The sequence below is a fragment of the Crinia signifera genome, chromosome 9, assembly GCF_055691185.1.
Source record: "Crinia signifera chromosome 9, ASM5569118v1, whole genome shotgun sequence".
Lineage (NCBI taxonomy): Eukaryota > Metazoa > Chordata > Amphibia > Anura > Myobatrachidae > Crinia > Crinia signifera.
This window is the reverse complement of record NC_139225.1, coordinates 108,588,724-108,660,812: the sequence shown is the minus strand read 5'-3', so window position 1 is coordinate 108,660,812 and position 72,089 is coordinate 108,588,724. Positions and strand designations below refer to the sequence as shown.

Below are 72,089 nucleotides of genomic sequence, written 5' to 3'. Positions count from 1 at the left end.
TTTGGTGCACATGTGAAGCACAAGAATCAATACAAGAAAGCAGAACGCAGTTTAATGCTAAATGCCACTCCAGCTCCTGATGAACGCAAAACGCGTTGAGCCACAGCATTCCTGTTCCAGCATATAATTGGAGAGCATTCCATCTCACACCTCCTTCAGCTAAAATCCTTGGAATCCTACAACAGACTTCATCCGGACCAGTTTAACCTCCAAAATATCTTGGATCCCATATTTGAGATACACTCTGCAGCCACCAAAGTCAGGTATTGCCATACCTTAACCCCTTCATGACAGAGCCAGTTTGTGCCTTCATGACAGAGCCCTTTTTTTCAAATCTGACATGTCTCACTTAAGTGGGGATAACTTTTTTTTGCTTTTACTTATCCCAGTGATTTTGAGATTGTTTTCTCGTGACACATTGTACTTCAAGTTAGTGGTAAATTTGGGTCGATACAGTCTGTGTTTTTTTGTGAAAAATACCAAAATATCGTGAAAAAATGGAAAATTTAGCAATATGCAAAATGTCACATTTTCTGCTTGTGAGACAAATAATCATACCACTCAAAATAGTTAATAACTAACAAAGACCATATGTCTACTTTATGTTGCAATTATTATTTCAACCTCCTTTTCATTTTTTTGGACACTAGGAGGCTTCAAATATGACTAGCAAATTCTCAAATTTTCAAGAAAATTTCAAACACTGATTTTTTTAGGGACCAGTTCAGTTCTGATGTGACTTTGAGGGACTTGTATGTGAGACACCCCCATAAATGATCCCATTTCAAAAACTGCACCCCTCACAGTATTCAAAACAGCATTTTGGAAGTTTGTTAACCCTTTAGGTGTTTCACAGGAATTAAAACAAAGTGTAGGTGAAATTTCGGATTTTCAATTTTAATACATTTTTCTAAGGAACACAGTAGATTTTACTAGAGAAATGTGACTAAAAATTGATTCCCCCAATTCTTTGGTTTTCATAAATATCCTATATGTGGCCCTAGTGTGCACGGTGACCAAACCACAGGCTTCATAATAGAAGGAGCACCTACTTGATTTTGGAGACTCCTTTTTATGAGATTATTTTTTAGGCACCATGTAGGTTTCTAGGCACCATAAGATGCTAAAAGTTAGGAACCCCCCCACAAGTGACCCCATTTTGCAAACTACACCCCTCAGGGAATTCATCTAGGGGTATAGTGTACATTTCAAACCCCCAGGGGTTTCACCAATTGTGGTACAACTGGGCAGTGAAAATGAAAAAAAATAATTTTTCATTTTCACAGCTCAGTTGTATCAAAATTGGTGAAACCCCGGGGGGTTTGAAATGTACTCTATACCCCTAGATGAATTCCCTGAGGGGTGTAGTTTGCAAAATGGGGTCACTTGTGGGGGGGTTCCACTGTATGGGTGTTTCGGGGGTCATTCAACCAGAATCTGTGCTGCAAAATCCAAAAATCACTCCTTCCCTTCTGAGTCCTGCCATGCACCCAACTGGTATTTTTTGGTCACATGTGAGGCATTGCCGTACCCGGGAGAAATTGGGGCACAGATTTTGGGGTGCTTTGTCTCCTTCATTCCTTGTGAAAATGAAAAATTTTGAGCCAGATCTGCATTTTTGTGTAAAAAAATTTAATTTTTTACACAAAAATGCAGTTCTGGCTCAAAATTTTTAATTTTCACAAGGAATGAAGGAGACAAAGCACCCCAAAATCTGTGCCCCAATTTCTCCCGGGTACGGCAATGCCTCACATGTGACCAAAAAATACCAGTTGGGTGCATGGCAGGACTCAGAAGGGAAGGAGTGATTTTTGGTGGTGGAATGAATGGCGGGTGCTATGTCGCATTAGCAAGACCCCCGAAGCACCAATACAGTGGAACCCCCCCACAAGTAACCCCATTTTGGTCACCAGCTTTGGGAGGGGGGCTGGCGCTGCGGCTGGCGGGGGGGTGGGAGGGGTGCTGGCGCTGCGGCAGCCGGGTGGGTGGGAGGGAGGGGGGCTGCCGGGTGGGAGGGGGGGGGGGCTGGCGATCGTTGGTGATCGGTGCGGTATACGCACACACACACACACACACACACACACATATATATATATATATATATATGTGTGTATATATATATATATATATATATATATATATATATATACATATATATACATATATATACACACACATATATATATATATATATATGTGTGTATATATATATATATATATATACACACATTTGCACATTATTTTTTATTTTATTTTATTTTTAACTTTTCCAGCAGCAGCATGATGCTGCTGCTGCTGCTGCTGCTGCTGCGGGGGGGAGGGGGGAGGAGGGGAGCGCAGCGTGCGCTCCGGACGTAGCGGTGGAGCCGGGGGAGCTGCTGCTGCTGCCGGGTGAGTGCCCGGCGGGTGGGAGGGGGGTGCTGCCGCTCGGTGGTGATCGGTGCTGCACCGATCACCACCGTTTTCTGTGTTACCGAGCGGCTTAGCCGCCGGTAACACAGGAAACGCTGTGATTGACTGTTCAGATTTGAACAGCCAATCACAGCGATCGCCGACCGGGGGGGGCACCCCTGCCCCCCCTGGGCGGCGAGGGGGGATGTCTGCTGTCAGGGACAGCAGACATCTCTTAACTGTCACCGCGTCTATAGACGCAGTGACAGTTAGAAGCCATGACGTACATGTACGTCAAATGTCGGGAAGTACTTCCCGACCATGACGTACATGTACGTCAAATGTCGGGAAGGGGTTAAGGACTGCATTATTCCACCATTGTGTGACGTTTGGGAATCCACCACTGGGAAATCTCCGGGACTTTGTATAATTCTTCTTCAAAACAAGGATATCCATACTATATGGTAAATATATGCAAATTGGTGTTGATTTGGACACAAAATTAATTCTCGATAACATTGAATGCCAGCTGGAAAATCTATATTTCATCAATAATTTTTATTGATTTTTTACAATTTTTTATTTCAAGAGAATTCTCATATAAAATGTATTATGTGTGATATGTTTATCTTTATTAAATATATTCAGATCTTGTAATAAATTATTTTCAGAAAAACCCCAGCGCTGTATCATATATATTCTTTCTAATGCTAAATGAGCGCCTCATTCTCAATGAACTGGCCCACATAATCAAATGAAGAAAGGTGTTCGTTCCATTTGCGTAGTCTGAGAGATTTATTTGCATTCAGGATTTGGCATCTGGATTAACTAAATACAACTTTCTGTTCCTCCGCTGTTTTGTCTTAGGTACGGTACATGTATTTTTATTTGTTTATATATAAAAGATTTAATAGATCGATATGATTGGAATGAGCTAAACATGACTGATACATACTGTATGTACAAATAGTTTATTCTGGAGCACTAAGCCCAAAGTCATTAATTACAATGAAGAAAACATAGGGGGCAGCCTTGATCAATTTTTAAAACAAGAAAAAAGGCTGCTTCATTAATGAGATGTTGCAGAAAGTGCTGTACGTTATCCAGGGGGATCTGTGATCTTGTTACTAGAAAAAAAACACAATACATACGAGAGGTAAGAAAGGTATCAGATTTGGATTTGCTTAATAGGACAGTGATATGAATTACTTATAAAGATGAAGAGAATGTGGCTGCTACTGTAGGATAGTGTAAGAGCAGATGTGAGATGCATAATAAGCAGTGTGTAAATACAGATTCCAGGAACACATTGCTGCTGTGCTGGTTTACTTCACTCTAAACAAATATAAGGCATTGCACATGCAGCATTACATGGCCACTGAATAGATTAGCAATAGCTTTGTTTCATATAGGGTGTTGAACATCGCAGACTTCCTGCGCTAGTTTGGCAGGGATCGCTGGTCTCAAGAGACGTGTAAGAGTACTTTCTATATTCCCATTCTGCCTTTTGGAAGAAATTTAGGAAACTTTAAGGCGTCTATTGATTTACTGCGATTCACCTTTTGAATATCCGTATTTAAGCTACGACCAAATAAAGACATGGAGAACCACTGCATAAGATTAAAAGGTCATTAAGTGGAATTACTTTTCTGGCAAGGAAAACTCTTGATGATGGCTCTAGCCAATTAAAGATATAATAATGGCGGTGACTAAAATGCCCCAACTATATAAAATGAGCAAGGGTGTAACTACCATAGGTGCAAGGGTGCAGCTGCTATAGGGCACAGAGCTGAAGGGGGCCCATCTATACTGTCTATGCAATATGTTTTACATACATTTATTACCATCATTTGCTAAAAAGGGGGCCCTTAAGAACTTTTGCTATGGAGCCTACAAATATCTAGTTATGCTCCTGAAAATTAGGCGACGGAGACACCTCATCTGGCCAAAGGCATAACCTGCCTTGAGAAAGAAACACCACCCCCTACTATGGCATAGTGTGACCATTACCCATAGAAATGCCCATCGCCCCTCGTATGGGCAGAACTCACCAGCTGTCCTTGCCCCAAAAGCGCCGTCCCACCCAAATTACGAATTGAGTTGAATCAGAGAGAAAAAAAGGAAGGGAAGGTGGGTGGGCCTCTGAGCACACAAAAGGAACTGCTCATATTTAAATTACCTATAAATACACCTCTAATTTATCCTCCCCAGATACCTTGATAGGCTCAAATAAACAACCAACCTCCTTAAAAAAAGGGGGGTCAGCTGGTCAGCCTAGGACAGGTCAATTTTGTAACGAATCACAACAACCGAAGACACTTAAATATTTTTTGTGCCTATGCAGCCCTCACTTAATCGGAATTCACTCCTAATCCTGATCCTCACTCTTGGAATTCCTTGGAATATTATGGAGCTCATTTATGCGCATGTGCAGGCTCTGTTTGCGAATGGCCGCGGCGACTTGTATAGTTGCTGGCCTGTTTGCATGGAGCAGTGCAGGTGGGGGACGTGGGGTGGCGGGCACAGGTCACACCCATGGAAATGCCCAGCGTTTCATGGGTGTTTCCAAGAAAACACTGGGCATCCTCATGATAATTTGGCCGTGACGCGGGGTGCCAGGGTTGGTCGGCTGATGTCACATTACATCAGCTGCCCGCCCTGTCTTCAGGGACATTGCCGCAAATATAAGTCAGTCTCCACTGACTTTTATTTGCGTGACAATTTTAATCATTCGATGGTTGGCGACCATCAAATGATTGTGGCCCCCAAACGCGTTTGGGTGTGTCCTACCAGATGCAGCAACATTGGCCAGCCGGTCCTTTTCTCTAGTTTTGTTCTAATCCCACCTGCATCCTGGAAATCCCCAAGTTGGAAGCTGCGGTCTTACAAATAGAGATAAGATCTAGTGCTCCTAAAGTGGTCTCTGTCAGAGTTTGTAAATCTAACAAAAGACTGAAACCAACTCAGCTGCAGGCTTTCATGTACTTATCCATAATGCTAGCACACCTAGGGCCTTATTCTGTTTGGTACGGTGGGACCGTATACGGGTGGATAGTTTTTTTTTTTAAATCTGCGCATGCGTATCTTTTGCAATGCGCATGTGCGGCGACCTCACACCGTTCACGGACGGGTTTCTCCGTGCGAAAAAACCTGTCCGCAAGAACACAGTCATTATGGGCGGCATGTGGGTGTTTTAATGGGAGCGGCCGGAATAATGAGGAAAACTGGGCGTAAACATGGGCGTACACGGGGGTGTGCACACAAAATGCACGGTGCCTCAACTGCCTCAATCGGCGAACGCACCGTACATTTTGGCCCAAAAACAGGCGGACGCCAAAGATAGCTCCAGACCACCCCTAGAGGTCTGCTAATTAACGCTGATTACTAGTCAAACACATACACCTGAATGTAATAAGCAATGCTGCAGGCTATTAAGTGAAAATATAGCCCTCAAACACATTGGAACCTTATATTTCTACACTTCTCAACATGTAAAGGTTGGTTTAATTTTAGCTTATATTCATTCTAATACCTGGTTATACTGTATATGTCCAGGTAGTTATTTTGTAACCATCTACACCCATTCAGAAAGTGTTGTTTTATACTTTAAAAAGCAGGACACTCAATTCACAGGAGTCGACATGTGTCAACATATTAACTGTAACACAAACATACCAGTTTTTTATTATGAAAAAGACACATAAACCACGTCTAAGAGCAATAACGATGTCTTTGGACTCAGGGCCGTTTTTTCGTATGGGCTTAATGGGCACTTGCCCAGGGGCCCCAGGTGTATAAGGGCCCTATGCTGATAGCTGAGGATCCCCTTTTTCCAGGGATACCAGTATTTTGAAAATCGGCCCTGGGGAACTGGAGATATCCAACTTCAAAGCAGAGGTCCACATCTGACCTGTTAATTGCACTTCCCAGTCATATTTCTCAGTTCTCTCTGACTTTGAGTTTTCATGAGAGTATATTACAAAAGCTCGGACTCTCCCCTTTCTATCGACACTAGCAGCTTGTCTTTATCATACCCAGAACCAGAGATATCAGCCTTCCAGCAGCCGGTCCCTGCTCCAGCTCCAAACGTCTGGTGTACAGTTTTATATTTTAGTCAATGGATTGCTCTGGCTCCTGATCTCTGATCCCCAAGTTCCCAGCACCTCCTGAAAGTTGGGACTCTAGGTTTTTAAACTATTGAAGGCTAAGAAATCTATTTCCAGATAATGGCGATATCTGCAGTCAAACAAGCTGCCCTTCCACCGGAAAATGATGAATATTAAGCCCACTCCATTATCCAACCCTCCCCTGCGTATAAAACACCCCCTACCTCCCTGGAAGTCATTTACAAGGGTCCCTTCATTCAGCTCAGTGCCCCCTTCCACACGTTAGTGTTCACCCTCCCACCACCTGTGCAGTAAAGGAGTAATTAGCAGAAGTTACTGCTCCAGGTCCTACATGTTGAATGGAAGATAGAGCACCCCCTGCCACCCGTGGGACATCAAAGCTGCTGCTGATACCACCCCCCACCCCTAGGAGGGGAGAATGGGTAAGGGCCCCAGTGCATTGCTTTGCCCAGGGGCCCACACTGCTGTTAAGACGGCCCTGTTTGGACTCAATTTCTACTTGCAATGGTGGAGCAATGTCCTAAGGCCATGGCCACTATTTTGCACACAATCATTATATTTTTGCCCAACAACATACATTATGCACTTTCATATCTGCTATGAATTTTATGTAGCACACTCTGTATGTAAGATGTCACCAAGCACATTATTGCAATCACATATCTCTAACAAAGGATCCCAACATCTGCCTATCACACTCTAAAGTCTTATTTTGAACAATATTAGAACATGTTTGCATGTGGCGTACGCTCAGATATACGGAAAGTGTTGATGGGAAAACGGATGAGATCCGCCCATGCACTGTGGCGTATGCTCTAATGTACGCCAGGTATCGGTGGCTAAGAGGGAGATCTGTCCGTACACGGTCGCGTACTCTCAAGTGAACGCCACTCCCCATTGGTGTTTGTGACCATCCGTGTACGGCTGTTCTGTGAGCGTACGGGAAACGTACGGTGTGGCGGACCGTATGTACGTTTCACCGTACCAAACAGAATAACCCCCCTAGAGAGAGCGAGAGGTATTTAGAAAGCCAGCAACATGTTAAATGCATATTTATTCAAAAAAGGTGAGTACTGCGGGCATTCTACTAAGCACTAATACGGTCAAATCGCAGGTAGAAGCTGCATATACAAAAAATGCATAATAAAGGCCCTTATTCTGATCGGTGCGGCCCGATCAGAAAATGCGTCCGCAACCGTGCAGGCGAATCCCCGCCTTCCATACGGATCGCCACCTGCCGTCCGTATGCGGATATGTGGCGAGCCGCATGAAATTGGACGGGGATACGCCTCCTCCATGGTGGGAGCAGCCCCTGCATTCGATGGTCGCCGAACATCGAATGCAGGGCCGCACGCTCCACCAGGTCCCGCAACACAAGACCACACGGACACTTGTCCGTGTGAAATCTTGTATAGGGGCGGGCAGCTGACATCCGGCGATGTCAGATGCCCGCCCCGTACCCACGCGTCACGGCCTCATTACCATGCATACGCCCCGCGTTTGCATGGGAACGCCCATGAAACGCGGGGCGTATGCATAGGGTAATGAGGCTAAGTAGCCCCTCACGCCCCTCTACGCCCCCTGTGCGGCGTATAAAGAATCCGTGCGGCGAAATCGCCTGCACATGCGCAGAGTGACCTCTGCACATGCGCAGACGATCAACATCGGCGGTCCGTCCGCATGCGGGAATTTCCGCACCGATCAGAATAAGGGCCAAAGTGTATAATAAAGTGCAATCAGACAAAGATTGCACTTTATTTTGCATTTTTTGGATAAATATGCATTTTTTGAAGATGTTCTAATTACCTCTGAGTATTCCAACATTATATAAGCTACAGCACTCTGCTTTGCTTCAATGTGTGCAGCCTTAGGGGAATATTCAATCACCAGCGAGCATCTCCTGTCGAGGGAGATGGCTGCGAGGCCCTATTCAATGCTGTCTTCCATGACAGCATTCAGCAGGGGATCTCACAGAACGAGCCCGACTTCACAAGCAGTCGGACTCGTTCTGCCGAGAACGGCCGGGAATTGCCGAGCTCCCGGCCGCAGCTCAACTATTCCCGGCCACTTCTCGTGGTCACGCCCCCTTCTCGCCCGAGGCAAGAGGGACATGGAATCCTGCCTGCTTGTTCTCATTCGAGCTGACTGAGAACGGGACTGGGCCACGGCTGTCAAGCCAGCTCGACAGCTGTGATTCCCCAGATTGGATACCCCCCTTAGTAAAAAGAAGCAGGCTGTGCTAGTCCTAATATCAGATGTTTCATATGTCCATGGATGAGTACGGTGCAGCTCACCTCCAAGTAGCCGATCCCACGGCTCCATAGAAGACATGCAAAGAATAGGAGACAGTGCACAATGAGCTTATATATCATAACACTTTAATATAATAAAACAGCTCACGAACAATTACAATTAAGGACAAACAGCTTGCCAGCAATGTAAATGGGAACATCAGGTAATCGTCTCTCACATAGCATTAGAGCCGCACAGCTCCTAGTGCACAGTCAATCAGATTTTATTTCTGCATGCTACAATCCATAACAAAGTGTTTTTGACATGCACTTTGGAGATCTATTTATTGGACATACTGTAGTCTATTCAAGCTTTAAAGGAGGCATGTTAATATCTTATTTATGGATTATAGAGTAATTCCATACATTTGGAGATTTTACTACTCTGATGGAAAATACTAACAAAGTTTTATGCTGATGGATATCTGGCAAACTTGTTGCATGTTTAAAGAATATTTCCATCTATTTATTAACACTTTTACATAAAACGTAAGAGGCTAAATACTCCAGTTCTTAGATGCATTGAATAATAATTAATGAATTTGATTTCAAATCCACCACTGTGTGAAGCCAGTCTTTGAGTCTACACTAGTTTCACTGTGACTGGCAGTGACTTCCTATTGGAAGTCCAACCTGCCAGTCACCCAATGCAGTCCCATTGGTAGGTGTTCCCTCCCTTTGGGATGCCTCTATGGCCTGCTACGGTTGCAGCCCATAACAAGGCTGATACATTGCATGCGCCAGTCCCAGTGCCTGTCATCTGAAGTGTACAGGTGCAGGGACCATATTTTAGCTTCTATGGGCTGCTGCCAAAGCAGCCCATAGAACATACTTGCCCACCCTCCCAGTTGCACTTGTGTAATGAACGTCTCTCTCTCTGTACAACGTCTTCATCCTGTAATAAATTTCTTAAGCATGCTCGCCTATTGCACAAATAAATTGGTTAACAGCTCTTGCGCTGATCCGAAGGAATCCATCATACATCCGACCGCGCAAAATAACTTTCCAGGAATGAAGAAACCGAGGCTAAGCCGTTCACTACACATGCACAACTGGGAGAAATACCATCTATTGGCAAACAAATTGACCCACTGTTATTAGATGCAATGCCGCTACAGCAAAAGTCTCCTTTTCAGTTGGGCAGCACACCTTATATCATAATCAGTGAACACGCACCAGACTTAGTGCAAAATCATACAGCTATTGTTAGATCTTCTGAGCCTGAACTTGACACAGCCAATGGTGTAGCTACCATAAATGCAGGAAGTTCAGCTGCTATGGGGCCCATAGCTGAAAAGGGGCCCACCTTCCCTGTCAGTTACATGTGTCATATACATTTTTCAACATGGGTTGGTACATAGATGCCTTTATAAACTTTTGCTATCTATGTATGCCACTGGAGTCTGTGTTAGGATGGTCATTGGCATTAAAGCCTGATTACTCTACATCATTCACAATGAAGAAGCAACAAGCTATTTCAGCCCCCCTTGGCAAGGAGGTATTTCAGCCCCCCTTGGCAACAAGCTATTTTAGTCCCCCTTGGCAACGAGCTATTTCAGTTCCCCTTAGCAATGAGCAATTTCAGTCCTCCTTGGCATTGAGCATGAAGCCCCTTGGCATCGAGCATGAAGCCCCTGGCATCAAGCATGAAGTTCCTAGCAATAACCATGTAGGTAAGTGGCACTTATGTGTCAAATGTGTTATTGGCATTACGGTTTGTTATATAGTAGGTAATGGGCATTACGGTGAATGTGTAATGTGTAATTGGCATTATGGCATGTGGCTTTATGTGCAATGGGTATTACAAAGGGGGGGGGGGGGGGGCATGCCCTTGCTCCGGGCTCCGTGGCAGCTAGATAGACCACTGTTCAATATCACTGTTCAATATGTACCACTACTCTGGCTTCATAGGGGAAATTAATTAAGGTTTGTTACAGTACCTGTATGTTTTGTTCTTGAGCACATTATGTGCTCCAAAGCTGCGCTGGAGCCCCAGCAGGTACTGTAAGTCATCAATGGACCACCATGGACCATATTCTGAAATTATATGTGGACATTTCATCATATCTTCATTCTGAATGTCCACATGGTCACCATTGACATTATAGCCATGATGGCATTCTAGCTAATACCCATTTTACATGTCACACTACTTTCACTCTGCATTAACTCTTGTACTTACAAATGTGCATGTAGCTCGAAGGAAGAGTGAAGATAAATGTTATTTAAATTGTTTAGGGATGTTCCTTGCTGTTTGAATGTGTGTACAGCATTACCGTTCTACAAAATCACCATAATTATAAAGTGCAACGGAATATGCTTCGCTATATAAGAAACTGTAAATTAATAAATAAATACAGTATTTTTCTACAGGCTCAGAGTTTCTAGTTTCTATTCTAGAAGTGAAAGTGAAAACATTTTGTAACTAATTCTGAAATGTAATAGATGTTTCTAAAGATGCATGTAGAAAACACATACTCTACAGGGAAGCTTTGTTTATACATGTAAATTTAGACTTAAGCTAGAACATACCTATTTGCAACTATGGGGGACATTTACCAAAATGGATTCGTAGAAAAAAGGTGTATTCGTAGGCAGAAATACACCTTTTTTTTACGAATTTGTATTTTCGGGATTTACAATCCCGAAAATACAACAATTTGTATTCCTAAAGATGGAACATTCGTATTTGTATTTACAAATACGAATGTCTACACCATCGATAGGATACGACAGAAATCACCATTCAAAAGAATGGTGATTCCTGATTTACTAAGCAGCCGTACTGATAATACGGCTGCTAAGTGGTGTAAAACACCCATGCAAATGCGACAGGAAAATACACCTTGCTTTCCCTGTCGTATTTGCTTTAAGCCTGCACGGATCATTCAGATCCGTGCAGGCTTCAGTGTAAAAAAATAGAAAAATTAAATAAATTTAAAAAAAAAATCGGCGTGGGGTCCCCCCCCCACAGCCGAAACCAGCACCAGGCTGACGGAGCCTGGAGCCGGTAATTAAAAATCAGGGAACCCGACAAATAGGGGTTCCCCGATTTTTAACAACCAGCCCCAGGCTCCTGCTCTGGGGCTCGTTCCCAAAATACGGGGGACAAAATGACTAGGGGTCCCCCGTATTTTAAGAACCAGCCCCAGGCAAAACCAGCCAGCAGGGTAATGCCACAGCTGGGGGGAGACTTTTTATACAAGTCCCCCCGGCCAAAGCATTCATCCCTACCGACCAGTCAGCCTGGCCAGGGGCCCTGGGGGAGTGGGGATCCCCCCAATGAAGGGGTCCCCCCCCTCCAGGACTTACCTGACCAGGCTGAAGCCTGGTACTGTCCCCGATGCCCCTGGGCGGTGGGCATCGGGCTGATTCAAGTGTAAAAAAAAAGATGAAACTATTGTTTTTTACTGTGGCACTACAAGTGCCAGCAAGCTGGGACTTGGAGAACCACAAGTCCCAGCCTGCTGGGCATTAAAGGGCCCGCTGGCACTTGTAGTTCCACAGTTAAAAAAATAGTACAATAAACACACACTGACACAATGAAAATAAAAGTTTAATACATACATTACATACATACTGATACTTACCTTTCTTGATCCCGTAGGTAGCCCTGGTCCTGATGTCCTGTGTCGTCTTCCAGGTCCATGTCGGCGGTCCGTGTCGTCCTCCAGGTCCATGTCGGCGGTTCGTGTCGTCCTCCAGGTCCATGGCGGTGTCCGGGTCCAAAGAAATCCATGTTGGAGCTGTGGAAGGAAATCCTACTCACCTGGTCCTGTGCTGAAGAAGTCTTCTCTTGGTCCGCCGTAATCCAGGTAATGTTCAAGCTGTCGCCGGTTCCCGCAGTCTCCGCATCGCACTGAGGAGAGATGCTGAGATATTTCATACTCGGCGCCTCTCCTCAGAATGAATTCTATTAGCCGCCTAGCGGCCAATCAGGAGCCGACTTTCTTGGCTCCTGATTGGCCGCTAGGCGGCCAATAGAATTCAAATAGAATTTTTCTATTTTTTTTACACTCTGCAGCCTGCACGGATCTGACTGATCCGTGCAGACTGCTAGAAACATTCATAATAGCGGCCGTATATATGGCCAGCTAATACGAATGGTTACACCATCGGAGGGTTACAAAGCAGTCGTATATGACTGCTTTGTAATTTCCCCTCCGGAACACGACTTTGCATACGACTGAAACAGTCGTATGCAGCCGTAGGGGAAATACCAATACAAAAAACTAGGTTTTTCATATTGGTAAATTTCCCCCTATAGGTCTTACTCAGTGGTGCACGTAAGGGGGTACAGCATGGTACAGTGTACCTGTAAGAAATATAAGCATGATCCACCCTTGGCAGAGCATGTAATCATCTGTGGCAATGAGCATGAAACCCCCTTGGCATCAAGCATGAAGCCCCTGGCATTGAGAAATGAACTCCTAGCAATGAGCATGTGGGATAAGTGGCACTTATGTGTCATTATATGTAATGGGCATCACTGTGTGTGGCGTCATGTGTAATTGGCATTACAGTGTGGGGCGTAATGTGAAGTGGGCATTATGATGTGGGACATAATGTGCAATGGGCATTACCTTGTGGGGCATATTGTGTAATGGGCTTTATATAATGTGCAAGATTTATTACGGTGTGTGGCATAATGTGGCCATGCCCCTTTTGTCATGTAACCACTCACTTAGTTTCATATGACCACGTCCCCTAATGACATGTGGCCATGCCCACTTTTGACACACGCCCCTACAGCGTGCACTTATAGTGCCATTAAGAAATTATTTTTACTTGTGCCGCTGGACTCTCATTGCACATTTAAATCTGCCCCACTTTCAATGCAGCATGGTTTTACATGGGTGCAACTCGCTCCTTTTTGTGCTCTTATTCCTACATTTTAATCAGGCCCCAAGTCTTGTAACATACAGGAGGATCTTGAATCTTGAGTGGCTCCGTTGTCATCCTGGGAGAGTCATAAAGCCACCTGGATGCTATAACCCACATTCTGGGTGGCCAGTGACACATTTGGCTCTGAATTGTATCATTGTTTCCCCACCCCCTTCATAACAATGTCATAATAGAAGTACTGTGTAAAGGGTATTGGACAATGAAGACAAAACTGCACACCCCATGGGGGTGATTCTGCATCATTCAGGATGGGGTGAATTCGGCGGGGTGGTGTTTTTGCACCCGGTAAGCAGCGATCTATACTTACTGAGCCAATTTGAATCAGGCCCCATGTATGTTGTGCCATGTCCCCCACATTCTGACCTAGATGTCTGCTCCCAGAGGGAGCAGCCTACAAGTCATTAAGTTTTCCTTAAGTATACCTTGTAAATTATGAGTTAAGAGAGTAGATACAATGTTAATTTCCTTTGTTTCCCCAGCCCTGTTTAATTCAAATACACTTTTCACATTTTAAAATAAAGTGTTAATGAAACACAGAATAAATTGCAGTTAAATATGTGGGAACTGAATAAACGGTACTTGTGAATTATCCGGGCGCCCGATATTGAAATTGTATTACAGTACATTAAGAATACGATGCAACGCGATTTCCCTTGAAATTTCCTTGAAGACAAAATCGCGTCGCATTGTATGGTATTGTATGGTATACAATGCGACGCGACGCGATTTTAACCCATTTTGCCCAATTGTAATCCCGCCCAGGCCACTATCAACACGAACCCGAAGCGTGGCGAGCGCAGCGAGCCCGCGAGGGGCGGCGGTACGCGTCCTCCGACCTTTTCATACCCCCACTATCCACGTCGGCGTGGAGTTGAGAATATAAAGTGTGGCGAGCGCAGTGAGCCACCGAGCCCAAAGCGTGGCGAGCGCAGCGCGCCCCGCGAGGGGACGCGGACACGCTCGCCACGCTTCGGGCTAGGTGGCTCGCTGCGCTCACCACACTTTATATTCTCAACTCCATGCCGACGTGGATAGTGGGGGTATGAAAAGGTCGGAGGACGCGTACCGCCGCCCCTCGCGGGCTCGCTGCGTTCGTCACGCTTCGGGTTGGCGTCATTAGTGGGGTGGCGTTAACAAGAGGGGTGGTATTTCACTTTTTGGGGGGTTTTGGGCATTTTTACATTGAAATAAATGTAAAATCGGGTCTCAGGGACCATTTTACATTGATTCCAATGTTAAAATCGGGTTCACTGCTAAAACCGGGTCCTTCTCTCATCGCGTCGCATCGCATGCCATTTGATTAACAGGCGATGCCACGCGACGCGATTTTTCGGACCCGATCAAAATATCGGGCGCCCGGATAATTCACAAGTACCGAATAAACTGAGGCACAGCAGCAATGCAGGCATTGTAATAAACAGAAGGTTTACTCCCTATCACTCCCTATAATCTGGAAGATAACTATTGTCATACTGTAGATTAGATTTGGATTCCATGAAAAGGCCTCAGTTAAGTGTTCAACTGAATTTCAGGCAATGCTCACAAGGGAAAATAGCCCCTTTCATTCGGGCATTTAAACAGTCTGGATTCCGATGTCGGAGTACTGCCAATTGGAATCCCATCTGTCGGCAGTCACCCGGCACCCCCCCAGGAAACATGTAGTAATTCCAAAACCAAAGTAAAGAGAGGCAATGATATTTGGCAGTAACAGAAGTCTCAGTATACTTTGTGTTTGTCCATTAGATGAGAAGGAAAATACCCTCAGTGAAATTGTGTAATTTGATGCTGTAAAATACTAGCTACTAATATCTTGCAGACATGTGACAAAAAAATGAGTCTAGAAGCTGAATTGGACTGTTGGGTTGAAAGTCTGGTTAGGGCAAGACCATAGCAAGCAGGGGTTAAAGTGAGGGGGAACGGAGTGGAACTGAGTTCCACCACCTTTAATAGTATGGGGAGCTAAGTTCCACCACTACCACAGTCCTGAACAGTAATTCCAACAGAAAGGCCTGTCCCAGCAGCTTCTTCTTCTGGCATGGGGTATGTTATGTCATACCATCACCGCGGTTGAAGTGAAGAAGGGCCACTAAGTGGAACATGCTCTATGCATACTGAAGACAGGTGAGAGGGAGCTGGATGGACACAGAGGTGGGGAAGCTGCTGGAGGGACACAGGGCATGGAGCTTCTGAGGAACATGGACAGTGAGCTGCTGGAGTGACAGATGTGTTCAAGCAGCACAACTCTGAACATCATGTGTATAAGGAGCAATACTGTGTGACTTAATATGAATCAACATGCAGTGTAATGTGTATATGATTGTGCTACTGTATGTTGTCATTTTAATTGGATTTACCCCTTCCATGTGGGACCATTATCCCTTTATGGGAGGTAAAGTAGGGCACAAATTCCCTGCCACTGGTCTAGTCTCTGCCTAATATACGGGGATTGGGGTGGTAGGGGAAAGGAGTTCCCCCACAATTTTCCCGGATCAATGTGTTTTAATGTCAGCTATGTCAGCTATATCTTCTCCTGGCTCCAGCAGGTGAAAAAAACATTCCTGACGCTGCCGCTTACCGATGCTAATTGAATTAGCCCTGGGGATCAGTTAGCTAAAGAAATATACAGCTGCTAATTAAATTTCCCCTAATTAGGAATCATTTTAATTGTTTTGAATGTTTTAATTGTGTCATTAAAGTGTCCAAATACCCCCATACTTTAATCTATTTTTTTTTTAAAGCAGTTTCATTACATACTTTTCACATATAGCTTATGGGCACACAAAACCCCCAAGCAGTTTTTTCACCAACAAATATTGTCAATGTAAGCAGGAATAATGTGAATATTTTAAGTATAGTCCAAGATTAAGAGTCTTATTGATTTGTAGTTGAAAATGATCACTATTCCACTGGCTTATCATTCCCCGTAGATTGCTGCAGTTTATACTCCTTGCTAGAATCTTCCCTTTTCTGAAATACATTATTGCAACTTTGACATTTTCCAGAAATGATGATAGCTCAAGAGTATTTGCCGGCTGCTATGGGCCCCAAGTGCTTGTTAAAATGGTCTTTGTCAGCCTCTCTTCATTGCTTTTAATAATAGCTGGAGACCCTGGTCGCTATGCACTCAGCCTTCCCCATAGCACTGGATCAGCAATATGTAATATTGGTATGCTTTGCATGCCAGGGCCGGTTCATACCATTTGGCACTGCCCTCTGGTCTTTAAGCCCCCTGTGTTTGCTTTGGCATTTGATCGAATTGTAGAAATAGGAATAACATTGTCGGACACCATGAGTGTGGTATTGGTATGCATTCTCCAGATACCCATGGTATTAAATTTTTTTAATAAGTGGTTGCAATTTTTTTGCAGGGAAAATCACACATGAGGGAATTTTTTTTTATAAAAATCAGCATGCAGCATCAGGCAGACTGCCAGTAAATACAGTGTGTGCACATAGGGGCAGCAGTGTGAGCGATAAGGTAGTGCAGTGTGTGCGGGGATGAGGGTGTATGGTTAGACTGACTAGGTACTTCAAGGGCCTGGGGTGGACTATTATGTCATAAAGCCCTGCCCCTATTCCAAACAAAGGCCAGGAGAGTTCGGGGCTGAAATGGCGACAACTTACTGTATGTGTTTTTGGACATCTTAGCCCTGCCCCCTCCCCAAATCTCAGTGGTTTTCTGAATTCCGCCAGCCTAGAGGGGTGCAGAGAAATGGGCAGGAAGTGTGTACTTGCCCACCTTTCTGGGGGGCTGGACGGACCATCCAATTTTCAGAAAACTCTTGGCTCTATTGTGGGAGAGTTGGCAAGTATGGTGTAGCTTGGGCAGAAGTTTAATAGAGTGCATATAGTGCAGTGATTTTCAATCTTTTTCAAGTTGGGACACACCAAACAAGATTTTAAAATAGCCAAGGCACACCATCAGACCCCCAATGGGAAAAACACTTTGGCCCTCATAAAAAAAAAGAAAAATATTGGCCCCCATATGAAAAAACAATCACAAGTAGGCCCTTTCATATTACAAAAGTAACTCTATTTTGAGAGAAAGTTAAGCAAAGATGAATACTGTAACTCATTTAACCAGTGGGGGCTCCAGAGGTGGGGCTGTAGCACAGTTCTTTATTCAAATAGTGGAGTTCAACTAACTGCCAGTGATTTAGTTTGAAATGGTAATTGATAATTGGAGTGGCTCCCCTATTTGAATTTTGAACTGTGCTGCAGCCCCACCTCTGGAGCCACCACTGCATTTAACAGTACTAGGAACTAAGGCTACATGTTATACCTAATCCTAATAGTAGTATGGTAAATATTTCCCATCAATTAAGTTATCCTATTAAGCCAAATATTATATTGTCAGTGGCACACGCAGGATTTTTAGAGGGGGGGTTATCAAATATAATCCAAAATCTCCCACACAGCAGTGCACTGGAGTAAGTACAGGAGTCTGGGGGAGTGGTAACAGCCCTAAAAAGGTATTTTTATACAATGGATACTGTATAGAATATAGTATTAATATTTAACAGTACAGATGGTCTACAGTATAGGCGTTTTCAAACATTTAAATAATATAAGTACTGTAGTCAGGAAAAGGTTAAACATAAAATAAATAAATAAATAAATAAATACACAAACCTAATAGAACCAGTACTGCACTCTAAGCTCACAATCTCCCCCCTCATGGTAATGCTCCTGTCTCTTCTGGTCCATTGCGATGTTTGAGAGCTCAGATCCACACATACATTAAATGTGGTAGAAGAAGCTGGTACACTAGGCAGGTGCAGCAGCCCTGCTCTGCCCCTTACACTGCACGATGTGGTTGCAGCTCTATTGATCATATTATATACCAGCTATTGCTGTCATAATCTAAGGCACTTGCCAAGAGGAGGGTGTTTTCCGGGCAACCAGAAACCCCCCCTGCGTTTGCCTATGATTGTAGTCTTTGAGGCGGTGTTGCTGACAAAGAACTATGACAAAGCTACTACAGTAAAAGGATGGCCTTTTCTAGTTCCTTACCATAGGATACCTTGCCTGATGATTCAGGATGTCTAGTATGTGTGAAGTGAGAGTGAAGATGAGGAAAGAAGTCTAATTTCCAAATCAAATTATATTGGAATCTTACAAAATGGAAAACTCAAAACATAATGGAAAAGGTATGAAAATGAAAGGAGATACCTGCTAACAGCAGTAAAGAAGTTTTTTGTAGATAACCTTGATATTTGCATCAGTATCAAGTACCATATATAAATCATTTTATATATTCATGCTCTGGTGGTTAGATATATCGATATTATATCATATATCATATTTGCCTACCCTCCCGGAATGGCCAGAAAGCTACCGAAAATTGGGTCCTCCTCACAGCAGCCCAAAAAGGTGGGCAAGCCCCCCACATACCCATGGACACTCCGCATTTCCTCTGGTCTGCAGTTCAAATACCGTGACTCTGTGGAGAGGAGACAGAAATAGTAGTCAAGTATGATTGGTCCTACTGTACACCAACTGTTCATATAGATGTACCAACAGGAGGTAGAAATGTTATGTCGACCATGCACTATTATAATAATGTCGACATCAGACAAACAGACCCAGTTACATGCAGGGCCCATAAATGACATCTCAGATGAGGACCAAGCATCAGCAAGTGCTGCCTATGTTGAAGGGTATACACGTCGCCTAGTGTGTACCCATCTGAAATCTGTCTCTGAGTGTATGGCTGCTTTTTTTGTCATTACTGTGGAAAGTTTCCCAAACTATATAGCATACTGTACTTTGGAATTTGTTTATACAACAATAAAAAAAATGTGGTTTAATGTCATATTTTTAATGCTACAGTTACAGAACATCCGATCTCATCTCCTTTAATGAAAAGAAAAAAGAGAACAATAATAGTTTTTTTTTTTTGTCTGTAATATTTAGTTTTTACAATATGGTTGGAATTAACAACATACTATAACATTTTTATTATAAACCTATTTTCTCTAACGCAACACAGATGATGTAAACAGTGTGGTTTGAATTACATGTTGCCCCATACGTTTTTCAATGAATTGTCTTGAATTATTGCAGCTCATCTGGAAATTGGGGAAAGATTCCCATATAAGCTGAGGATTTAATTTGTAACCATTGTAACTAATTCCAAAGTGTCTACACATTAAAAGCAAAGATTTGCAAATATTAAAAACATGTGCTGCAAGAAAAGCAGTATGGGAACATGATACGCCTGTAAATACACCGTGAACATTTTTTGGAGATCGTTTATGAAGTGCAAAATCAGCTTTAAACTGTCACATATTTAGGAACATTCCTCACTGAATGGGGATCCAACATATCTATTCCCACCCTGCAACAGAACTTTAGAGTTGGCGGTCACGAGATTTCACCCTGTTCTTGTAATGACAAACATTCCGCATGTTCGTTTCACTTTAGAGAAGAAGCTCATTTCTAAGTACACCGAGCAATGCAATCAAAATATTACACACACGTAATGAAGGCAGCTGTGTTGTGCCTGTCCTCCTTTGAAAAATGTAAATGCACCTAAATCAAGAAGTACAGTATAAATACGTTGTTTAAGCCTATATTAGTATACAGGTGAAAAACTTGAGTTAAAGGGCTTATTTTTTTCTATGCTATTTATTCCGTTAACCTTCAGCTAAACTTCTACCTGGTTATGTTACAAGCAGCTCATCACTAGCAATGTTTAACTGTCCAAGGTGATTAAGATTGTTGAAACTACAGTAGACATTTCAGTCCTCGTGTACTCCATGGAGGCTTCATACCCTATCCCAAGATGGCCACAGAGATCTCTTCTGAGCACGTGCAGAGACTACAATTAACGATTTGTTTTAGCATCCCTGCACCACTATCAGTTTGCAGTATACAATCACTGGCTGGTAAGTTTTATGACACCCCGCTACACTTACTTGAAAACCAGCGTGCAACAGTGAGTACCTGACCTCTATCAATAAAACAACTACCTTCCTTAGCCTTTTTGCCATTTTGCTGAACTTATTTTGATACTTTTTGGGCAGTTCAAATTCCAAAATCAGTATCAGAACTTTGCTTTTGCTGTCTTCTCATGCATGTATTTTTTAGGGAATTTTCAGAAAATATTGGAATTCTGCTCAGGCCCGAAACTAGGGTTTTTGTCACCCTAGGGGGAAGCAGTAAGCACTGTCATATCCCTATGGATCAGCCCAAATCGGATGTGTTTGATGTTACCCTCGGGTCCTATGTGCAGTCCCGTATGCATTGGATCTGAGACGGTGGTCGGACTTGGTGCCCATCCGACCTCAGACTCGGCTCTCCTCCCGGCGGTGGGGAGCTGGGGTTGCATGTGATCGCATGCAAAAAGGACCGGGAAGGTCCATGCTATCCGATAAGGTCCTGGCAGCTCAAGGGGGTCTGAGAGCCCATGCACTGCTGCAAAACATCCCAGTAGTGCGTGGGTACCTTTAGCCACACACAGGCAGTGGGGGTAGCATGAGACAGCCTGTGGCCCTTGTATAACAGCCAGCATATACTACTTAATTTCCCCCGTCCCCTCCTCTCCCGACACCAGTGCTAACCTCTACTAAACTGTCCTCACTGGCTTCTGCTCTGGTACCAATGTCTTCATGGCATTGGTACCTAGTTGGGTAGAAAGGTGCATATGTGACTTCATTTTAATGAGGTTTTCTCCATGTGCTGTGATCTGGAACACATATAGCTACGTGTTCCAGATCACAGCACATGGTAGCACAGATACTGATAGTACAGATACTGCTTTACTTTCTTTTGTTACTTTTCTTATGAGTTCCATCAGAGTGCATCATTTGTTACAGGGGACAGAACACAGTGCACCACTCATATATTAAGAACAATATGAAAATGTTTAAAAAACATTAACTGTTGGTAGATCTTGAGGACTTGACATGGTTACCCCTGTACTTAGCATGGGAAAAATATGTGGTGGGATGTATCAGAGTCCGAGTTCTCCAGAGGTGCGGGTTGCCGGCAGAGCAACCGGCTGCACCTCTGGTGTACTCAGACGCTATTACATCCTGCACATTGAGTGGTGTGAGATAAAGTACCAACCTATCATGTATTGAGATGCATTTGAAAAATGACCTGATTGGCGGGTACTTTATTTCTCTCCACTTTATCTCTCGCCAAGGCTTAGTAAACAGATTTAGATTGCAGGTTCTTGCAGACAGAGACATCAATTACTACTGTATTATATACTCATGTGTTCTTAATGCCTCTATTTAGAACATTCTTTTTCGTGTGTGAAATGCGTTGGTTATTTCCATAACTTGTTTCATGTGAGGTACGATGTTGATGACTAAAGGTCAACCGAGGCTAGAATATCAATAGACATTATAGGGCGTGGATTTAATTGTTGAAGATGTCTTCTGGCAAGACAAACAAATACATACTTGTGCTGTGCATCTATGTATGGTTCTAATAAATATGGATTTATGTCCTGTCCTCTGAATATGCATTGTACATATTTCATAGTATTAACAAACCACTGTTGCATTTCTTTTTTTAAGACTGCGTAATAAAAATGTATTTTATGTTTATTACTTGGCACTAATGTAGACACATGTTCTTCATTTATGACTGTCTCATTCATGTGTTCTTAGTGCAATAAAGAGTTTTGAAATGAAAATTGGAACAATGATCTTGTCAGTCCTAATTCTCCTACAAACACAATCATGGTATTGTGTGAATTTCCATTCTATCCTAAATATTACATTTAACTTTAAACAAAATATATATTTACATGTAGATAGGCTGTAACAGGATTTCTCACTTACTGTAGGACTCTATTTACCAAATAGAGAAAGGCAAATTCTCCAGAGAAAGGCTATCTCCAATTTATTAATGTTTTATTTCTCAACAAATATTTTTTTTACTAAATAACTTTCTACTGTCTTGAGCTATGGGACTGTGTTCAGCGGTTGCCGGATGGGGTCCGGACAGTTGGGATCCCGACAGGCATTCACCCGATGTCGGGATCCCAACTGTCAAAACACCGACAGCTGTGTTCCCGACAGCCACCCACTATTTTCCCTTGTGGGGGTCTATGACCCCCATAGAGGGTGAATAGCGAGCCACCGTGCCCACAATGTAGCGAGCCACCGTGCCCGCAAGGAGCTTATTTGCACTCACCATGCTGTCTGGGTCTGGCCAGTCGGGATCCCGACGTCGGGATAATAACTGTCGGGATCCCAACTGTCAGACCCCTATACCACACCCCTATTTAGCAATCTTTGACACATTTTTAAGTAAACCCTGTACTCAGCATAGGGTTGATGGGGAAGATAACGCAATTCGTTTCTTTTTTTGTACCCATCTCACAACTTATCACCTTGGCATTGCTCTCTACAGCTCTTTAACATTTTTTGCTATCTAGCATGCATAAAAACGTTAGCAATCTCAATCAAAGATTCCTTTATTTATTATTGTTCATTCTAGCGATAATTTTGTTGGGAGCCAATTAACTTACCAATATATTTTTGGATTGTGGGAGGAAACCGGAGTAGCTGGAGTAAACCCACGCAAGCACGGGGAGAATATAAACTCTGCACAGTTAGGTCCATGGTGGGAATTGTATAGGATGGTTACCGCAATCTGCGCACTTTACAAAAGTTGAGCAGCACCTCTGTAGGGTCCCCTGTTAGGTGGGACCAGAGTGTTAGAGATACAGAGGGGGAGGGGGGGGGGGTTCAGAGGGTGCTCTAAATGAATCAACAATTGTTTAAGAAACATTTAATAAAATACGGTATTCATCTACATAATCCAGTGGCATTCAATGGAATATTTACGTTCACAGGTGTCAGACGTCAAGGTCAACATATAAACGCATGCAGCCCAACGCTTTTCGTCACAATGGTGACTTCATCAGGGGCAAAACACACACAGCCAACATTTTAAATTACAATAAGCCATAATGAATTACATATTCACAAAATTCATAAAATCAATACAATATATTCTAAAAGGTAAGTACACCACAGCCAACACATTCATCAGTGGTGTACTTAGCTTTTAGAATATATTGTATTGATTTTATGAATTTTATGAATATGTAATTCATTATGGCTTATAATACATATATATATATATATATATATATATATATATATATTACATTTATGATACAGACGGCGGCACTCGCTGGACTATACAGATCACTCCACAATCACAAAGGTTATGTTTAGCTTTTGGATTTTACTCCTACATCAGAACAATACATATACACAACTTTTCTGCCTTCATACAAACACATGTACAAGTGCTCCCCTGCCTCATGGTGATTACTAATAAAAAATGTTTAAATGTTAGCGGGTCACAAGAACAGGAAAAAGGAAAATGGCAAATAAACAGGAATTATCCAATATACACACAGGCGGCGGCATATGAGCATAATTATATTATATCATGAGATCCATTATGCTATGTCTTAGCTTACACAATTGCATACCACATCCAAAGTATGTGCACATACTGTGTGTTTATACTCAGCGCATTCAACTCAAGGGCTCAAAGCAGGGAATAATATCTACTGGGCAAAATCCCCCCATATAATAATCAGCCACAGAAGCATTATTGATGGCTTGCAATTAACTGATTCAAACTTGCAGTGGAGGAGAGGTGCCGCTTTGGGAGCAGGAGCCTGGTGGCAGATGACTCTATTGTCTCCAAGAGTTAAGCCTCTGGCTCAGCATCTCTCTCACCCTGCTCTTCTACCTGCTGCACACTGGGCCCTATTCTGATTGAGTCGGACAGTTGCGTATTTCGGACGGGCACCGAGTGTTCTTAACCCTGCCTATCGTATGGATCACGCCATATGAATGCGGTGGGATGCCAAGCGAATGGACCGTGAGTGGATGTTTCATGAGAACACCCACTTGCTGGCCTGTGGGAACCTCCCCCATCCTTCAATGGTCGTCGACCATCAAATGATGGACCGAGTGGTCAGGCAGCCGCGAGTGCTCCAGACCACTCAGACAGTTGTCCGTGTGAAGGCAGGGATATGAGCGGGCAGCTGACATCCAGCTATGTCAGCTGTCCACCCCCCACATGTGTTTCAGGACGCCAGTGAAACGTGGGGCGTACACATATGGTAATGCAAAGCATTGGCCGGCCGCACACGTAGCCGTCCGACTCAATCAGAATATGGGCCACTGCCTCTCTTGCTCTCCATGCAGACTCGACTCCTCTGGGCTCGACTTCTTATCCAGGAGCCAATCCAGGTACCTTATGGGCTTCCCTCTGCTGGGACACTGATCACACATCCCTGGGACCTTGTGCCCTCCAGCTCCTGTTCCCCCATCTCCTAGCAACAGGTAAGGGGTATTAACCCCTACAGCCTACCCCCCAACATAACCCATTGCAGTCAGTACACAATGCTCTGCTCCTGGACTTCCCAGGTAATGTATGATTGCCAGCACCTGTGAGGAACTAGGTAATTGACGAGAAGGGTGTTTCAACACAGGTGATGACAATCATACATTACCATGGACGTCCAGGAGCAGAGCATTGTGTACCGAATTGGGGGGGGGGGGGGGGGGGGGGCGAAGGGCACAGCCACAGTAATGCATTGTGTGACAGGCATAACTACACAGTTAGCAAATGCAAATAATTATATTTGGAAAAATAATAATTATGGTTATAGCGAAAGAGGAGGATAAAAATAGCTATACATTTCATACAATATATTCCAATATGCTGGAAAGAACCAGTCATCAAATTACCCAGCAAATGTCAGATGTTTCCTAACTATTTAAACCATCAATCAAAAGCACAATTAGACTGTTTGTTTTAAATCAAGGCTAACCTGAGAACACAATGAATATGTAATCATTGCAGGGCAATTAAATTGTCAATCATCCTTTAATTTAATCAGCCATAAAATATTCTTCCCCTTTCTTAAACTGAAAAAGGATTATTATTTTAATTTAGACAGAACAGTCTGACAATATTTTCTATCCATTTTATACAATGTGGGTAGGGAGTGGCACAGGTAAAGGCATGAATTTGATAATAATGATAACGTACGTTTAACGGATGTAACCAACGTGGATACCACTAATAAACAAATGTAGAGTGGTGTTTGGTTGGTGGTGCTCCCAAAGTGTTCAGCTCGGTAACTGAAAAAAAGGGGGGTCACAATGTGACAGAAAAAGGAAGAACAAAAAGGCTTTTTGGGGCACACTTTACTGAAAATTGGTTGTGAAATTTAATACATAACTTTTAATGGATATTTAAAGCTAAAACAAAATGTACACAAAAAATTATTATTACACATCATAGATAGCCTGTGTTAATCAAGGCACTTAGTGGCGAAAATAACAAAGGCAAATTTATGCTCACTTGGTGGTCAACCGATACATCGAGAGATACATAATGTCTCAATTGGTATGAAAACAAACGGAGCAGAAAAGGGGTTCAAAGACGCATAACACTTGCCCCCTGCTGCTGATGTTGGTATTGTTCCCGGTACAGAGAAAAAATTATTATAGAAAGAAAAGAATAGAAGACTCCCTTATTCGAACAGAGGTGTATCTGCTGTCCACGTTTGATTACAGCAACTGGTATTCCCAAACGGTCTCCCAGAGAGGTACTAGCCAGTCCAATCACTGCTTAGCTGCTGAGTGCGGGATGGAAATCAGGCGGACCAGTGATGTATGGCCGTATTTAGCACAGACGAGAGTACCGCAATGCCTTATAATGGGAAGCCAGAGTGTGCTTCTGCTTTTTGTTCAGAAGATACTCTACCACCCTGTTGCTTTGTGCATTGCAGGGGGATCAAGTCCGCTGGAACAAATGAGAGAGTCACGGAGATTTAAGGGAGTAATAGAAAACAGATGAATGGATATCAATGACACCTCTTCTGCTGTCCACCATCAATCACAGATGTCAAATGGCAGATGAGAGAGATAGTGGTCATAGATTAAGCCAGTCAGAAATAGAAAAAAGTCCCAAGACTTGGTCTCAAAAAAATGAGGAATTGTACCCTTATCTCCACTCCGGGAGCAGTACAGGTGGTGTCAGTATTAATTGCACTGATCACCACTCTATGCCGTAGGGATAGTTTGATGAGAAGTAAGGTTTATCAGTACGTGGAGTGCGTATTCACAAAATAGTAACTATTCACAAAATTGGTAAATATTTACCCAAATGGTCACTAATAAACATGTACATTAGCACAAATATCTGACTTTGAGGTAGTCAGAGTTGTCTGGGGTGTGACCAGGGTTTAATAGAGGAGACAACAGTCACGAACAGTCCTGACAAGTAAATGATTTGTAAGTAGTCAGGGAAATTACATTTGCAGCTAAAGTATTTGTGAAAACACTGTCAGACTTAACACAAGTAAATCTCCTTTTGAATAGAAAAGGCAGAATAATTATCATGTATAAAGTTTGTTCAGTCTGATATTTTAGGGCAATTTTAGCGTGAATAAATAATTAGGGTTGTGCACATCCAGGGGAGCAGACAACAGTGTCATAGATTGAGCACACAAGGCAAAATATTAATCACATATAAAGTTGCACATGTACAGGTTGGTCAGTCTGGTACTTTAGAGCAATTAGCATAAATAATTAATTAAGGCAGCGTACAACCAAGGGGGCATACAGCAAAGCCAAAGATTAAACAAGCAATTGGTGCAATAAATAATGATGCTCAATTAGCGCAAGGTCTGATGATGAGGATACCAGTGTGCAATACACTGCTAGTTAGCAAAAACCTGATGTGGCTATCAAAAAACAATTAGATACAATCGGAGCTACGTTAACAAAAGGCAGAGTGTTTATCACATACAAAGTTGCACATGTACAAGTTAGCCAGTCTTGTACTTTGGGGCAATTAGCGCAAATAATTATTTTGGTGCAGCGCACATCCAGGGGGGCAGACAGCCTCAAATGGCGCAGGGTCTGATGATAAATAACACCAGTGTAAAGAACACTGCTGGTTAGCAAATACCTGCTGTGGCTATCAAAAGACAATTAAATACATTCGGAGCTACGTTAATGTGGCTATGACTGGCTGCTGGAAAAGGCTGTGGGTAGCCGCTGGTAATGCCGGCTGCCGCGGCTGAGTCCACGCTGCATATACCTACATTCACATTCAGTGAAATGTCGGTGCAGGCTGTGGTCTCCAAGCCGGGCTAAGCAGCAAAGTTTTACCTGCCCAGGAGATGTGAAGATCAGCTGATTGTCAGTCTGGGCGCTTGTGCAGTAGTAGCGTCCAGGGTTTAGAGAAGCAGGGACAGCATAAAGTTGTGCCGGGACTCGGCAGGAGGAGGGGGCGTGTCAGAGGCGTGTACCTCTTACACGTGTTTCGCCGGTAGGCTTGATCACAGATGACGTGTGTGACACACGTCATCTGTGATCAAGCCTACCGGCGAAACACGTGTAAGAGGTACACGCCTCTGACACGCCCCCTCCTCCTGCCGAGTCCCGGCACAACTTTATGCTGTCCCTGCTTCTCTAAACCCTGGACGCTACTACTGCACAAGCGCCCAGACTGACAATCAGCTGATCTTCACATCTCCTGGGCAGGTAAAACTTTGCTGCTTAGCCCGGCTTGGAGACCACAGCCTGCACCGACATTTCACTGAATGTGAATGTAGGTATATGCAGCGTGGACTCAGCCGCGGCAGCCGGCATTACCAGCGGCTACCCACAGCCTTTTCCAGCAGCCAGTCATAGCCACATTAACGTAGCTCCGAATGTATTTAATTGTCTTTTGATAGCCACAGCAGGTATTTGCTAACCAGCAGTGTTCTTTACACTGGTGTTATTTATCATCAGACCCTGCGCCATTTGAGGCTGTCTGCCCCCCTGGATGTGCGCTGCACCAAAATAATTATTTGCGCTAATTGCCCCAAAGTACAAGACTGGCTAACTTGTACATGTGCAACTTTGTATGTGATAAACACTCTGCCTTTTGTTAACGTAGCTCCGATTGTATCTAATTGTTTTTTGATAGCCACATCAGGTTTTTGCTAACTAGCAGTGTATTGCACACTGGTATCCTCATCATCAGACCTTGCGCTAATTGAGCATCATTATTTATTGCACCAATTGCTTGTTTAATCTTTGGCTTTGCTGTATGCCCCCTTGGTTGTACGCTGCCTTAATTAATTATTTATGCTAATTGCTCTAAAGTACCAGACTGACCAACCTGTACATGTGCAACTTTATATGTGATTAATATTTTGCCTTGTGTGCTCAATCTATGACACTGTTGTCTGCTCCCCTGGATGTGCACAACCCTAATTATTTATTCACGCTAAAATTGCCCTAAAATATCAGACTGAACAAACTTTATACATGATAATTATTCTGCCTTTTCTATTCAAAAGGAGATTTACTTGTGTTAAGTCTGACAGTGTTTTCACAAATACTTTAGCTGCAAATGTAATTTCCCTGACTACTTACAAATCATTTACTTGTCAGGACTGTTCGTGACTGTTGTCTCCTCTATTAAACCCTGGTCACACCCCAGACAACTCTGACTACCTCAAAGTCAGATATTTGTGCTAATGTACATGTTTATTAGTGACCATTTGGGTAAATATTTACCAATTTTGTGAATAGTTACTATTTTGTGAATACGCACTCCACGTACTGATAAACCTTACTTCTCATCAAACTATCCCTACGGCATAGAGTGGTGATCAGTGCAATTAATACTGACACCACCTGTACTGCTCCCGGAGTGGAGATAAGGGTACAATTCCTCATTTTTTTGAGACCAAGTCTTGGGACTTTTTTCTATTTCTGACTGGCTTAATCTATGACCACTATCTCTCTCATCTGCCATTTGACATCTGTGATTGATGGTGGACAGCAGAAGAGGTGTCATTGATATCCATTCATCTGTTTTCTATTACTCCCTTAAATCTCCGTGACTCTCTCATTTGTTCCAGCGGACTTGATCCCCCTGCAATGCACAAAGCAACAGGGTGGTAGAGTATCTTCTGAACAAAAAGCAGAAGCACACTCTGGCTTCCCATTATAAGGCATTGCGGTACTCTCGTCTGTGCTAAATACGGCCATACATCACTGGTCCGCCTGATTTCCATCCCGCACTCAGCAGCTAAGCAGTGATTGGACTGGCTAGTACCTCTCTGGGAGACCGTTTGGGAATACCAGTTGCTGTAATCAAACGTGGACAGCAGATACACCTCTGTTCGAATAAGGGAGTCTTCTATTCTTTTCTTTCTATAATAATTTTTTCTCTGTACCGGGAACAATACCAACATCAGCAGCAGGGGGCAAGTGTTATGCGTCTTTGAACCCCTTTTCTGCTCCGTTTGTTTTCATACCAATTGAGACATTATGTATCTCTCGATGTATCGGTTGACCACCAAGTGAGCATAAATTTGCCTTTGTTATTTTCGCCACTAAGTGCCTTGATTAACACAGGCTATCTATGATGTGTAATAATAATTTTTTGTGTACATTTTGTTTTAGCTTTAAATATCCATTAAAAGTTATGTATTAAATTTCACAACCAATTTTCAGTAAAGTGTGCCCCAAAAAGCCTTTTTGTTCTTCCTTTTTCTGTCACATTGTGACCCCCCTTTTTTTCAATATTTTCTATCCAGTAACAAGTAATTGTTTAAATCCACCCTTTACTATCTATGAAAATGTAAAATTGGGTAACTGCCTCCAGTAACTGATGGGTCTCTCTTCAGGGGAGGTTCATTGTGGACTATGGGACTGATTCATACTTGCACGCATGGGGTATAACTGTGATTGTGGGTCCTCTGTCGACCATTCTGCTTAAAGCTGGGTACACACTGGAGCAATGTTGGGTCGATTTTCCTTTTTGTAATGATAAATCACTTACATCGCTAGGTGTGTACTGGCAGGGCCGGTGTAAGGCTTCACAGCACCCTAGGCAAAACTTCAACATATTGCCACCAATACCCACTTTCCAACCCCTTAAGGCATACTTGACAAACTTTTTGGAATGGCAGGGAGGCTCCCAAAAAAATTGGATGGTCCTCCCAGCCCCACCTCGGGAAGGTGGGCAATTTTCCCTGCTTTCCCCTGCTTTGCCACCCACAACAGAGTACAAGGAGGAGGGGGCAGCAAAGTAGGGAAGTATTCCTCAAGGGAAAGTGTGGAGGTACTTAATGCCACCTGCATTAAGTACAAGGATCCTTAATTTTTGATAGGCAGGCTTGGTGGCGCCCCCCCCCCCCCCCCCAGAGCCTGGTGCCCTAGGCAGCTGCCTATAGCTGCCTAATGGTAGAGCCGGCCCTGTGTACAGGTGATTGCATGCTCCCACGGTCACTAGTGATGGATGATAGGTGTGATGTGCTGCACAGCAAACCTAGCGATGTTGCTAGTGACCTAATTTGTGCAAACGGAGGGTGGAACATAATGTATGTAGGAATAAAAAAAGCTTATTCTGGTTGGTTCAGATGGATGTGTATTTTCGGACAGGAACCGAGTGTTCTTAGCTCCGCCTACTGTATGGATCGCTCACACCGTCAATATGCGTTAAGACGCCGACTGAACGGAACGCGAGTGGATTTTTCATGTGAACACCTCCTCCATGCTGGACCGAGTGGTCAGGCAGCACCGAGTGCTCCAGACCACTCGGGCATTTCTCCGTGCAAACGCAGGGATATGGGCAGGCAGCTGGCATCCGGCTATGTCATATGTCCGCCCCCCACACATGTGTCACAGCCGGATTACCATACGTACGCCCAGCGGTTTCATGGGAACGCCCATGAAACGCAAGGCTTACGCATATGGTAATGAGCCCAAACAGCCCTTCACGCCCCTCTCCACCCCCTGTTCGTATTGTTCCAACCGATCTTTTTCTGTACAGCTGAGCTGTGGGTACCAGCCATGTTGGTCACATACATTCAGGCATACAGGAGGCACCTAGTCGGCAGAGCAGAAAGTAGTGTGGCATGTGATCTGTAGTTTATCTACAAATCCCATAAAGGATTGCACCCTTTACAATGGACTGCACTTGGGTTACTCCTGACAGCTTCTCTGGAAATAGGTTGCTAGTTAACCAGTAGAGACATACTGTAGATCAAGAGGATACAGACATGGGGACTACTGCCTGTACTGTATGTGTTAAATGCCGGCAAAGTGAATAATAACCACTGGTGGCTGGGAGAGAATATCAGCTAAAATCCTTCCATTCTCTCAGTAGATTCAGCTTCAGTAGGTGACTCCTACCCATTCCCAAAAACAACAAACCAGTTAAATCTAAAATCAAGCGGACTAAAGGACCTTGCCCGTCCATTAACCCTAACCACCACCCACCTCCCGAAGCATAAGCCTAAAAAACATCTTAGTGCAATTATCAGTCCTCACACTCATAATTCCTACCCCCCATAGTCCTCCCCTCTTGAATCCCACCCACCCACAGCCTAACCCTAACCACCCCCCTGATGCAATCAGTGCTTCTACTCATAATACCCCCCCAGACCCACCTACCCCTAAACATCCCCCTGGTGCATTCAGGCTTTCCTTCATGATTCCTGCCTCCCACACCCTAACCACCCCCTGGTGTGCTCAGTCCTTCCCCTCATGATTCCCATTCCCCAACGCCTAACCCTAACCACCAGGGCCATTTCTGGAATATTTGTCTCCCAGTGCGAGCAGTTAAAATTGCCCCCCCCCCCCCCCCCCCATTTTTTTGCATGTCAGAAAGAGGGTGTGGACTCCTGGAAATGGGTGTGGACTTGGAGGGGGGATACAAATCCCAAAGTGGCAGGGGCTAACAGAGAGCCTTCCAATAGCTGGACAGCCACTGCATATCTCTGGAAATGTTGTAGTAGGCCGTGAGTGTAAATAATGTAACAGTAGATAAAATGGAGTCTGTTGGGGAGATATAGAACGTAAGCGACAGCAGGGACTCATCCCTGGGTAAGGATGACACAGGACATGGCCTGCACTGACCCAGTTGCACAGCTCATCCGTCTGTAGAAATAGCACTGCCAACCACCCCCTGCTGTGCTCAGTCCTTCCTCAGTCTTGTAGCAGGACCTGCATATACATATATGCTGAGTGTTATGCTGTGTACACACGGTCCGATTTCCTTTACGATGTTGACGATATAGTCAACATCGGATCGGCATCGGATCAACATCGGATGCAGATCGCAAGGGTTTTAACCCTTGCGATCCCGATCCGATCCCGATGCGCGTTCACGTATCGGAAGCCAGAAAGTCTTGGCGGCCTTGTCTATATAGTGCAGATCTGCACTATATAGTCAAGATAGGATGCAAATCGGATGTGCCTTAAGATCCTATCCACGATCCTATCTGATCAGATAGTGGATAGGATCTTAAGGCACATCTAACGTGTGTACACACCATTAGTCTGTGGGACTGTGTTTGGGGCGCAGGGCTCTTTGGGCTGCTGTTGCTGGGCTGCTCCATGGCATCATATCATACACTTTCCATCACCCCTTTAGTTTGTTTAATATATATGTAGCACCCTTCACATTTATTATTACCTCTTACTTAGGTAAGTCTTATCACATATAATTTCCCCTATCCCTTTTACTTTCACTTCAAGTTCACACTAATGTGGTGCCATGGGGTGGCTCTGCTGGGCTGGCCTGGGGGGTCCTGTGCCCTGGACCTGTCTCAGAGTAGTGTTAGGGACTTGTCCTATTGAGGTAACCTAGACGCTGTGGACAAGCCCATAATAATGGCCATCATTATGCTAATAACCTCCAATGCAATATAGCAAAGATATTAAAAGGTCTAGCATTTATATTTAGTGTGCACCTGCAAACTCCTCCTCCTGCTTGCTGCACTACAGGTCTCAGCAGGTAGCACCTCATATGTCCAGGGTGTGCAGTTTAGGGCCCCTCCCCCTATGTACTATATATTGTGTATTCATACACACTGTAAGGAACTAGAGACGCCTTCCTCCTTAACTAGCACCCCACCCACCTGTCCCAGATTTTTTTTAATCAGGTTGGAGTCCCAACATTCAAGACTGCACACCTCAGCTTGGCACTATGAGGATAAGTCCTACTATACATATATGCTGAGTGTTAGTCTGTGGGACGGTGTTTGGGGCGCAGGGCTCTTTGGGCTGCTGTTGCTGGGCTGCTCCATGGCATCATATCGTACACTTTCCATCACCCCTTTAGTTTATTTAATATATATGTAGCACCCTTCACATTTATTATTACCTCTTACTTAGGTAAGTCTTATCACATATAATTTCCCCTATCCCTTTTACTTTCACTTCAATTTCACACTAATGTGGTGCCATGGGGTGGCTCTGCTGGGCTGGCCTGGGGGGTCCTGTGCCCTGGACCTGTCTCAGAGTAGTGTTAGGGACTTATCCTATTGAGGTAACCTGGACGTGGTGGACAAGCCCATAATAATGGCCATCATTATGCTAATAACCTCCAATGCAATATAGCAAAGATATTAAAAGGTCTAGCATTTATATTAAGTGTGCACCTGCAAACTCCTTCTCCTGCTTGCTGCACTACAGGTCTCAGCAGGTAGCACCTCATATGTCCAGGGTGTGCAGTTTAGGGCCCCTCCCCCTATGACACAGGACATGGCCTGCACTGACCCAGTTGCACGGCTCATCCGTCTGTAGAAATAGCACTGCCAACCACCCCCTGCTGTGCTCAGTCCTTCCTCAGTCTTGTAGCAGGACCTGAAACTTTGTAATGTTTTTTGAATATTCAGCAATTAAAAAAATTCAAAATTAGGTACAGTGTTTGTTTATTAATTCAGACAGCTGTGTTTACAGTTTCTTTGAAAATTGGCAGCCTGCCAGAGTCCACGTCCTGAGTCAGTGTTTACTTTAAATGTGAAACTTGGCTGCTTTCCACACTCTGTGCTTAATCTGTGTAATGCTGTGTACACACTGTCCGATCGGATCGGCATCGGATCGGCATCGGATGCAGATCGCAAGGGTTTTAACCCTTGCGATCCCGATCCGATCGCGATGCGCACTCACGTATCGGAAGCCAGAAAGTCTTGGCTGCCTTGTCTATATAGTGCAGATCTGCACTATATAGTCAAGATAGGATGCAAATCGGATGTGCCTTAAGATCCTATCCACGATCTTATCTGATCAGATCGTGGATAGGATCTTAAGGCACATCTAACGTGTGTACACACCATAACTGTACATTATCGGTGAAATAGCGCGGTGGGGGGGGGGTGTTTGCGCTGCAGTAGCGTCACAGTCACAAACAGCAGCTGTAGTTGCAAACTGCGTCTAGTTGGCCGCAGTCAGAATTTGACTCCCAGTCACAGTTGCGTTCCAGTCACAAACACACTTTACACGCCACCCCGAAGCGTGGCGAGCGGACGCGGTATGCATCCGACCAACCTTTTCATACCCCCACTATCCACGTTGGCGTGCAGTTGATTTTATATAGTGTGGCAAGCGCAGCGAGCCACCGTGCCCGAAGTGTGGCGAGGGGACGCGGATTACTTCACATGTATTCCGCGGCCCCTTGCCAAGCTTCGGGCTCGGTGGCTCGTTGCGCTCGCCACACTATATAAAATCAACTCCACGCTGATGTGTATATGAAAAGGTCGGTCCTCTCCTTTCCACGCCATGCTTCGGGGTGGCGAGGAGAGTGTGTTTGTGACTGGGACGCAACTGTGACTGGGACTCAAATTCTGACTGCGGCCAACTAGACGCAGTTTGCAACTACAGCCGCTGTTTGTGACTAGGGCCCTACTGCAGTGCAAAAAAAAAACGATATTTCACCAATAATGTACCTTAGTACAGTTACACAGATTAAGCACAGAGTGAGCACGCGCTAGCCTAGTACAGTGTACGAGTCTGGAAACCTGCCAAGTTTCACAGTTATAGTGTGTACAGGCGGTAAGATTTGGCTTCCGATGTTCCCGATATAGTGAACATCGAAAGCCATATCGCATGCTTTTTTAGGGCTTGCGAGCCCGATGCGCTGCCGATGCGCGCTCCCGTGTGAGCGCAAATCGGCAGCCAGATAGAGAGGGCAGGCAACACTATATAGTACAGATCTGCACTATATAGTGTAAATGATGCCCCTCTAGCATGCCATGAGATGCGAGTCCCGATGCGATCTGATCGCATCGGGACTCACATCTCACGGCAGGGACTGCCGTGTGTACACACCTTTAAAGTAATCACAGACTCTGGCAAGCTGCCAATTTTCAAAGAACCATTCAACACAGCTATCTGGATTCATAAACAAACACTGGCGCCGTGAAACTGCACAAGTACCCAAAATGACATCATTTATTTTATTTATTTATTTTCAGTTTCTTATATAGCACAGCAGATTCCATTGCTCTTTACAATTGTAGATTATATATAACAAACTGGGTAACAACAGACAGACTTGGTGGTAAGAGGGCCCTGCTGTCACCGTACAATCTATAGGGACATAATGCATAATTTCACTCGCCACAGGAATATCATAGTTTGTGGTGGGAATATGTAGTGGTGATGTTTACTAAAAATCATGTAGCTTTTAGAAGCAAATTTATACTGTATCCAATCTATTACAAAATGGCCATATGTCTCAGGGTTGCCAGAGAAGCCCGGAGAGGAGACTGTCAGCAGCACTTCGGGGGGCGGGGCCTGACGTAGACATCAGAAAGCCCCGTCCCCGTACTGCAATTAATGTGTGTGGGCCCCATGGATCCCGTGGGTCAGTGTACACAGCACACACCACCCATTATAAATACGCCAGTGGTCACTAAGCTTTGTGTAAGCTCTCTATTGGCTTTATGTGACGTAAGTCTTAAAGACTACATTTGCACATTTTCAGAAAAGCAATTAAAGCAAGAGTTTCAGAAAGTACAGTTAAATGAATATTTCATGATGTTTATTGATTGTTTTTTCCCATGTAGAATGCTATCACAAGCACTTTTTATACAGCATGTGCCTGATGTGACATTGTACTGTAAACAGTATACTATAAGCTGATAGCTACCCTATAAGTATTAACTCTATGGATGCCGGAAGAGTTCACGCAGTGGCGTAAGTTCGTCCCAGTTGCCCGGAGGCAAGATGTGTATTGCCCCCACCACACACACAAAACCTTATATAAAGTTTATACTGAATGTCTGTTATGAAATATAACAGGCATATATACAGTATGTATACAGTATATCTATATCTATAGAGGGAGACAGAGACAGATTACATATTTCAGAACCATGTTGAGTTGAGACTCATACCTTAACAAAACATCACCTACAGAATTAAAGGTACTAAACACATGAAGAGCAACAAAATGGGTGTGGTATGCGACTCCGACAGTCGTGATCCTGACAGTCATTATCCCGTCGTCGGCATCCCGACTGGCCGAAGTCAGACAGCATGGCGAGAGCAAAAAAAGCCCCTTGCGGGTCCGCTGCGGGTACGGTGGCTCGCGAAGCCACCTATTTTATTCTCCCTCTATGGGGGTCGTGGACCTCCACGAGGGAAAATAGCGGGTGGCTGTCGGCGTTTTGACAGTTGGGATTCCGACGTCGGGTAAATGACTGTCGGGATTCCGACTGTCGGGAACCCGTCCGGCACCCCAACAGAATAAGCTGGAGCTATAAGTAACCAGTAATAAATAAAGAATAATAGAAACATTATAAATGTAAAAGTATATATATATATATATATATATATATATATATATATTTCATGCCGGTCGATCACGTCCCGTCCCGTCCCCCCCCCCTGAGGAGGGAAGGAGATTGTGGTAACTTACTGCTACGCAAGGAAAGCTATTGGATCAATCAGTTGGACTGCACTTCACCCAATGGACTTAATGAGGAGCAATCGTTACATTGTTTCCTCTAAATTTTGCTTATTTCCGCGATTCATTCTTTATGGGTATTTGTTTGTTTGTTGCCACTTATGAGTATTGTTCCGGAATGTATTGTGCTTTTCTAAATGCCGGTTCACCCTCATACCCCTGATTTCCTGCAGCTGATCCGCCTAGTCCTACAGATTTTGTGCTCCACTGAGACTTGTTGAGGGACAGGTATTCCTACCCTCTTATGCATCATGCAAAAACAAAAATAAATAAAAAAAAAAAACTTTACATATACATATAGGTAAAAATAAGAAACCGAACCCGTTGAATTACGGAAAGTGCACTGGGCACTGCAGGTGGTGGAATTGGACCAGACTATGATATGGAATTGAAAAAAGAAGGGAAGGGGGCAAGTTCTGACTCAGCTGATGCTGGAATTTAGCTCTCTGTTGGTTGGATGATGGTACCGATAATGCCCAGGATGATAGTTACCCAACGCCGCTAGAGAATTCCAATCCCTTGGGATAGCATTACAGCAAGCGTCCTCAAAGTTTGTATGGCTGTAGGTACACTGGTTCAGTTTGTAATCCAACTGGTAGTTGCTGGTGGCTGGATATAGATGCCAACTTGTATCTCCTATGGTTGGAAATTTGGGAGACAACAACCAAATATGCAGGGGCGAGAGGCCAGTAGCTGAGAAGGGTCCCAATATACTTGGAGGGATTGTGATGAAAGTCTGGTCCAGACAGGGCTCCTGATGCGTTTCACTGCTTTAGAGGGTGCAGCTTTATCAAAGCTGCACCCTTTGGTGAAGACAGGTTGCTTATGAGCAGGTGAGCCAGCAGATGTTGTGAGTAATCTTGATTGTAAGGACTACATATGTCACATAGAAAGTGTGGCGAGCGCAGCGAGCCACCGAGCCTGAAGCGTGGCGAGCGTAGAGAGCCCCGCAAGGGGACGCGGATACCATAACAGCTATACGCGTCCCCTCGCGGGCTTCACAGGTATCCGCGTGCACTCGCCACGCTTCGGGCTATTCTCAACTCCACGCCCACGTGGATAGTGGGGGTATGAAAAGGTCGGAGGACGCGTACCGCCGCCGCTGGCCACGCTTCAGGTTGACGTTGATGGTGGGGTGGCGTTAACAATTGGGGGGGCCATTTCACACTTCAGGGTGGCTATTTGGGGTCTGTGGGCCATTTAACATTGTTCCCTATGTAAAATTGGGTCAATTGGGTCATTTAACATTGTTCCCTATGTAAAATCGGTAATCACGCCGGTCGCATCGTATGCAATTTTTTGGCCGCATGCGATGCGATGTACATGCGATGCCCGTGATGGGCGCCGTTCTAGGAAACAAGCACCAATTTTTTTCTACTGCATGATGTGTCCCACTTGAATTATTTGGATTATTTGGATTTCACTGGCTCGCTTTTTGTTATAAAAATGTATTGCCTTTAAAGTGGATGTGCTGGCTTCTTATTTTTTCTATATCATCCTTTATGTGGCCTGGGCACTCCAACGTATGCTCCACTAAGTGTGCAGTTTGCCTCGAATATATATATATATATATATATATATATATATATATATATATATATATATATATATATAATTTTTGGAAACACTAACAGGTGACTCAAGGATTGGGCCTCCGACTGAGTTTTTGGTTGAGCTCACAACCCTAGTTATCTACAGGTACAAGGTACCGCTATGGGGTCACGTTTTGCCCCATCATATGCAAACCTTTTTATGGGATGGTGGGAAGATAATAATATATGGAACAATAACGCCTATTTACAATATATACCATTATGGATTAGGTTTATTGATGATATTTTGTTTTTATGGGAGGGTAATCAGGAAGACTTAACAGCTTTCTGCGAGCACCTTAACCTAAATACTTCCAATATCAAGTTAACATTCACCATAAGTGAAAAAGAACTACACTTTTTGGATTTGACTATATCTATTGAAGAAGGAAGGATATTTACTAGTAATTTTAATAAACCCACTGATAGTAACGCCTATATTGGTACAACAAGCCAACACCACCCACAATGGTTGAAAAACATTCCGAAAGGCCAAATTCAGCGTATACGTTGTTTTTTTTTTAACAAGTAAAAATTACTAAGAAGAAATTTCTGAATAAAGGCTATGACAGTGAAAGCATAGACCTCCAAATCTCCAAAATGGGTGACATTCCCCAAAATGACTTATTAGTATATAAGAGTAAAAACTTAGAGGAAAAACCGAAGGTCCCTTTTATATCCACTTTTAATTCACAATATAAAACATTGGAAAAAATTATAACAAAACATTGGCATATTTTACAAGCAGACCCGATTTTAAAGGATGTTGTACCTAACCGACCGAAATTTATTTATAGGAAATCCGGAAATATTACAAATAGATTAGTAAAAAGTGCAGCCTGAGATAAAAAATCAGACCGCATCAAAACAAAAGGATTCCACAGATTTGGCTCGTGTCTAGTATGTCGGACACACAAAAAACAAGAACCCAAACATACAGATTTTATGTCACATGCAAATAAGAAGAATTTTAAAATTACTGATTTTATGACCTGTAATAGCACTAATTGTGTTTATCTTATACAATGTAAATGCGACCTAAAGTATATAGGCCGCACTACAAGAAAATTGAGAGATAGATGGGGAGAACATCTGCAAAACATTAAAAAAGGTTTTGTTAACCATAGTCTGTCTAAACATTTTAAGGAAATACACAATTGCTCAGTTGACAGTATTAAATTAATGATGGGGATAAAGAAAATCGAAGGAAACTGGAGAGTAAAAGGCGTAGAGAGCTTCCTGGCAAAAATGAGATGAGGCTCATCTATGAGGTTGAAACATTAGAACCATTGGGACTAAACAGTGATTTTGAAATCAAATGGTTTTTATGAATGAGACTTAACCTGACTGTGGATTTTGAACCCTTTTTAATATTTAATATTTATACACAAATTCCGCTTAATTTATTATTTATTTATTTATTTGTAATGTATTTACTATACATCTATATAAATTATTTGCAATAGGGTATTATAATAGAAGGGGACATTAGTAAAGCGCAGTGGAACGCATAAAATCACTTGCTGTGCGGATGGAATGCACACGCACTTCCTGGATCTATAATATGGGATCCAGACGATCTTTTAACTGGTGGAACGCAGGCTAATATGGCCGCTGACACGCACACGCACTTCCGGGTACGGGTGCTACCGTCCCGGGCTGCGTGTGTAACTAATAGACAGCGGCTGAAGTAACACGCTGCCAGAGAGCAGCATAAGGAGGACCTAGTGTGATATTACTAGGTTGCACAACAGGGATTTATAACGGCGCACCCGCACTTCCGGGTTCCAGTCATATAGAATATAAATATATATATAGAGGATTGATTCATATATTGTTCTTAAGCGTGTATATTTTTTAAGTATGTAATGTTATGTTATATGTATACCTTGGATGCTTTGTTTGAAGAAATGATTACAATATTAATACACCCATGTGACAATGCATGAGGGAGGAGCTAAGAGGCATGTTGGGTATAAAAACCCAGACCAGCTATCATGGCACACACACCCTGAGGAAGGCTTGTGATCAAGCAGACACGCGTTGGTGGTTGTTTTTAAGGACATAGAGGCTGTTGGACTGGACTTGTCAATACACCATCTGAGGCTATTTGGGACGGAGCTTATTTTTCGGTGGAAACCCGGGATCCCACTGAGAAATTATCCTTCTGACTGTCCTATAAGCGACATAAATAGCCTTGATGATAAGGCCAGACACGGTACTATGCCAATTTGATTGTGTGTACTATTATGTTTTGAATAAATTGTCACAGTTTTACGCTATGTGCAAATATTGAATTTTTACCGAGGTATACAAGCAGAGGAAAAAGGGAACCATATTCTCATCAGACGACATTATACGAAATATCTTGTGGCCTAAGGGAAGGCTCATCTGCGGTACGGAGAATATATATTGACCGTAGAAGTTTTTATTATATGTTTTATTCGAAATCTACACTATGATTTGTTTATTCTTCTCTTTTTGAGGTATCATATTTCTACAAGATCTACTGACATCGAAGTCCTTCATATCTCAAGTGGGAGTGCCCTATCAGACTCTTCTGTTTTTTTTGCATCTACTATTTCTGGATAGTTTGGTGACTATCCTTTATGATAAGGCTGCACCCTTTGTTTAGAGCGCATTTTTTTATACTATTTTTTTGGGTGATGCTAATACAATTCTCAAAAGTTTTGCAAAGTGAAAATGTTTTTCATTTAATGGACCCTCGTAGGCCTTTAACCTCTTCATTGGTATGCCTGGAAATTTCTTGGGCTGACCTGCAGGAGCGGGCTCTCCTGAGAAATTTCCGTGCATGCCATGGGTGCATCAGTGATACCTACAGTGGTGAACTACTGACACACCACCACTCCTCCTGTCACTGACCCCCACCCACCCCAGTTGTTGTTTCTCCCCGCAGCCACTCAGGCCACTCAGGGAGGATCAGGGCCACTCGGGGAGGTTCAGGTGTTTGTGGCATAAAAACACAGGAATACCCAAACAGACAAGTGCTCGCAGGTGGCCCCAAACCTCTACAAGTGGATCCAAACAGCCGAAGTCAGCAGCAGCAGCCCCAAGGGAGCAAGGACTGCTGTAGAAAGTAGTGGCTGACCCTTCTGTGGTGAGTATTTTTAGGGCAGAACAAACCTGCCCTGGTAGGTTTGTCGTGCCCCAAGAAAACCCACCACTCAAGGGGTTAAGGATCCACTTACAGGAGTTTGTTTATTGTGATGTATTCAGGGCCATCGAGAAAGGGGCTGGGTACGTTTTACCCAGGCCCAGGGGTTGTCTGATTAAACCCATCTTCGAACTTAGATTGTCACTTAAGATCATAAGGTAGTGTGCAAAGTTGAAGACGATTAGTTAAAGTGTTTGAGAGTTATCATGGAAAATTCATATACACAAACACAAATATCATTTAATTATAGTTATGTATATTACATTCATTATTTTTGTATCACTTTCTGTATAGAGCTTCAGCTGTGTAACACTAATGTTAATTAACACTTTTAACACTGGTGTGTTGCTCTGGGTTTCTGTCTTGTGCTAATTTTTGGAGGTGCCGCACCCCAAACTTAGATATAGCAATACGGATCCCAATACACAGAGAAGCCTTGACAATGGCTTGGGGGCTTATGCATTTATTTGCGCAAATATACAGTATGTAACCAAGATCTCTGAATTCTATTACCTTATAGTGTTTAAATATGGTTACTGATATCACTCAGTGTGATGGGGGAAACAATATATTTTTCTCTTAAATGTTAAACCATGTTGAATTTTAAGGTTAGAATTTGCACACACTTCATTGTAAACATAATACAACACGCGTGGACCGCTCTATATTACTGCATGCATCGCTAGCATTGATTCTGATGCATGCATGTCTCCGCTAGTGATGCCGAATGGGCTGGTTAGACTGTGCATGGTCAGTATAAACCTGGCAGTGCTTACTCTTCAGCTCTTGGATAGTATGAAAATCAGAAGGCTGCAAGTAATCCATTCCAGTGATGATTTCAACTTCTATGGACCATATATCTTGGGCCCCAGTACAAGAGGGGAATGAGACCAAACACAAGTGCATTCAGTGGTATAACTAGAAATTTTACACTCCCCCCCTACCAAAACAAAAAAATCCCCCCACCCCCCAAACATAATGATCATTTTCTTTACCTACTGTATATGCTTGTTGCCAGGGGTTTTCTGCTCATTGCTAGGGATTACATGCTCGTCCACCATTTGGACTGCAGTGGCATTGTTACACCCCTGAGTGCATGGCAACACCATTCAACCAGTTACAGTGTGAGAAAGGAAGCCTTGCTCTGCGTCCAACGTGTGCCAGGACCCCACATGATCTCCTGGAAGCTTGAGTAATTAATACCCCTGATAATTAGTAGCCAAGTTACTACAATGTTGTGGTATAACATACTGTATGTCAGATTTCACAAAGAGAAGGGGAATGCATAGCATGCAGATCAGATTTAGGTGTTCATGAATACTTATTTGTTTTAGTAATGTAGATGCCTTGATATATACAGTATTAAAGTCTATTGGGGCTTAATTCTCTTTCTACTGCTAAGGCTGGGTACACACCTGAATAACATTGGGATGATTTGCCACATTTGAATGACAATAAGTCTACATCGTATAGTGCACAGGTTCTCAAGCTCGGTCCTTAGGACCCCACACAGTTCATGTTTTGCAGGTCTCCTCACGGAATCACAAGTGAAATAATTAGCTCCACCTGTGGATCTTTTGAAATCTGTCAATGAGTAATGGACGCTCCTGTGCATCTGCTGGGTGACCTGGAAAAAATGAACTGTGTGGGGTTCTAAGGCCCAAGATTGAGAAGCCCTGGTATCAACAGCAGCAGGGTTCGCCCATTGTATACGGCCTTAGGGGTTTGTCCTTGTGATGTGGACTCTGCAGGAAGAAACTAAAGTGGGTCAGAGCACAAACAAGCCGTAACACAGTAAATAGCCCTTTTTGCTGTACCATGGCCCTTATTCAGATCTGATTGCAGTACAAATTTGTTCTCAAAATGAGCAAAACCATGTGCACTGCAGTTTGGGCAGATGTAACATGTGCAGAGAGAGTTAGATTTGGGTGGGTTGCGTTGAAACTGAAATCTAAATTGCAGTGTAAAAATAATGCAGCCAGTGTTTACCCTGAACAAAAACAAAATAACTCACCAACATCTAACTCTCTCTATGCATGTTACATCTGGCCCACTTGCAGTGCGCATTGTTTTGCCCATTTTGAGAACAAATATGTACTGTGATCAGATCTGAATAAGGGACCATGTCACAAGTGGCAAGCAACTCTCTAGCTTAAAATGTGCAAAATCTGGTTTATTGCTAATTTGGAGATTAGGTTATCCCTGCATGATTTGGGAATCTTTATTCTTTATTCACTTATACGTGATCTCTCTACCTAGGGTCTAAAGTGCTTCTTTGGAATTTATGATTCGAATTACGGTCATTTATGACGAAACGCGTCGGGTATCATATCTTGGAGGAATTGGATTATGTTGAATCCCTGTCTGATTGATCAATACATTTTATATGATTTTAATCGTGTTTGTCTACCCTGAAATTGTATAATAAGGTGGTGGACTGCACAAAGCACACACTATATCTCTTTTTCTATCTATCTACTAACAGGGAGGATTTATAGAGTGCTGCTACAATTTTAAGCACAAACAAAGGTCTACCCCCTTTTGTTATATATATATATATATATATATATATATATATATATATATATATATATAGCTAATTAATCTTCACTTTTGAGGTCAAGCACTGCCAGTGACCACTCGATATATGATAAGAGCAACTTCTTTACTGTAAATCTTTCCAAGATTTGATAACTCTCCCCCTAAGTTTTGGCAGGCATGGTCTGATATTCGAATGCTTCAGTATATAATATGGACACCCTGCACACAGTATGGGGCATGGCGGACCGACAGGGGGGATACTGACGGTTAGTATCCTGACATTGGAATCCCAGCTGCCGGTGCTCCGACATGAGGGTGAGTGTAAAGAAGCCCCTTGCGAGCTTGCTGCACTCGCCATGCAGCGCTTGCCATGCTGCGTGCTCTGTGGCATACTTCGCTCACCACAGGTTCTATTCTCCCTCTATGGGGGTCGTGGACCCCCACAAAGGAGAATAGCCCATGTGAGTCTCGATTCCTCTGTCGGATTCCGACATCGTGATACTGACCGCCGGGATCCTCCCTGTCGGGCAGTCATCTGGCACCCCACAGTATATATGGACACCTTAAACTTAATCTTCAGCCAACTCACAAACAAAAACATAGATACTTTTGTAACCCATTGCCAGATCTGCAAAAAAACATGTGTGCTATTACATTCTGCAGATGCAGAACTTTTCTTGGAACTTGTCAGATTATCTTCCTCCTCCTCCCAGTGGAACGTGTTGTCCAGCCAAGTCCCACTTCCATGGAAGATCTATAACAGCACATTATACACTACTGCATTGTCTGTGGAATTCAAGGTTGAAGGAGGGCACATATCTGTGCATTGTATACACTGATACATCACTTGAAGCCTGTGCATTATTTTCCATCAGTCTTTTTTCTTTTTATGTAAGAAACGATGGGCCTGATTCAGACCTGATTGCAAATGCTATATCTTTCTCAAATGGGCAAAACTATGAGCACATGTAACATGTAGAGAGTTAGATTTGGGTGGGGTGTGTTCAATCTAAAATCTAGATTGCAGTGTAAAAATTAAGCAGCCAGTATTTAACCTTCACAGAAACAAAATAACCCACCAAACTCTGAATTAGGTTCAATATTTTTATGGATTATATACTATATGTGGATTCTTTTTTTTCTATCAATGGTCCTGATTCAATAAGGCGAGCCCTGGTCCTGATTTGCTTAGTGAGCCCTCTAATGTCCCCCACCAGCCGAGTGCATAAACATCAATTCGCACTGGAGCGTACTGGCCAAATATCAGTCCATGGTTGGCGACCATCAAATTATTTTGACACTGTTCGCAGATATGTCAGTCTTTACTGACCTATAGTTGCAGCGTGCGGTTCCGAGAACGGGGTGAGTGCTGACGTCATGTGACGTCAGCCACCCACTCTCGACAGGCATCGACCCACCTGCGTTCGCATGGGGATGCCAGGCATTTACCTTGGCGCACCCACAGTTTTCATGGGCATGCCCAGGAAATGCTGGCCGTCCCCATGCGCCTGCACTCACTTCTGCCCTCGGCCTGCCCTGATGCTATGCAAGTCACTGAAGCCGTTCGCAAAGGGGGCTGCACATGCGCATAATAGAGCATGCGAGTCAATATGAATCAGGCCCAATGTTACAGAATTTGCCAGTATAGAACTATATGGCATTTAACTTCTTGTTGAAACTTATCTTTAACTAGTTTATTATTTTATTAATTATTTTCTATTTGTTGCATTGTATCTTTTAGTACTTTATATAGGACCGTACACACTTGGCGATATAGGTGGGGCCAGCGCGGGGTGACATAGGAGTGGGCAGAGTGGGGACCATGCTGCAGAATCATTTTTTGGCTGGTAATTGTCAAAAGCATGTTTCTAGAACAGGGTTTCCAAATGCAGTACTCAATCTCACACACTGCGGATCATTGGAGCAAGAATGGGAGTCTGGGGGAGCGATAGAAGAACCTAGACATTCATGTAAACATTGCGCTGCTAATTTATATAGGTCTATATATATGCAGGTAATTGATAACCGTCTTGAGAAAGTCTCCATACAACGCAGGAGACGAAACGCGTTGACGTCATTGTATACTGACGTTAGAGGCTGACCGCTGACTTTGGTGCAACCACGCTGACTACAGCTTTACAGCGTCTTTACTAAGAACCAGCGCTTCTACTTTACACTGCCGCAGTCTGTTTAAACTTGGACGCTCCATTTATCGGGAGGAGAAGCTGACGCCCGCCGGCACCTATTCATAGGTGACCCACAGAGGACAACTACCGGCGGCCACCCGCCCCCGCAAACGGAGCAACCAACAGACCGTTCAAAGTCAATACTGAAACAGGGTGAGATAACCAACTTAAAATCCCCTGCGTCTAAGTGCTGCGTATTAGACTGTCACTGATACATATATTGATGTGGAACTGAGGCGCTTCTGACTTTTACTGTGTTCATTTCATTGGCATAAATGACTGTTGACTACTGCCTATTTCATCCTTATTACAATAACCTGCATTGGACTGAGCTTTACTAACCATCATCCCAACAGTATCATAAACAGCATTTATCACTCAACCCCAAACCACGTTTAAAACCTATCTACAGCGGTGCACCCCTAAGCCACTAACGCCTAGCTTTTATCCTAAATTAGGATTGTTAATTATAAATTGTATATTAACTCTATAGTGTACTATATATCTTTTTATGTTGAATTTTTTTTTTATTATTTTTCTTAAATTTTTTTTTTTTTATTATTTTTCTTATATATAAACTGTCTGTTTTTTATCTAAATGAATTTAATTATAAAATTTATACATTTCTAAAGCAGTGTGTCCGCTTCATCTTTGCACGTTGGTTATCAATTACCTGCATATATATAGACCTATATAAATTAGCAGCGCAGAGCACACCACCTCCTTTCCTTTTTTTTTCCTCTTTAGTACTAAATTTTGTGGGCAGAGGCAATCCCCACAGGTGTGTACTGCAGCAGCTATTACTAATTTATTCCACTAGAGATATATTAAAGAGCGCTGGGGCTCCTGCTGACTGTGTTTTTGGTTTTATCCCCAAATTCACAGCCTGTAAGGTTATTCCTACATTCATGTAAACATTGGGCTTTTTATAAATGGGATACTACTATATGGAATACAGTATTAATATTTAACACTATAGATGATCTATAGTATAGGCTGTATCAAACATTTAAATAAGGAATAATTGGTCAGGAAAAGGTTAAGCATATTATAAAAAACACATTCACAAGCATACTACAACCAATACTGTACATTCTAAGCATAGATTCTCCCACCTCATTTTATGCGGTCTGTCTCTTCTTCATGATAGCTACTCTCTGGCCAAGTGCACCGGTAAAGGACTCAAATTTACCAAGCAAATTTGGTAAAAATAAACTGCTATTTTAGTATTATTGGGCATGTGCAACAGCTCTACTCTGTCTCTTAAACTGCATGATCTGACACCAGATTTAGTAATCGTATTATATACCATTGCTATTGTGTTTGAGCTTCTTAGGATGCGATTTAGATGAAATCGGGCGCCGTGATAATACACAAGTACCAATGAAAACTCCCCTTGCGTTTGCATATGCTCGGGTTGTAAAACTTCTAGCTACACCACTGCAATTAGAGCATAATAAAACAGCACTGGGAGGGAGTGGGCAAAGTAGACAAGGGGAAGATGAATGGAGGCATGGGCATTTCAGCCACAACCCAATGGGCAATCATACCTAGTTAAATGGGCAACTTGATACCAGCACTTATAATTATCCTTTCTTCCTCCTACTGGAAAATAATGGCATGCTATTTTGACATTTCAGATAAGATTATATAGTGGCTCCTTTAGCGCTAGGTTGAATACTGAATGATCTGGTGATGTAATATTTGCCGGTCACTGAAATTGCATAAAATATTGGTCTATTTTGAGTTTTGCCATATACTGTTTAAAAGGTTGCATTGTATGTTTAAGAGATATAAGGTCCATCTTGGGAGCAACCAAGCATTTGCTAGCTGAAGCTCCCTGCAGCGACCTGTCAACATGCTGAGTCGCTGATGTCATCGGGGGGGGGGGCTTCATTGGAAGGTAGGGGTGGAGGTAACACTTGGAGCGGACGCTGCCTCCTCCTTGTATTGTGAACAGAACCTGGGTGGCTCCACATGGTTTACATGTTCACACTGCCCAGCAACCTGGGTTTGACCCGGGTAAAACCCTTCTTTCAACCTGAATCGGATTGTCATGTTGTTGGACCCAGGATTGTTCAAAAGGCCTTTTCACACTACACAATGACCCAAGTTTACCTGGCAACAACTCATTGTGCAGTGTGAAAGGGGTATGACAATACCTTGTACATTTTGTTTGTATTACATCATCATGTGGAATCAACAGCAATAAATAATATCAAATAATTGACAGTAGTATTAGTAAGAACTAGTGACAATTGTGGAAGTGGCACTGGTGGAGATCTGTCCATCTACAGAAAAGATGTCACCGACCTTTCCATCAACAGAAAAGATGTGCCCACCCAGGGCATGACCCAGGCCATACTCAATATTAAAGTCAATAATTAGTAGGTTATGAAGAAAAATGGGAGAAAATGAAAGTTTTTCAGTGCTATGGTAAAATATGGAAGTATAAATCAGCCCCTAATTTAAATTCTTAAAATTTCATAAGATACTGTAAGTCAAGTACGTAGTCTACAGATACACATATTTTACATTCAGTGTGGCCTCTACTATTTAGATAGTAAACTCTCAACTGCAGGGTCCTGTCTACTGGAATAAATACATATAGAATAGAATAGAATAGAATCAACTTTATTGGCCATGTGTGCTTGCGCACAATAAGAATTTTTTGCGGATTACAGTGCAGCATCAAGCAGGGATGAAGGGGGGGGGGGCATTACATACGTTACATTAGGACATTACATGCGGGGGGCACATACCCGCCGAGCTGCGCAGCACCTAGGCAGCCATCAGCGGCGCCACTGGTCGTTGCAGCAGCCAGGTGAGTAACATATAAGCAGGGACAGTACAGTTATCACACGGGAACACATACCCGCCGATTTGCTCAGCGCCCAGGCAGACATCAGCAGTGCCACTGGTCGCCGCAGCAGCCAGGCAGGTGACAATATAAGCAGGGACAGTACAGTTTATCACACTTGGAACACATACCGGGGACACATACCCACCGAGTCGCACAGCGCCTAGGCAGCCATCCGCGGCGCCACTGGTCGTTGCAGCAGCCGGTGGGTAACAATATAAGCAGGGACAGTACAGCTATCACACAGGGGACACATACCCGCCGAGCTGCACAGCGCCTAGGCAGCCATCAGCGGCGCCAGTGGTCGTTGCAGCAGCCAGGTGGGTAACATTATGAGCACAGTATGAGGTAACAGTGTGGGCAAAGACAGCACAGTTGTAGCAGAGACAGTACAGTTATCACATAGGGACAAGGGATACATATTGCTGAGTGCACAGTTCCTAGGCAGCCATTGTGGCGCCCTCTTGAATCTTCCTGTAGGGAGAGCCGCGGGCAGCGTGGGTGGTGGCGGCGAGGGGGTTGAAGAGAGAGTCAGTGAGGCCTGGGCAGAGTCAGTGAGGCCTGGGGCAGGAGTTGGTGGGGGAGAGAGAGTCACTGGGAGCCAGGGCAGAGTCAAGTCAAGTAAAGTCGAGTGGGGCCTGGGGCTGGAGACTGGGCCTGCAGGAAAGAGAGCCACCGCTGGTCTCCTGATATGACCAACAGGAATCCTGACAGGGGTCCGGTAAGTATACATAACTTCCCTCTGGCCCCTAAACCTCCCTACCTGCAGGTTAGGTACTGGTGAGGAGGTTTAGAGTTATCCTGGAGGGGTTGCTCCAGGATAACTCTAAACCTCCTCACCAGTACCTAACCTTCCTAACCCACAGCTTAAACTTAACTCTCTGTCTCTGCAACCTAAACTTAACCCTCAGGTCCTGGATTTTAACCCTAACCCTCCCTCCCTGCAGCCTAAACCCCCCCCCCCCACACACACACACACACACCACAGCCTAACAATAAGTCACCTAACCCCCACTCTGTCCTAATGCTAAGAAGACCTGCATGTTTATGTTTAGGAATCCGACAGTCAAGATGTAGGCGTCGACATCCTCATTGATGTCAAGATTCAGGCCATCCTCCAGGAATTTAACCGCATCCCCTGTCTACCCTATATCTCTCATCTGGTGATCTTGTTATGTCTCTGTTAAAAATGACCCTATGTAGTGATGCTGTGCTTTCTGCTACATAGTTCCATAATGTTTATTGTCTCCTGATTTGTTTACTATCATAGCTACGGTACTTGTATCCTAGAAGGGCGCCCAGTACGCTTAAAGCGTACTGGGCTATTCTCCGTAGTGAAATCGCATCGGATTGCACAGAGTGTATGGTGCCGTGTGAAGCGATGCGATGCACAGGAGTGCTTATACAATGAAATATCGCATGGGATTGGAGGTCTCCATAGACAAGGTGCGATCCGATGCGATGCGTATTTCATTGTATGAGCACCCATGCTATGAGATATGATCCGATGTGCATATTAAGTGCACAACAGTACTTACACAATGAAATATCGCATGTGATCGCACGGCACCATGCAGTAGGTGCGATCCGATGCGATCCTATATTTCATTTTAGAAGCACCCATGCGATGAGATGTGATAGGTGCTGACTATGAGATGTTATGGGTGCTTACTATTGAAAGCACCTATGCCATTGTTTTACGTCACCTCCACTATCGACGCCACCCCGAAGCGTGGCAAGCGGCAGATGAAACGCGTCCTCCGACCTTTTCATACCCCCACAGCGAGCTACCGAGCTCGAATCGTGGCGAGCGCACGCGGATTACTTTACATGTATCCCACATGCGTTCGCCACGCTTCAGTCTCGGTGGCTCACCACACTTTATAAAATCCACTCCACGCCAACATGGATAGTGGGGGTATGAAAAGGTCGGAGGATTCGTTCCGCCGCCGCTCGCCACGCTTCGGGGTGGCGTGGATAGTGGTGGTGTTTTAGGAACACATTCACACCTGCAATATCATACAGCTGACACAGTAATGACGACATGTGTTAACAAATAACTGTTATTTACTTAAATAATTAGAATGAAAAAGCATAATGAATTAATCACATTAATTACAATAAATAATGATAATAATAACAATGAATCAACTGAAAACATTACAACATTAATTACTAAAAATCATGAAAGCAAACATATAAAAAAGCAGTCAATCATCTTTAGAGAGGAGCGTAAGTGCTCGCAGGATGCGGTCAAATGGCTTATCACCACCCAATGCAAACAGGATTGGAGCTGGTGGCATGCTGTGCCTCTTTGGCACTTATTGCACCATTTGCATGCGCCCCAAAGCCTCTTCACATTCTGGGTATGAACCACTGTGGCCGGGTCAATGAAATTAAACCTATGATTTACTTGGGCATGCTGATAACCAGCAAGTTCCAGCTGTTCAGTGTTGTACGCCCTCCAGCAGTCCATATAAATAGTGGTGCCTGGCTCAATATTTTCAATTATAGCCACCATCAAAGTGGTGGCATCATGTCTGGGCACCATGGTGAGGAAACACTGTCCAGTTTGGCGACAAATTCCACCAAAAATCCACTGCTGTGGTAAAGTACGGCCGACATTGCTCTTACACTTGACATCGACCTCCACGATGTGCCCTGGACCGCCGATACGCCGCTGTGGCTGTGCCATGAGGTCCTTGGTGCAAGCCTACCGCATCCATCTGTTATATAGGACCAATGTCTTGATATCTTAAGCTGTTGCTCACAGTAGTCGATGGATGTGAGCTCCTGGGCCCAGGAATATATGAAGAGCACCAAGGTGACAAAGGATAAGTGGCACCCTGGAAACCAGTGGGCCGCTCTGAGGCTCACCTTGAGACGGCATGCTTTCACATGGCACCGCCACATACACTCCTTCACAGACAGCCGCATAGCATGTCCATTAGCGCAATTCTGTGTCAGGGGAAGGAGATCATGCTGCCTGAGGGCTGCTTCCGTTACTGTCAGAAAATCACCTCAGAATGATTCTGAGAGGATCTGACAGGGGGGCGGGAATGACAGGGAGCGGGAACGGGAGCGGTACCGAAATCGCATTGCACACATCGCATGCAACTATAACTTGACATGCGATTTCAGTACGGTACCGTACATACTGAAATTGGGTGCCATGCTAGGAAACAAGTACCATAGCTACTTGTATTCTTAATATTCTTATAATTAGTTTTGCCCATACATTATCTTTTATCTATGGGCCTGAGTTAGACACATTGTCAGTGAGCAATTTTTGGTCCATACGCAGAGTAACAGAGTCGTGATTGAGATGCAAGGTCTCAGAAATGTCTTGAAAATTTATTGGGATTGTTATGCGGGTACATGGAGAGGGTCTGTGCTATGAGTGTGTTGTGGGAGCATCACAGTCGTATTACTGAGGTGGTTCTAGACTCAGACAACTGCTTACATTGAAGGCCAAACTCTGACAGAAAATCTGCACCTCGCGTGGGGCTAATGCAAGAAACAATGGCGGTTGCATCTAAACATGTCTAAAGATGCTCAAAGTGGGTGTCTCATTCCTTGCATATTTACCAGCTGTACGCTAGGAGCGGCATTAGCATAAAGTTACAGCAGCAATACTGGCAAAAGACACATACTGTACACAGGCTCCGCATAGTCTGGCTCAGAATCAGGCCAAATGATTTTACAATTCCTGTAGTTATTTATTCTTATTTATTCTTTATCCTATAGTTATTTATTCTTGTAGCTTAAGCAGTGACGCTCAGCAGAATGTGTGTCGTCCTACAAATAAACAGTGATGATGACTGAGTCTGTCATAAATGCAGAAGGGAAGAGGTCGTGTTTGCAAACTGTAACTGAATGGAAGCCATTGATTTTCGTAATCACTCTCACAAACTTTCTTTAGCACAGTTCAATAATAATAATAATAAAAAAAGAGAGTCTCACGTGCAGTGGAATCAGGATCAGCTTTATTGGCCAGGTATACTTGCGTATACTAGGAATTAGATTTGGATTGCTGTGCAACAGCCAGTTAGGAGACAGTTAAGCAGTGTCAGTACAGATATACATAACACATACAGGTATACACAAGATGTACCATAGGGGTTATATAGACGCAGGAAACACATACCCACTGAGCTGCACAGCGCCTAAGCAGCCAGTGGTCATTTCCGCAGCCAGGTAGGTAGCAATATAAGCACAGACAGTAGAGTTATCACATAGGGAACACATACCTGCAAACTACAACTTTCACATGCTTTTTTCTTTCTTCTAGAAGGCAACATCTTCAGAATATACCCCAGCCCAGGTGATATAGAGGTTTCACAAAAGTATTAAGTCTTCTTCATTTTATATTGTAGAAATACAGTTAACATGAGGTACAGTACAATACATATTATTATGACTTATTTTTGAGGGTTATAAAAATGTACAAACTTTTTTTCATAAGTAAAAATAAATAATTTATGTTTTTTTTTTTTAAATAACTTAACATTAGTGACTATAAAGTATGTGCGTTGACCGTTGACCATCTTATTTTTGTTTTAATTGTGGAATCATCTTGCTGTTTTGTTTTTTGGATCTGGAATCATCTTGTTGGTTTTGCAAACCCATCCTCTAATATTTTGGTATTGATCGAGATTTTGGTTTGGTATAATCTGTATAATAATTATAAAAAGAAGAAGAAACAATAATCATTGATAAATTTCAATAAAAACAGTTAAAATCATGTAATTTTTCCAATTCAAACTTGAAATGAACAGTTCGAAATCCGTGGAATCCGACCCGCTCCAATCATAGCCGGCCCGACGTCATATAAACAAAGAAACATAGAATTTGACGGCAGATAAGAACCACTTGGCCCATCTAGTCTGCGCCTTTTTTAAACGTTACCTCAAACCATATTTGATCTTTTTTTTTTGTAAGGATATCAATCTGCTTATCCCAAGCATGTTTAAATTGTTCTACTGTATTTTTCTCTACCACCTCTGATGGACAGCTATTCCACTTATCTACTACTATTTCTGTGAAATAATTCTTCCTCAACTTTCCCCTGAATCTTCCTCCCTCTAGTTTCAGTGCATGTCCTCGTGCTCGGTTGCTCCTCTTCCTGTGAAGAATGTATCCCACCTGTACCTTAATTCCCCCTTTCCCTTCTCTGCTTTAAAGTACACATATTAAGATCTTTTAGTCTTTCCTGGTACATTTTGTGATGCACTATTTTAGTTGCCCTTCTTTGTACAGTCTCTAATATATGTATATTCTTCTTCAGATATGGCCTCCAGAACTGAACACAGTACTCTAGATGAGGTTGTACCAATCATAGGTGCCAATTCTGTGGGTGCTCAAGGGCCCGAGCACCCACAGAAATTGATGAGCACCCACGGGCCCGAGTTGCGCTGCTGGGCCGCCATATTAACTTGCTAATTTGCAGCTGCAGCACCTACATCGCCAGCCCTGCCGCCTGGCAAAGAGTATGCCAGGAAGAGTGTGTTCCGTCTGCTCTTTAGTGACCCGGCGGCTGTCGCATAAAAGATGCTGCCCAGCGCCATTAACAGAACTGACAGAAGCATCTTCCCGGCATTCCTGTGCATGGGGGTACGTACGGTTATCATAGAGAAACAGCTGCAGGTCCACATATTATGTGTAAAAATACTTTGAATATTGGAGACAACTGTGCTGCGTATTGGTATTATTTTGTGGTCACGCCCCTTCCCCTTGAAGCCACTCCCCTATATTTTTGGCTTGAGCACCCACCAGCAAAAACATAAATCGGCACCTATGGTACCAATGACCTATACAGTGGCATTATTACTTCTTTCTTTCTACTTCTGATACTGTACAGTACCTCTCCCTATGCAACCAAGCATCTGACTTGCCTTCTTCATTGCTTTGTTACATTGGGCCTTATTTTGGTTCATTCTTTCTGACAAAATCCTTCTTAGATGGGCAAAACCATGTGCACTGCAGGTGGGGCAGGTGTTACTTGTGCAGAGAGAATTAGATTTGGGTGGGGTTTTACTTCAAAGTGAGATCTATATTGCAGTGTAAAAATAAAGCAGTCAGTATTTTCCCTGCACAGAAACAAAATTACTCACCCAAATCTAATTCTCTCTGCACATGTTACATCTGCCCCCCCCTGCAGTGCACATGGTTTTGTCCATCTAAGAAGGATTTTGTCAGAAAGAATGAACCCAAATAAGGCCCATTGTGGCACCTAGATCCCTCTCATCCTCAGTAGTTTCCATTATAGTGCCATTTATACTATATTTAGTCTTTGGATTTTTGAGACCCAAGTGCATGATTTTCCATTAAACTGTAGTTGCCATGCTCTTGACCATTCCTGTAATCTACCCCAGAAAAAAACAGAAGGACTCACACTAGGTGAGTCAAGCAGCGCTCAAATCAATGAAATAATACCAGAGATTTATAAAGGTATAACAATTCTTACTGTTTCTTTAAAAACACATGTATATCAATACACAAATAAAATCAGTTTATAATGACATAATGAATGAAGGGGGGGGAAATAAAAGTAAACTGGAATGAATGTAGAAAAAATAAAATAAATGAATTTGAACAAAAAAAGTCCCGCCTCAATGGACACAGGAAAGTGGACTGTGTCGACACTTTTGGACAAACAATTGGTAAGTGCACGTTACCGATAATGAATGATGAATCCCGTGAATTGTGATGATACTGGGTGTCCTCACGATGTATGCGGAGATGTCAAATGCCGCTGGAGGTTACCGCTTGATGTAAACCAGACATGTTGCAGTTGAAGTAAGAGATAGTAGTAGTAGTAGTAGTACGTTTATTTATAAGGCGCCGCAAAGTGTCCGCAGCGCCGTACATAGCAAACAAAAAAATTACGAGGTAACGTACAGGGTGTGTTGAAAAATACAGTATAAATAGGGGTATAGCTGGTAGAACTAAAGTCAGCATCCGTTCAGAAGTAGGTGTCAAAATTGTCGAGGAGACTGAAGATGAAGTAGAGGAAGGGAAGAACAGGACAGGAGCACAGGTGAGGTAAAGAGGTAGGGTGAGTACGTGAGGAAGGAGGGCCCTACTCATAAGAGTTAACATACTAAAAATAGGTGGGTGGACGAACGAAAAACAACAGGATAAGTAGGAACGGAGGGGAATGGAGGCAGGATAGGAGGATCAAAAGAGGTTAGGAGGAGGGATAGGCTAGTCGAAAAAAGTGGGTTTTAAGGGAGCGCTTGAAGGAGGTAAGGGAATCAGAAATCCTGATGGGTGGCGGGAGGTTGTTCCAGTGCAGGGGGGCAGCGCGAGAGAAGTCTTGGACACGGGAGTGGGAGGAGGTGATTAGGTGAGAGGTCAGTCGGCGGTCAGTGATGGAGCGAAGAGGACGGGAGGGAGTGTGGATAGAGATCAGTGAAGAGAGGTAAGGAGCGGTGGAGGAGGAGAGAGCCTTGTAGGTGGTGGTGAGGAGTTTAAAGAGAACTCGGAAAGGAATGGGGAGCCAGTGAAGAGATAGACAGAGGGGGGAGGCGGAGGTAGAGCGGCGGGAGAGGAAGATGAGCCTAGCAGCAGCGTTAAGAATGGATTGGAGAGGTGCGAGGTGGGTGAGAGGTAGCCCAGAGAGAAGGATGTTGCAGTAGTCAAGGCGGGAGATGACAAGAGAGTGAATGAGAATTTTGGTCGCGTCAGTGGAGAGGAATGGTCTGATGCGTGAGATGTTGCGTAGGTGAAAGTGGCAAGACTGTGAGAGAGCACGAATGTGGGGGGTGAAAGAGAGGGAGGAGTCAATGATAACACCGAGGCAGCGTGTTTGGTCGGTGGAGGTGATCTCGGTTTCACCAATACTGATGGAGATAGTGGGAGAAGATGGGATGTTCGGGGGATGGAAGATTAGAAGTTCAGTTTTAGCCATGTTTAGCTTCAGGAAGCGTTGGGTCATCCAGGCTGAGATGGCCGTGAGGCATTCGGAGACCTTGGACAGGAGTGATGGGGATAGGTCGGGGGAAGAGAGATAGATTAGGGTATCATCAGCATAAAGGTGGTAATGAAAACCATAGGAGCTGATGAGGGTGCCCAGAGAGGTGGTGTAGAGAGAGAAGAGGAGAGGGCCAAGGACAGACCCTTGGGGAACACCGACTGGCTGCAGGGTAGTAGGAGAGGAGGAGCTCGGAGTGGAGACGGAGAAGGAGCGATCGGAGAGGTATGAGGTGAACCAGGAGAATACCGTGCCAGTGATGCCAAAGGAGCGGAGGGTGTTGAGCAGGAGAGGGTGGTCAACAGTGTCAAAGGCAGCCGACAAATCAAGCTGGATGAGGATAGAGAAGAGGCCTTTGGATTTAGCCGATATTAGATCGTTAGTGACTTTGGTCAGGGCAGTTTCAGTGGAATGTAAAGGGCGGAACCCGGAGATAGATGTATAAATCTCGGTTAGCAGGGTTGTCTGGAGCGATCTCACCCAGATATATTACAGATGATGGGATGAGGGAATGGCTTCCGTGCCAGGTAGCAGTCCACACTGGTGTAGGTGTTGTTAACCAGAGGTTTGGTGAGCACGGTGTCCGCCAATTAAAGATGCCAATGGGAGTGAGCAGCAATAGTGGTGTCCAAAATTCTGTCGAGAATAACACAGTGGTGTCCAGAGGTGGGGGGCAAGCACCTAACGCGTTTCACTGCGTCCTGCAGCTTTATCAAAGGTCTGTAATCTACCCCTCCTTTTGTGTCTACCCTGTTGCACACCTTTGTCATCTGCAAAAAGGCACATTTTACCCTCAATTCCATTTGCAATATCACCAATAAAGATATTAAAAAGCACTGAACACAATTCTCTTGTTTCTCGGCCTCTTTCCAAAGCTTCTCTAGAATTGACATGGTGTTAATCTCGGATACTCTTCTTCCCAATGTGGTAAATGTATCCTATAAAAACAGGGGGATCTCCGACCAATCGCCACTACTCCTAGAGCTAACTGATCAGAGAATGGGGGGAAACTCATTTTGGAAATTTGATACAAGATGGTTGGATAAACTGGATAGACTAGCTAACCTTGAGGATCAGTGGAAGGAGTATTGGGAAATGAATAGAGGAACGGCCCCAACTGGGATGGTGTGGGATTGTTTTAAAGCCTATATGAGGGGTAGCCTTAAGAAAGGTGTGGCTGAAGTTAGAAGAATTAGTAGAGAAAAAGTTGCGGCCCTTGAACAGGAGTGTGAGAATTTTGAGAGGTGTTATCTTGATAAGGGTAGTGAGGACTTAAAAAAAAAATGGTTAGAGGCACAAGAGAATTGGATTAATTGTGTGAAGGAAGAGAATGTAAAGATGTCCTTACATAGTTCCCAGATTAGGTATGCTACGGCTGATAGAGCGGGAAAATTACTAGCTAAAATAGCCCAATCTGATAATCCCCCTAATGTGATTGCAAGGATAACTGATAAAAGTGGGATCGTGGTTAGTGACAATAAAGAGATGTTAGAGACATTTAGAGAATATTTTGCTGAACTATATCAGTCCAGGGCTAGGTATAATCAAAGTGACATTCGTGACTCTGCAAAAAATCGCAATACCGAAACTAGCCTTAGAGGATATGCTTGAGCTTGAGGCTCCTTTGAACTTGACGGAAATTAAAGTAGCAATTGCCTCGTTACCCAATGGGAAAGCTCCTGGGATCGATGGCATTCCCGCTGAGATTTTTAAAAAGCACGCTGAATTTTTGGCCCCATTACTTCTGGAAACATTTAACAGTAGCTTTAATGAGGATAAACTTCCTTTATCTATGATGGAAGCAAAAATAGTGGTTCTCTTGAAGGCACAAAAAGATCCAGTGCAGTTAGACTCCTATCGCCCCATTTCTCTTGTAGCTACGGAAGCTAAAATTCTTGCGAAAATCTTTGCAACTAGACTGTATAAATATATTGGAAAATTAATTCATCCCGATCAAACAGGCTTCATGCCTGGCAAATCAACTTCATCAAATATTCGGAAGATGCTGTTGCAAGTACAGACTTCACACTTGGCTCATCCCCTCCCGGTGGTGATGTCCCTCGACGCGGTCAAGGCGTTTGACGCGGTCGAGTGGCACTACCTCTGGGAGGTGTTGGCCGCAATGGGTATGGGGCCAAGATTCACTAAGTGGATAAAATTGCTGTATAATAACCCTATGGCGAGGGTGGCCATAAATGGGAATGTCTCTCAATTCTTCCCCCTATATAGAGGGACGAGACAGGGGTGTCCCCTATCCCCGGCTCTGTTTGCACTTTCAATAGAGCCGCTGGCTTGCATATTGCGTCAACACTCAGAGATATTGGGGTTCAGTGGGGGTTCCGTCCCTGATGTAGTCACTCTGTACGCGGATGATCTCCTGATTTTTTTAGCAGATGGGCAAAAAGCCGCCCCCCTGGCTATGAAAGAGATCACACAAACATTTAAATAAGGAATAATTGGTCAGGAAAAGGTTAAGCATACCATAATAAACACATTCACAAGCATACTACAACCAATACTGTACATTCTAAGCATAGATTCTCCCACCTCATTTTATGCGGTCTGTCTCTTCTTCATGATAGCTACTCTCTGGCCAAGTGCACCGGTAAAGGACTCAAATTTACCAAGCAAATTTGGTAAAAATAAACTGCTATTTTAGTATTATTGGGCATGTGCAACAGCTCTACTCTGTCTCTTAAACTGCATGATGTGACACCAGATTTAGTAATCGTATTATATACCATTGCTATTGTGTTTGAGCTTCTTGCCAACAAGAGGGGGGTTTCCTGGCAAATGAAAAGGTACTTGTTTATTATCACGGCGCCCACTAAATCGGCCGAAAATCGCATGGAAAAATCGGATGCGATTTTGCGGCCGATTTTTGACCGATTTTTCACTTTTTTTTTCGGCCGATTTGCATGCTGTTCCATCATTGCACACCTTGCACACCCCCGATTTCCATCGTAGTGCATCGCATGCAATATAGTGAAGCGATTCGATTTGTAATTGTACAATCACCCTGATGGGTGCTTACAATGTTAAATGCACCGCCATTGTTAACGCCACCCCCACTATCAACGCCAACCCGAAGCGTGGCGAGCGTAGCGAGCCCGCGAGGGGCGGCGGTACGCGTCTTCCGACCTTTTCATACCCCCACTATCCACGTCGGTGTGGAGTTGATTTTAGATAGTGTGGCGAGCGCAGCCAGCCACCTAGCCCGAAGCGTGGCGAGCTCAGCGAGCCCCGCGAGGGGACGCGGAATACATGTAAAGTAATCCGCGTCCCCTCGCCACGCTTCGGGCTCGGTGGCTCGCTGCGCTCGCCACACTATCTAAAATCAACTCCACGCCGACGTGGATAGTGGGGGTATAAAAAGGTTGGAGGACGCGTACCGCTGCGCTCGCCATGCTTCGGGTTGGCGTTGATAGTGGGGGTGGCGTTAACAATGGGGGTGCATTTAACATTGCGAATCACATCGCATCGCATGCCACTTGCTGGCATGCGTTGCTATGCGATATTTAATTGTACAATCAGGGGCATTTTCCCGAAAATCACATCGCATACCATCGCATAGTACCTGGGGGTGTGCAAGGATGGAATAACATGCAAATCATCACGAAATGGCCGAAAATCGGACGCAAATCGAACGCAAATCGGACGCAAAATCGCATCGCAGATCAAATCGGACGCAAAATCGGCAGAAAATCGGCCGCAAATCGGCCGATAAATCGGATGCGATATAGGATGCGATTTAGATGAAATCGGGCGCCGTGATAATACACAAGTACCAATGAAAACTCCCCTTGCGTTTGCCTATGCTCGGGTTGTAAAACTTCTAGCTACACCACTGCAATTACAGCATGATAAAACAGCACTGGGAGGGAGTGGGCAAAGTAGACACGGGGAAGATGAATGGAGGCATGGGCATTTCAGCCACAACCCAATGGGCAATCATACCTAGTTAAATGGGCAACTTGATACCAGCACTTTTAATTATCCTTTCTTTCTCCTACTGGAAAATAATGGCATGCTATTTTGACATTTCAGATAAGATTATATAGTGGCTCCTTTAGCGCTAGGTTGAATGCTGAATGATCTGGTGATGTAATATTTGCTGATCACTGAAATTGCATAAAATATTGGTCTATTTTGAGTTTTGCCATATACTGTTTAAAAGGTTGCATTGTATGTTTAAGAGATATAAGTGGCTGCATTATATAACAAGTGGTGCCTGTGATACCCCTTTCACAATGCAAATGCAGGGTCTAACCCGGGATTTGGACACAGGTCCGTCTTGGGAGCAACCAAGCATTTGCTAGCTGAAGCTCCCTGCAGCGACCTGTCAACATGCTGAGTTGCTGATGTCATCGGGGATGGGGGGGGGGGGGGGCAGGCCGGAGCAGTGGAGCTTCATTAGAAGGTAGGGGTGGAGGTAACACTTGGAGCGGATGCTGCCTCCTCATTGTATTGTGAACAGAACCTGGGTGGCTCCACATGGTTTACATGTTCACACTGCCCAGCAACCTGGGTTTGACCTGGGTAAAACCCTTCTTTCAACCTGAATCGGATTGTCATGTTGTTGGACCCAGGATTGTTCAAAAGGCCTTTTCACACTACACAATGACCCAAGTTTACCTGGCAACAACTCATTGTGCAGTGTGAAAGGGGTATGACAATACCTTGTACATTTTGTTTGTATTACATCATCATGTGGAATCAACAGCAATAAATAATATCAAATAATACATTCAGTGTGGCCTCTACTATTTAGATAGTAAACTCAGAACTGCAGGGTCCTGTCTACTGGAATAAATACATATGACCAACAGGAATCCCGACAGGGGTCCGGTAAGTATACATAACTTCCCTCTGGCCCCTTAACCTCTCTACCTGCAGGTTAGGTACTGGTGAGGAGGTTTAGAGTTATCCTGGAGGGGTTGCTCCAGGATAACTCTAAACCTCCTCACCAGTACCTAACCTTCCTAACCCACAGCTTATACCTAACTCTCTGTCTCTGCAACCTAAAGCTAACCCTCAGGTCCTGGATTTTAACCCTAACCCTCCCTCCCTGCAGCCTAACCCCCCCCCCCCACACACACACACACACACACACACACACCACAGCCTAACAATAAGTCACCTAACCCCCACTCTATCCTAATGCTAAGAAGACCTGCATGTTTATGTTTAGGAATCCGACAGTCAAGATGTAGGCGTCGACATCCTCATTGATGTCAAGATTCAGGTGTCGGTCTTGTGGCCATCCTCCAGGAATTTAACCGCATCCCCTGTCTACCCTATATCTCTCATCTGGTGACCTTGTTATGTCTCTGTTAAAAATGACCCTATGTAGTGATGTTGTGCTTTCTGCTACATAGTTCCATAATGTTTATTGTCTCCTGATTTGTTTACTATCATAGCTACGGTACTTGTATCCTAGAAGGGCGCCCAGTACGCTTAAAGCGTACTGGGCTATTCTCCGTAGTGAAATCGCATCGCATCGTATTGCACAGAGTGTATGGTGCCGTGTGAAGTGATGCGATGGCCATATTAAGTGCACAGGAGTGCTTATACAATGAAATATCGCATGGGATTGGAGGTCTCCATAGACAGGGTGCGATCCGATGCGATGCGTATTTCATTGTATAAGCACCCATGCTATGAGATATGATCCAATGTGCATATTAAGTGCACAACAGTACTTATACAATGAAATATCGCATGTGATCTCACGGCACCATGCAGTAGGTGCGATCCGATGCAATCCTATATTCCATTTTAGAAGCACCCATGCGATGAGATGTGATAGGTGCTGACTATGAGATGTGATGGGTGCTTACTATTGAAAGCACCTATGCCATTGTTTTATGTCACCTCCACTATCGACGCCACCCCGAAGCGTGGCAAGCGGCAGATGAAACGTGTCCTCCGACCTTTTCATACCCCCACAGCGAGCTACCGAGCTCGAATCGTGGCGAGCGCACTCGGATTACTTTACATGTATTCCACATGCGTTCGCCACGCTTCAGTCTCGATGGCTCACTGTGCTCCCCACACTTTATAAAATCAACTCCACGCCGACATGGATAGTGGGGGTATGAAAAGGTCGGAGGATTCATTCCACCGCCGCTCGCCACGCTTCGGGGTGGTGTGGATAGTGGTGGTGTTTTAGGAACACATTCACACCTGCAATATCATACAGCTGACACAGTAATGACGACAAGCGAACTTTGAATTATTCAGGGAAGCCCTTACAGGAATTGGGTGGAAAACGGTTATGGAGGGAAAAAAATGCAGAGAAAATGTGGGATACTCTAAAAAAGGTGCTTGATTCACTAACTATTGAATACATTCCTAAAGTAATTAAAGGTAAATTCAACAAAAAAAAGCCACCATGGTTGGACAAAGAAGTAAGGTCAGCTATCAACAATAAAACCAGAGCCTTTAAATTCTATAAAAATAACTTGAATGAGGAGGCGTTCGCAAAATACAAAGAATCAAACAAAACTTGTAAAGGGGTAATCAAAGCAGCTAAAATATTATATGAAGAGTGCATAGCCACTGAAAGCAAAACCAACCCAAAGAAGTTTTTTAAATACATAAATAGTAAACGTTTAATTAAGGAAAACATAGGCCCACTAACTGATACTAGTGGAAAAAGTGTTACTGAGGACAAGGGAAAAGCAAAACTGTTAAATGAGTTCTTCTCATCAGTATTTACTAAGGGAGAGCAGACTGTGGAACGAACATTTACCACAAACGGGACAAATAAGCCAGATCTCATTGTGGATTTCACGCCGAAGGAAATAATACTGAGGCTAAGCAAACTCAAAATAAATAAGTCACCAGGGCCAGATGGGATTCATCCGAGGGTATTAATGGAATTAAGGGATGAACTAGCTACCCCCCTACATTATATTTTTAGCAAGTCACTATCGTCAGGTATAGTACCAAAAGATTGGAGAATAGAAGAGGTAGTGCCAATATTCAAAAAAGGAAAAAAGGAAGATCCCGCTAATTACAGACCCGTTAGTTTAACATCAATTGTGGGTAAACTATTTGAAGGATTTTTAAGGGATGGTATCCAGGAATATTTAGATAATCACCGTCTACTCAGTACTAACCAACATGGGTTCGTGAAAAATCGTTCATGCCAAACTAATCTACTAGGGTTCTATGAAGAGGTTAGCAAAAACCTCGATAATGGAAATGCTGTAGATGTGATTTTCCTAGATTTCGCTAAAGCATTTGATACTGTCCCACACAAGAGATTGATTAATAAAATGGAGAACCTAGGATTGGGTGAAAATATCTGCAGATGGGTAGGGAATTGGCTATGTAATAGAGAACAAAGAGTGGTTGTGAATGGTGCCGTATCAGATATGATACCGGTACTAAGTGGAGTGCCCCAGGGCTCGGTTTTGGGGCCCATTTTGTTTAACATTTTTATTAACGATATTGGGATAGGGTTACTCAGCAATGTTTCCATCTTTGCGGACGATACAAAACTTAGCAAAGTCATCAAATCACCAGAAGATGTCACCATGCTTCAAAATGATCTTGCAATTCTAGATGAGTGGGCTAAAAAATGGAAGATGAGGTTCAATGTAGATAAATGTAAGGTTATGCACCTTGGGAGACACAACCAGTGTGCAAGTTACAACCTTAGCGGAGAGGAACTGGGTAATTCCATACTTGAAAAGGATCTAGGAGTCCAAATAGACAGCAATCTAGGATGTAGTGCCCATTGTAATGTAGCTACAAAAAAGGCCAACAAAATTCTGGCATGTATTAAGAGGGGAATGGAAACTAGGGACTCAAGGGTAATTATGCCACTATATAAAGCATTGGTGCGACCTCACCTAGAGTACGGAGTACAGTTCTGGGCCCCACACTATAAAAAGGACATCATAGAATTAGAAAAAGTCCAAAGGCGAGCAACACAGCTTATTAGGGGAATGGAGAATTTAAGCTACGGGGAGAGATTAAACAATTTGGGACTATTTACATTAGAAAAGAGACGTTTAAGGGGGGACATGCTCAACATGTACAAGTATATCAAGGGCCAATATAAGGAACTGTCACACACCCTATTTTCTACTAGAAAGGAATCTAGGACGAGAGGGCATGAGTATAGATTAGAAGAAAAAAGATTTCATTCAGCTAGTAGAAAGAATTTCTTTACGGTCAGAACAGTCAAACTCTGGAACTCTCTTCCCAGAGAGGTGGTAATGGCTGGCTCATTAAATGCGTTCAAGGCAAAGTTGGACAAACATTTACTGGAGAAAAACATCCATGGGTACAAATAAGAAATATAATTTGTCTGTAAAATAGCAGAACCTACCAAATCAGCAATGGATATCTATACCAGGTTGAACTAGATGGACGCAAGTCTTTTTTCAGCCTTACCTACTATGTAACTATGTAACTATATGACATGTGTTAACAAATAACTTTAATTTACTTAAATAATTAGAATGAAAAAGCATAATGAATTAATCACATTAATTTCAATAAATAATGATAATAATAACAATAAATCAACTGAAAACATTACTAAAAATCATGAAAGCAAACATATAAAAAAGCAGTCAATCATCTTTAGGGAGGAGTGTAAGTGCTCACAGGATGCGGTCAAATGGCTTATCACCACCCAATGGCCCTTATTCTGGTTGGTGCGGATATATCCGCGTGCGTTCGGCCCGCCGATGTTTTGTGTCTGCGCATATGCAGAGGCGTCTCTGCGCATGTGCGAGCGAGGCGTACGGCCAAATCCCGCATGATATGTGAACACTCCGAACAGAGGGTGGAGAGGGGCGTGAAGGGCTATTTGGGCTCATTACCATATGCATACGCCCCGCGTTTCATGGGCGTTCCCATGCAAACGCTGGGCGTACGTATGGTAATGCGGCCGTGACGCAGGTGTAGGGGGCGGACATATGACATCGCCGGATGTCAGCTGCCCGCCCAGATCCCGGCTTTTGCACGGAAAAATGTCTGTGTGGTCTGAGGTTGCGGGAGATGGTGGAGCACTCGGTCCTGCATTCGATGGTCTGCGACCATCGAATGATGGGGGAGGTTCCCTTAGATGGAGGAGGCGTATTCCGTGAAAAATACACGTGCGGTCCGTTCGGCCAGCTTCTTACCGCGTACGGACGGAGTTGGCGATCCGTATGGAAGGCGGGGTTTCGCACGCACGGTCCTGGCCGCATAATCGGATCCGGCCGCACCGATCAGAATAAGGGCCAGTGTCTTATGCCACATAAACTCCTGCAAACAGGATTGGAGCTGGTGGCGTTCTGTGCCTCTTTGGCACTTATTGCACCATTTGCATGCGCCCCAAAGCCTCTTCACATTCTGGGTATGAACCCCTGTGGCCGGGTCAATGAAATTAAACCTATGGTTTACTTGGGCATGCTGATAACCAGCAAGTTCCAGCTGTTCAGTGCTGTACGCCCTCCAGCAGTCCATATAAATAGTGGTGCCTGGCTCAATATTTTCAATTATAGCCACCATCAAAGTGGTGGCATCATGTCTGGGCACCATGGTGAGCAAACACTCTCCAGTTTGGCGACAAATTCCATCAAAAATCCACTGCTGTGGTAAAGTACGGCCGACATTGCTCTTACACTTGACATCGACCTCCACAATGACCCTGGACTGCTGATACGCCGCTGTGGCTGTGCCATGAGGTCCATGGTGCAAGCCTCCCGCATCCATCTGTTATATAGGACCAATGTCTTGATATCTTAAGCTGTCGCTCACAGTAGTCGATGAATGTGAGCTCCTGGGCCCAGGAATATATGAAGAGCACCAAGGTGACAAAGGATAAGTGGCACCCTGGAAACCAGTGGGCCGCTCTGAGGCTCACCTTGAGACGGCATGCTTTCACATGGCACCGCCACATACACTCCTTCACAGACAGCCGCATAGCATGTCCATTAGCGCAATTCTGTGTCAGTGGAAGGAGATCATGCTGCCTGAGGGCTGCTTCCATTACTGTCAGAAAATCACCTCAGAATGATTCTGAGAGGATCTGACAGGGGGGCGGGAATGACAGGGAGCGGGAATGGGAGCGGTACTGAAATCGCATCGCACACATCACATGCAACTCTAACTTGACATGCGATTTCAGTACGGTACCGTACCTACTGAAATTGGTTGCCATGCTAGGAAACAAGTACTATAGCTACTTGTATTCTTAATATTCTTATAATTAGTTTTGCCCATACATTATCTTTTATCTATGGGCCTGAGTTAGACACATTGTCAGTGAGCAATTTTTGGTCCATATGCAGAGTAACAGAGTCGTGATTGAGATGCAAGGTCTCAGAAATGTCTTGAAAATTTATTGGGATTGTTATGCGGGTACAAGGAGAGGGTCTGTGCTATGAGTGTGTTGTGGGAGCATCACAGTCGTATTACTGAGGTGGTTCTGGACTCAGACAACTGCTCACATTGGAGGCCAAACTCTGACAGAAAATCTGCACCTCGCGTGGGGCTAATCAGTGGCGGAACTTGTGGGTTGTGGGCCCAGGTGCAAATATATAATCTGGGCCCCCTCCTCCACCCCAACCCAGGTTCATAATAACACATTGATGGTTTTATGCAGCAGTGGGCCCCTTAGTTGTCAGGGGCCCCGGTGCAATGCACCTGCTGCACCAATGGTAGTTCCGCCTCTGGGGCTAATGCAAGAAACAATGGCGGTTGCATCTAAACATGTCTAAAGACGCTCAAAGTGGGTGTCTCATTCCTTGCATATTTACCAGCTGAACGCTAGGAGCGGCATAAAGTCACAGCAGCAATACTGGCAAAAGACACACACTGTACACAGACTCCGCATAGTCCGGCTCAGAATCAGGCCAAATGATTGACTTTACAATTCCTGTAGTTATTTATTCTTGTAGCTTCAGCAGTGATGTCGTCCTACAAATAAACAGTGATGATGACTGATTCTGTCATAAATGCAGAAGGGAAGAGGTCGTGTTTGCAAACTGTAACTGAATGGAAGCCATTGATTTTCGTAATCACTCTCACAAACTTTCTTTATCACAGTTCAATAATAATAATAAAAAAAAGAGAATCTCACGTGCAGTAGAATCAGAATCAGCTTTATTGGCAAGGTATACCTGAGTATACTAGGAATTTGATTTGGATTGCTGTGCAACAGCCAGTTAGGAGACAGTTAAGCAGTGTCAGTACATATATACATAACACACACAGGTATACACAAGATGTACCATAGGGGTTATATAGACGCAGTAAACATATACCCACTGAGCTGCACAGCGCCTAAGCAGCCAGTGGTCATTTCCGCAGCCAGGTAGGTAACAATATAAGCACAGACAGTAGAGTTATCACATAGGGAACACATACCCGCAAACTACAACTTTCACATGCTTTTTTTTTTCTTCTAGAAGGCAACATCTTCAGAATATACCCCAGCCCAGGTGATTTAGAGGTTTCACAAAAGTATTAAGTCTTCTTCATTTTATATTGTAGAAATACAGTTAACATGAGGTACAGAACAATACATATTAATATGACTTATTTTTGAGGGTTATAAAAATGTACAAACTTTTTTTCATAAGTAAAAATAAATAATTTATGTTTTTTTTTTAAATAACTTAACATTAGTGACTATAAAGTATGTGCGTTGACCGTTGACCATCTTATTTTTGTTTTAAATGTGGAATCATCTTGCTGTTTTGTTTTTTGGATCTGGAATCATCTTGTTGGTTTTGCAAACCCATCCTCTAATATTTTGGTATTGATCGAGATTTTGGTTTGGTATAATCTGTATAATAATTATAAAAAGAAGAAGAAACAATAATCATTGATAAATTTCAATAAAAACAGTTAAAATCATGTAATTTTTCCAATTCAAACTTGAAATGAACAGTTCGAATTCCGTGGAATCCGACCCGCTCCAATCATAGCCGGCCCGACGTCATATAAACAAAGAAACATAGAATTTGACGGCAGATAAGAACCACTTGGCCCATCTAGTCTGCGCCTTTTTTAAACGTTACCTCAAACCATATTTGATCCTTTTTTTTTGTAAGGATATCAATCTGCTTATCCCAAGCATGTTTAAATTGTTCTACTGTATTTTCCTCTACCACCTCTGATGGACGGCTATTACACTTATCTACTACTATTTCTGTGAATAATTCTTCCTCAACTTTCCCCTGAATCTTCCTCCCTCTAGTTTCAGTGCATGTCCTCGTGCTCGGTTGCTCCTCTTCCTGTGAAGAATGTATCCCACCTGTACCTTATGTCCCAATTTCCCTTCTCTGCTCTAAAGTACATATATTAAGATCTTTTAGTCTTTCCTGGTACATTTTGTGATGTAGGCCATGCACTATTTTAGTTGCCCTTATTTGTCCAGTCTCTAATATATGTATATTCTTCTTCAGATATGGCCTCCAGAACTGAACACAGTACTCTAGATGAGGTTGTACCAATCATAGGTGTCGATTCTGTGGGTGCTCAAGGGCCCGAGCACCCACAGAAATTGATGAGCACCCACGGGCCGAGTTGCGCTGCTGGGCCGCCATATTAACTTGCTAATTTGCAGCTGCAGCACCTACATCGCCAGCCCTGCCGCCTGGCAAAGAGTATGCCGGGGAGAGTGTGTTCCGTCTGCTCTTTAGTGACCCGGCGGCTGCCGCATAAAAGATGCTGCCCAGCGCCATTAACAGAACGGACAGAAGCATCTTCCCGGCATTCCTGTGCATGGGGGTACGTACGGTTATCATAGAGAAACAGCTGCAGGTCCACATATTATGTGTAAAAATACTTTGAATATTGGAGACAACTGTGCTGCGTATTGGTATTATTTTGTGGCCATGCCCCTTCCCCTTGAAGCCACTCCCCTATATTTTTGGCTTGAGCACCCACCAGCAAAAACATAAATCGGCACCTATGGTACCAATGACCTATACAGTGGCATTATTACTTCTTTCTTTCTACTTCTGATACTGTACAGTACCTCTCCCTATGCAACCAAGCATCTGACTTGCCTTCTTCATTGCTTTGTTACATTGTGACACCTAGATCCCTCTCATCCTCAGTAGTTTCCATTATAGTGCCATTTATACTATATTTAGTCTTTGTATTTTTGAGACCCAAGTGCATGATTTTGCATTAAACTGTAGTTGCCATGCTCTTGACCATTCCTGTAATCTACCCCTCCTGGTGTGTCTACCCTGTTGCACACCTTTGTCATCTGCAAAAAGGCACATTTTACCCTCAATTCCATTTGCAATATCACCAATAAAGATATTAAAAAGCACTGGTCCAAGTACAGATCCCTGGGGTACTCCACTTGTAACTTTTCCCTCCTTTGACTGTACTCTGTTTACTACAACTCTCTGTTTTTTGTCCTGCAACCAAGATGTTATCCATTCAACTATCTTAGAAACCAATCCCAAGCTTTCAAGTTTATTTAACAGTCTGCGATGCGGGACAGTGTCAAAAGCCTTACTAAAGTCTAGATAAGCTACATCTACAGCCCCACCTTGATCTATTACTTTAGTCACCAAGTCAAATCCATGCTGTTTCGGATCCTGTAAATTGCTGGTTTTGAGATATTCTACAACTCTTTGTTTTAAGAATATTTCCATCAATTTCCATACTACTGATGTAAGGCTTACTGGTCGATAGTTGCTTACCTCTTCCTTGCTTCCACTTTTGTGCAGTGGGACTACATCCGCTGTTTTTCAGTCCTCTGGGATTACTCCAGTAGCTAGTGACTGGTTGAATACTGTAATTCTGTTAATGGTTTTACCAGCTCCCCTTTAAGCTCTTTTAGTATCCTTGGATGTATCCCATCTGGCCCCATTGATTTATCCACTTTCAGTTTTGAGAGTTCTGTGAGGATTTTCTCCTCTGTAAATGTACTTGTTTCTCTCTCATTTTTCTAACTATACTTGCAATTTAACTGTGGCCCCTTCCCCTCTCTTTCAGCAGTGAATACTGGGCAGAAATAATAATTACTATGAACTGCTATTACATTGTCCCCCTCAAGAAGACTTCCACTCTCTATTTTTAGTCTTACTCCACTTTTTGTTTTCTCCTTTCACTTAAGTTTCCCCCCTTTACCCCCTGACTGGGCCATTTTCTCCTTTTGCACATCTGATTACCTTCTTAGCCTCCTTCTGTCTAACAAAATACTCCACTTTGTCCTCATTATTCTGCATCTGCTTAAATTTCTTAAAGGCCAACATTTTTGCTTTCACAATACTTGCTACTTCTTTAGCAAACCTCACTGGC

The 72,089-nt window shown here is 43.7% G+C and overlaps 2 pseudogenes; one reads left to right on the top strand and one right to left on the bottom strand.

The window, feature by feature from the left end:
- Positions 1-26,280: 26,280 nt before the first annotated feature.
- LOC146039927 (5S ribosomal RNA) lies at positions 26,281-26,400 on the bottom strand (annotated as a pseudogene).
- Positions 26,401-29,757: 3,357 nt separating this feature from the next.
- On the top strand, positions 29,758-29,877 carry LOC146039926 (5S ribosomal RNA; annotated as a pseudogene).
- The last annotated feature ends 42,212 nt before the right edge of the window (positions 29,878-72,089 follow it).